At 36.8% G+C, this 72,089-nt stretch overlaps 3 protein-coding genes across 8 annotated transcripts; 1 reads left to right on the top strand and 2 right to left on the bottom strand.

Moving 5' to 3' along the window:
• Positions 1-41,903: 41,903 nt before the first annotated feature.
• LOC114294277 (E3 ubiquitin-protein ligase At1g63170) lies at positions 41,904-48,282 on the top strand. Of its 5 annotated transcripts, none has more exons than XM_028238394.2 (6): positions 41,916-42,096; positions 42,456-42,616; positions 43,157-44,016; positions 45,744-45,869; positions 45,951-46,242; positions 47,820-48,282. In XM_028238394.2, the coding sequence occupies exons 3-6, from the start codon at positions 43,334-43,336 to the stop codon at positions 48,009-48,011; spliced, it is 1,293 nt and encodes a 430-aa protein (XP_028094195.2). In that variant the 5' UTR covers positions 41,916-42,096; positions 42,456-42,616; positions 43,157-43,333; the 3' UTR covers positions 48,012-48,282. The 5 variants fall into 5 exon arrangements, with proteins under 5 accessions (XP_028094193.2, XP_028094195.2, XP_028094194.2 ...); XM_028238400.2 differs by having other exon boundaries at positions 41,926-42,096; positions 43,264-44,016; XM_028238392.2 differs by lacking the exon at positions 42,456-42,616 and having other exon boundaries at positions 41,904-42,096.
• Positions 48,283-49,225: 943 nt separating this feature from the next.
• Positions 49,226-52,902, bottom strand: LOC114294279 (non-specific lipid transfer protein GPI-anchored 14). Its single transcript, XM_028238401.2, has 2 exons — positions 50,218-52,902; positions 49,226-49,626 (listed from the first exon to the last, which is right to left on the bottom strand). Exons 1-2 carry the CDS (start codon positions 50,546-50,548, stop codon positions 49,361-49,363), a joined length of 597 nt encoding a protein of 198 aa, XP_028094202.2. The 5' UTR covers positions 50,549-52,902; the 3' UTR covers positions 49,226-49,360.
• A 484-nt stretch (positions 52,903-53,386) lies between these two features.
• Positions 53,387-62,378, bottom strand: LOC114294311 (uncharacterized). Of its 2 annotated transcripts, none has more exons than XM_028238434.2 (3): positions 61,426-62,378; positions 55,279-55,531; positions 53,387-54,040 (listed from the first exon to the last, which is right to left on the bottom strand). In XM_028238434.2, the coding sequence occupies exons 1-3, from the start codon at positions 61,750-61,752 to the stop codon at positions 53,658-53,660; spliced, it is 963 nt and encodes a 320-aa protein (XP_028094235.2). In that variant the 5' UTR covers positions 61,753-62,378; the 3' UTR covers positions 53,387-53,657. The 2 variants fall into 2 exon arrangements, with proteins under 2 accessions (XP_028094235.2, XP_028094236.2); XM_028238435.2 differs by having other exon boundaries at positions 53,387-54,031.
• Between the last annotated feature and the right edge of the window lie 9,711 nt (positions 62,379-72,089).

The following is a 72,089-nucleotide window of genomic DNA, read 5'->3' as shown; positions in this document are numbered from 1 at the left end:
TACGATGTTTCTCCATACAAAGCGCTTAATATCAGTATCTCGAATATGTATTAATGCCTCCGTTTTGACCCATTTTGTGAAGTAATCTGTCGCGACAATCAAGTATTGCTTGTTCCCTGTGGCCCTAGGCAATGGTCCTATGATATCAAGTCCTCACTGAGCGAACGGCTAGGGACTGGTGATAGAGTTCAACTCTTCGGTAGGCAGATAGGTTAACGGGGAGAACTTCTGGCACTGTTCACATTTTTTCACATAACACTCGGCGTCAGCTCTCATTGTCGGCCAATAATACCCCTGTGTTACAGCTTGATGGGCCAAAGAACGCCCACCAGAGTGGGTACCACAACTGCCTTCATGTATCTTAGTCAAAAGCTCCTCAACTTTGTCCAGGTGCACGCATTCCAAATATGGACCAGAGATGGATTTTTATAAAGCCTTCCTTGCGGATCTAAGTAGTATCGCAGGGCTTTGTTTAGCAGCTTGTGCACTTTTTTTTTGTCCTCTGAGAGTTGTTCGGCAGACAGGAATGCAACAATGGGATCCATCCAGCTCGGTGCAGATTCTATAACGTTGACCTGGACTTCCTCCAAAGGGCCAATACTCGGCTCCGGGTTGAAACCTACTTCGATGGTCCATTTAATCTCTGAGTTAATGGGGGAGGCTAGGCAAGCCAGGGCATCTGCATGTGTGTTCTGGTCACGTGTTATCTGATTCAATTCATGATGGTCAAATTTTGCAAGCAAGGAGTTGGCCGTTTTCATGTAGGCCGCCATACGGTCGTTTCTTGCCGCGTACTTCCCTTTAGCTGATTGATCACCAGTTTTGAATCACAAAATACAAGCAAACGCCGAGCACCCAGAACATGCGCATTCCGCAAACCGGCTAGAAGGGCTTCGTATTCGGCTTCGTTATTTGATGCTTCGAAGCTGAGCTTGACGGCCTGCTCAATTACTGCGCCATCGGGAGCCATGATTACAACTCCGGCTCCACTGTCTCGCTGGTTGGACGATCCATCACAATACAACTGCCAAATGTCCCCAACATAAATTCTCCAGTTCAGCTTCGGTCGAACTTCATCAGACTTGAAGACGGCAAGATCCCCAGTGAATTCGGCAACAAAGTCGGCAAGCACCTGTCCCTTGATTGAGGTTCTAGGTAGAAACTGAATATCGTATTGGCCGAGTTCAAGAGCCCACTTTGAAACACGTCCTGATGTTTCTGTGCTGTGTAGTACTGATCGGAGGGGATAATCTGTTAGTACCCCAATGCTGTGCCTCTAGAAGTAATGCATCAGTTTTCTTGCCGCCATGACTAGGGCTAGGATGAGTTTTTTCAGCGGAAGGTAGCGTGTTTCGGCGTCAACCATTGCCTTGCTCACATAATACACTAGTCGTTGTTCCCCCAACTCTTCCTTTATCAGTACGGTGCTGACGGCCCGATCGAAAACTGCCAGATACAAAATGAGCGGGTCACTAGCAGAGGGTGTTGTCAGGAGTGGGACTGAGCGGAGGTAGGTCTTAAGTCCATTGAAAGAGGCTTCGCATTCGGCGGACCATTCAAAAGCCTTGCTTTGCCGTAGTGTATGATAGAATTGTCGGCAGCGATCAGTGGACCAACTGATGAACCTGTTGAGTGCGGCGGCCATCCCCATCAACTTTTGAACCTCTTTTACTGAACGAGGGGAGCTGAGCTCCAGGATTGCTGTGATTTGCCTTGGGTTGGCTTCGATTCCTCTGTGGTTGACAATGTAACCTAAGAATTTGCCAGAGCCGATACCAAACGCACATTTCGAAGCGTTCAGTTTCATTCCATATTTGCGTAGGATGCCGAATGTTTCTTCTAGATTGGCTATGTGATTCTGCTCTTCCTTGGACTTGACCACCATATCATCAATGTATACTTCTATAGTGTTGCCGAGTTGTTCCTTGAACATGGTAGTGACTAGTCTCTGGTAGGTTGCCACTACATTCTTCAGTCTAAAAGGCATAACCTTATAGCAATAGGTTCCTCTTGAGGTGAGAAATTGTAATGACCCTCACCACTACTTACCGATAAACCTTGATGACTGATAACTGAACTGATTATGACTGATAACTGAACTAATTATGACTGATAATTGAACTGATTAAAGTACTGAACTGACTGACTGAAAACTGAAACTGAATTGACTAAGTATGTACGTTTGAATTGCATTCTATCTGTTGATTGATTATTTGATCTGTTCGTGTTTTATGTTTAAACTGCTAATTGAAGGCCTTATCGACGGCCGAACCGGGAATTGATTGATGTTTTATGATCCTCATAATTAATGTGATTTTATGGCATATTTATCTGAAAACTGATTAGGTATGATTAAAATGGTTTAAAATAAGCTAATTAAAGAGTTGGCCTTATTTACCAAACTAACCCTTAGTGGCCTACTCAATATAATGTCTTTGAGCCTTATACTTGAATCAAAACACATTTTGCTCAGCCATTCTCCTTGCTTTGCCGACTTTGAGAGGGGGAGAGTGAGAGATTTGAGTGGTTCTTGAGAGTTTGGCTTGGAGAGATTGAAGAATTGAAGTATTGATTTCATAATTGAGCTTCTAGGCTTGAACTACAAAACTAAGGTAGAGTAACTACTCTCTTGTTCTTGAATATTAAGTGATTCTTGCATGGTTCATGTCTAATTGAGGAGCTAAGTCATAATTTAGTTCTAGCATGTTGAATTCTAGCTCATTCCTTGCATGCATGTTAGTATTGTTGGATTTTGAGTTGAGTTCATGGCAAATTGTCACTTGCATGTCCATAATTTTGTAATGGTCCATGTTTTCAACTTGTTTTTGGATCAATTGGCTCTTTAGAGCATCAAATTGAAGCTTTGAATTGGTTTGAATTCATGCATGTTTGCATGTTCTCCATGTTCATGAAATTGGTTTGAAATTGGATTTGAATTAAACACCCTTGGGCTTTGATTTCTCAAAATTGAGCTTTGAACCATGATATTCTATGTGTTTACAAATGTTTTCTGGAAATTCAGCCCAAGAGGTCGAGTTTTGAATTGTGAAAACTTGGTTTTTGGCTTGGAGGTGCGATCTGGAATTCCCAGATTTTGCACTTCCGCTCAAGCGGGGAAATTGGCGCTCAAGCGTGGAATCCGAGCATCCAGTATTTCTTTGCACTGTTTTACAGTCCACTCGAGCGGAGGATTAGGCGCTCGAGCGGAGGCATGTGTCTCAAGCTGGAGCGGGCGTCGAGCGGAGATTTCACCCATCCAGTACTTTTACAGTACGCTCGAGCGGGAAAGTTGACGCTCGAGCGTGTACCTTTGTTGCATGTCCGCTCGAGCGGGGAAACCTGCGCTCAAGCGGGACTCTGTTTTTCTGAATATTCCGAGACTGTTTTTTTTAGTACATCTTTGCATCCTCATCCCATCCTAGGCATGCTTAGGCCTAGTTTAAGGCATCTTACTGAGGATATAGATGTAGAACACATCGAGGCATTGGGGGTTAAGTTATTATCTTTCCCAACTGTGTAGCTTAGTGTGTTCAATCTGTTAACTGTGTAGGGTTGGCGACTGGGGAGGCACGCTCTAGCATACTGTAGTCCAGAACTCTGTGAGTAACGATTGTGTAAAGATATGTTCACAAATGATTATTTTCTGAACAACTGAACTGTACTGCTTTCTGAACTGATACTGTTAATTGAATGAATGTATGTCCTATATTCTGAACTGTATTGTGGCATCCTTAACACCTACTGTTTACTGTTACTGTGACAGAAATCTCTGTCGGTTCCCTCGTTGGAACCACTACTGTTTACTGACTGATGGTCATCATTTACTGCTCGGTCTTTTAAGACCTATTGTTTACTGTACTGTTATGCTAATGGGTGTACCACATATGACTGTACTGACTGAAATACTATTTAAATGAACTGTTTTCATACTGTAAGGACATTCATTCTTAACCTCTTTACGCATTATGTTATTCACTGGGCTTTAGTTCACTGCTCATATATATATGTAGGTGTACAGGCACCAGACCGCGGCTAGAGGCGTCAGGGTTACTCCAGTTTTGTCAAGCCAGCCTATGTGCCTCACTGCGAGGTTCCGAGCCTATCATGTTAAGGCTTAGGGGCGTTTTGCAATTCCCCCTTCTGTACCGTCTTACTGTTCTGTATAGACTAAATGTTTACTGTACTGTTATACAGGGATTGAGTCCCTAGTCTGAATGATTGTAAATATTGTGCATACTGTTATGTACTGTTTACGTATAAATGTATGGGAAGTCTTTTTGCATACAGACTGTCACAGCTCATTGGGCATTGTTTCTTTACTGTTTTAGCTTCCGCCAGGCCCTGTACTCTGTATTACTGTACTACTGTTCTGCAGGCCTTCGGTAATCTCGGATTACTGGCCGGTTACGGTGCTAAACCCATAGGGCCGGGTTTGGGGTCGTGACAGAGTGGTATCAGAGCGATACTTAACCACGAGTTATACCACACACACGTGTCCATATGAGCTATAGGGTGTCCTAGAAAAGTAATTAGGGCATCTCATGAGCATGATAAGTGTGTGGTTGTGTTATGACTGAATATATGCTAACGTGTTAAACTGTTACACAAATGACTGCTTATGTTTAAAACTGTTATAACTGCTTATAGTGAAATGGATAACGCAAATACTGCAAATGAAACTGAAACCTCATCCTCTGAGGCCAGAATGGCCAGACTGGAACAAATGATGGAACTGATAACTGCAAGACTGGACTAACAACTGAATCAACAGCCCCTACCTCCTCCTCCGGTACAACTGGAACAGAATGTGAATGTGAATGAACAAAATGTGAATGTAAATGATGGGGACATAATTGCTCTCACCCAGAAGTTCAGCAAAATGAAACCGCCATCCTTTCAGGGAGGCCTTGAACCGTTAAAAGCTGAAGCTTGGGTTCTGGAGACTGAAAAATTGTTTGAAGTTTTCCCGTGCTCTAAAGCACACAAGGTACTGTTAGCCACCTTTACATTGCAAGAAGAAGCTAGAAGGTGGTGGATGCTCATCCATGATGAAAATACCGTTCTGACTTGGGCTCAATTCAAAGGAGCCTTCTTTGAAAAGTACTTCCCTCAGTGTGTTAGGGACAGAAAAGTAACTGAGTTTGAACAGCTGAGACAAGGAGCAATGTCTGTGGCTGAATATGAGACGAAATTCACCGAGCTTGCTAGATATGCACCGCATATGGTGGATACTGATTATAAGAAGGCCAGAAAATTTGAAGGCGGCCTTAATGTTGTAATTCTTGACCGAATAAATGTTCTGAAACTACCGAGCTATGTGAATGTCCTTGACCGAGCCTTGATGGCTGAATCGAACATTGAAGCACTGAAAACTGAAACACCATTGTCTGAATGGCGGGGAAAAAGGCAGAATTTTAAGTTCAAGAAAGGCAAGCATAGTCCAATGAACAAGAAACAGAATACGGGGTCAACGACTACGTCTAGTCAAGGAAACCGTACAATACCGCCCTGTTCTGAGTGTGGTAAAAATCACAAGGGAGTCTGTTACAAGATATCAGGAGCCTGTTACAGGTGTGGCAAGGTGGGCCACATGGTTAAAGACTGTCCCTCTGCTCCACAAACTAGTAGTAAAGCTACACCAAGCGTAGCGGCATCAACTGTTATACCGAAACCGAACCCCAAAGCTACTGGGAAAGAGCCTATGAGGCAGGGCCGAGTGTTCGCCCTAGTACCGGGAGACGTCCAGAATACCGAGACCGTTGTGTCAGGTATTCTCTCTATTTGTACTCAGAATGCTTATGTACTGATTGATTCGAGGTCTACGCATTCTTATGTGTCGCATGCTTTTTCGCGTAAATTGAATAGACCCTTAGAACCCATGAACTATCTGTTAGCTGTATCCTCACCCGTTAGGGGATCTATGACCTGTGCATATACGTATCCTGCTTGTGAAATTATTGTTGGAGATGCACATCTGTTTATTGATTTACTGCCATTGAACATTGATCATTTTGATGTAATATTGGGGATGGACTGGTTAACGAAATATCATGCCACCATAGACTGTGTAACGAAACAAGTAGTTTTCCGTCCACCTGGTTTTCCTGAATTTGTGTTTAATGGGGTTGGAGTAGTACCTCCCCCATATCTGATTTCATCTGTGAAAGCTGTAAAATTGATTAGAAAGGGCTGTAAAGGGTATCTGTGTTCTGTATTGACTGTGTCTACTGATGATAATGCTAATGTGAACTGTATTCCTATAGTCAGAGAATTCCCAGATGTTTTCCCAGATAATCTTGCAGGAGATTTGACTGACAGGGAAATTGAATTTACCGTTGATGTGATTCCCGGAGCACAGCCAGTTTCTAAAGCTCCTTACTGAATAGCTCCAATTGAACTGAAAGAACTGAAAGTGCAACTGCAAGAACTGTTAGACAAAAAGTTCATCAGACCTAGTACCTCACCGTGGGGCGCACCTATTTTGTTTGTAAAGAAGAAAGACGGCTCACTGAGACTGTGCATTGACTTTCGTGAACTGAATAAGGTAACTGTAAAGAATAAATACCCATTACCGCGTATTGATGACCTGTTTGATCAGTTACAGGGTGCTAACGTATTTTCGAAGATTGATCTCAGATCCGGATACCATCAGTTGAAAGTTAAATCAGATGACATTGATAAAACTGCTTTTAGAACGAGGTATGGACATTACGAATTTTTAGTTATGCCTTTCGGAGTCACGAACGCACCAGCTGCATTTATGGACCTCATGAACAGAATTTTTAAACCGTACCTTGACAATTTTATTGTTGTATTTATTGATGACATAATGATTTACTCTAAAAGTATAGAAGAACATGAACATCATCTGAGACTTGCCCTACAAACCTTAAGAGAACAGAAACTGTATGCTAAACTGTCTAAATGTGAACTCTGGCTTGACCATGTTATGTTTTTGGGGCATGTTGTTAGCAAAGATGGAATTTCTGTTGATCCGCATAAAATCGAAGCTGTAATGAACTAGCCTAGACCAACCAACGTGACTGAAGTCCGAAGCTTTTTGGGTTTGGCTGGATATTACAGAAGATTTGTCAAAGATTTCTCCAAAATTGCTTTACCGTTGACTCAACTGACTCAGAAGGGGATATCATTTGACTGGACTGACCAAAGAGAATCTGCTTTCCAGGAGTTGAAAACTCGACTAATGACTGCACCTGTTCTGACCTTACCTTCAGGTACGGATGGTTATACTGTATTTAGTGATGCTTCTCATAAGGGTTTGGGATGTGTTTTAATGCAGAATGGGAGAGTAATTGCCTATGTTTCTCGACAACTGAGACCGCATGAAAAGAACTACCCGACCCATGATCTGGAACTTGCTGCAGTAGTATTTGCACTGAAAATTTGGCGTCACTATCTGTACGGGGTGACATGTGAAGTATACACCGACCACAAGAGTTTGAAATATTTCTTCACACAGAAAGAACTAAACATGAGACAGCGGAGATGGCTAGAACTGATTAAAGACTATGACCTACAGATATTGTATTATCCCGGAAAAGCCAATACCGTTGCCGATGCATTGAGCCGGAAATCGATTGGAAACTTAGCATGTTTGCTTACCGGACAGAAAGAGTTGCTTTGTGACCTTGAAAAGTCTGAGATTGAAATTGTTTTGCGAGAACAAGGTGGAACCTTAGCTGCTATTTCTGCCCAACCGGCACTGATCGAAGAAATTAAAGAGAAGCAGCAACTGGATGACTTCTTGAAAAAGATCATCGAAGAAAGAGAATCTAAACCGAGACCGGGATTCAAATTTGAGCATAATGTACTGAAATTTCAAGAAAGACTGTGTGTACCAAATGATACTGAACTGAAAAGAAGAGTTCTGCAAGAGGACCACAATTCAAAACTGTCTATCCATCCAGGGAATACGAAAATGTACCAAGACCTGAAATTGAATTTCTGGTGGTCGGGAATGAAGAAAGAAATTGCTGATTTTGTATCGAAATGTCTTCATTGCCAACAAGTTAAAGCCGAACATCAACGACCCGCAGGCCTATTGCAACCCTTACCAATACCGGAGTGGAAATGAGAACATATTACTATGGATTTTATCGTTGGGTTGCCTCGCTCCAGTAAAGGTATGGACTCGATTTGGGTTATTGTTGATAGACTGACTAAATCTGCTCACTTTTTACCTGTTAAGACAATTTATAATGCGGACAAATTGGCTATACTCTATATTGATGAAATTGTTAGACTGCATGGAGTGCCTGTGTCCATTGTTTCTGGCAGGGATTCGAAGTTTACATCGAGGTTTTGGCAAAGCCTACAGACTGCATTGGGTACTGAGCTGAGACTGAGTAGTGCCTATCATCCTCAGACAGATGGCCAGTCAGAAAGAACCATCCAGACTCTAAAGGATTTACTAAGAATGTGTGTCCTTGATTTTCAGGGAAACTGGGAAAGTCATTTGCCCTTAGCTGAATTTGCTTACAACAATAGCTATCACTCGAGTATTGGCATGGCGCCTTTCGAGGCATTGTATGGTAGAAAATGCAGATCTCCGATTTGCTGGGCAGAAGTTGGAGATGGGCCTTTGCTTGGGCCCGAGATTGTATATGAAATGACTGAGAAAGTGAAACTGATACAACAGAGATTGAAAACTGCGCAGAGCAGACAGAAGAGTTATGCTGATGTCAGAAGACGAGACAGAGAGTATGACGTAGGTGATCACGTATTTGTGAAAGTGACACCGATGAAAGGCCAGACTCGTTTTAGAGTCAAAGGCAAGTTAGAACCGAGATACGTCGGACCATATGAGATTATTGAGAAAATCAATCCGGTGGCGTATCAAGTTGCGCTTCCTCCTGAAATGGAGCATATGCATAACGTCTTCCACATTTCTATGTTGAGAGACTATTTCCGGGATCTTTTCCATGTAATAGAACCTACTCGTATAGTGCTGAGTGATGACTACACTTACGAGGAACGGCCTATACAGATTGTAAACAGGCGGATCAAGAAGTTGAGAAACAAAGAGATCCCGCTGATAAAAGTCGACTGGCAAAACCATGGTGGTGTGTATGCCACTTGGGAAAGGGAAGAGGACATGGCTAAAAGATATCCTGAACTGTTTCCATTGAATCCTGTTTTCTTCCAGAACGAAGGTAACTCGAGTTTAGATGACTAAACTCTTTATAAGGAGGGGAGACTGTAATAACCCTCACCACTGCTTACCGATAAACCTTGATGACTGATAACTGAACTGATTATGACTGATAACTGAACTGATTATGACTGATAATTGAACTGATTAAAGTACTGAACTGACTGACTGAAAACTGAAACTGAATTGACTAAGTATGTACGTTTGAATTGCATTCTATCTGTTGATTGATTATTTGATCTGTTCGTGTTTTATGTTTAAACTGCTAATTGAAGGCCTTATCGGCGGCCGAACCGGGAATTGATTGATGTTTTATGATCCTCATAATTAATGTGATTTTATGGCATATTTATCTGAAAACTGATTAGGTATGATTAAAATGGTTTAAAATAAGCTAATTAAAGAGTTGGCCTTATTTACCAAACTAACCCTTAGTGGCCTACTCAATATAATATCTTTGAGCCTTATACTTGAATCAAAACACATTTTGCTCAGCCATTCTCCTTGCTTTGCCGACTTTGAGAGGGGAAGAGTGAGAGATTTGAGTGGTTCTTGAGAGTTTGGCTTGGAGAGATTAAAGAATTGAAGTATTGATTTCATAATTGAGCTTCTAGGCTTGAACTACAAAACTAAGGTAGAGTAACTACTCTCTTGTTTTTGAATATTAAGTGATTCTTGCGTGGTTCATGTCTAATTGAGGAGCTAAGTCATAATTTAGTTCTAGCATGTTGAATTCTAGCTCATTCCTTGCATGCATATTAGTATTGTTGGATTTTGAGTTGAGTTCATGGCAAATTGTCACTTGCATGTCCATAATTTTGTAATGGTCCATGTTTTCAACTTGTTTTTGGATCAATTGGCTCTTTAGAGCATCAAATTGAAGCTTTGAATTGGTTTGAATTCATGCATGTTTGCATGTTCTCCATGTTCATGAAATTGGTTTGAAATTGGATTTGAATTAAACACCCTTGGGCTTTGATTTCTCAAAATTGAGCTTTGAACCATGATATTCTATGTGTTTACAAATGTTTTCTGGAAATTCAGCCCAAGAGGTCGAGTTTTGAATTGTGAAAAATTGGTTTTTGGCTTGGAGGTGCGATCTGGAATTCCCAGATTTTGCACTTCCGCTCGAGCGGGGAAATTCGCGCTCGAGCGTGGAATCTGAGCATCCAGTATTTCTCTGCACTGTTTTACAGTCCGCTCGAGCGGAGGATTGGGCGCTCGAGCGGAGGCATGTGTCTCAAGCTGGAGCGGGCGTCGAGCAGAGATTTCACCCATCCAGTACTTTTATAGTACGCTCAAACGGGAAAGTTGACGCTCGAGCGTGTACCTTTGTTGCATGTCCGCTCGAGCGGGGAAACCTGCGCTCGTGCGGGACTCTGTTTTTCTGAATATTCTGAGACTATTTTTTTAGTACATCTTTGCATCCTCATCCCATCCTAGGCATGCTTAGGCCTAGTTTAAGGCATCTTACTGAGGATATAGATGTAGAACACATCGAGGCATTAGGGGTTAAGTTATTATCTTTCCCAGCTGTGTAGCTTAGTGTGTTCAATCTGTTAACTGTGTAGGGTTGGCGACTGGGGAGGCACGCTCTAGCATACTGTAGTCCAGAACTCTGTGAGTAACGATTGTGTAAAGATATGTTCACAAATGATTATTTTCTGAGCAAGTGAACTGTACTGCTTTCTAAACTGATACTGTTAATTGAATGAATGTATGTCCTATATTCTGAACTGTATTGTGGCATCCTTAGCACCTACTGTTTACTGTTACTGTGACAGAAATCTCTGTCGGTTCCCTCGTTGGAACCACTACTGTTTACTGACTGATGGCCATCATTTACTGCTCGGTCTTTTATGACCTATTGTTTATTGTACTGTTATGCTAATGGGTGTACCACATATGACTGTACTGACTGAATGACTGAAATACTGTTTAAATGAACTGTTTTCATACTGTAAGGACATTCATTCTTAACCTCTTTACGCATTATGTTATTCACTGGGCTTTAGCTCACTGCTCATATATATATGTGGGTGTACAGGCACCAGACCGCGGCTAGAGGCGTCAGGGTTACTCCAGTTTTGTCAAGCCAGCCTATGTGCCTCACTGCGAGGTTCCGAGCCTATCATGTTAAGGCTTAGGGGCGTTTTGCAATTCCCCCTTCTGTACCGTCTTACTGTTCTGTATAGACTGAATGTTTATTGTACTGTTATACAGGGATTGAGTCCCTAGTCTGAATGATTGTAAATATTGTGCATACTGTTCTGTACTGTTTACGTATAAATGTATGGAAAGTCTTTTTGCATACAGACTGTCACAGCTCATTGGGCATTGTTTCTTTACTGTTTTGGCTTCTGCCAGGCCCTGTACTCTGTATTACTGTACTACTGTTCTGCAGGCCTTCGATAATCTCGGATTACTGGCTGGTTACGGTGCTAAACCTATAGGGCCGGGTTTGGGGTCGTGACAGAAATGCATTTTTGTCTTGGTCCTCTGGATCCATGGCAATTTGATGGTAGCCTCTGTAGGCATCGAGGAAGCTCATGCGTTGATAACGTGCTGTAGCATCTACTAGTTGGTCTATCCTTGGGAGAGGAAAACAATCTTTGGAGCAGGCTTTGTCTAGGTTCGTGAAATCAACGCAGACTCGCCAGGTCCCATTCTTCTTCTTCACAACTACAGTATTAGAGAGCCATATAGGGTAGGTCACTTCCCTGATTGCCCCGGCATCAAGCAACCGGTCAACCTTTTCAACAACTGTGGTAGTGTGCTCTACAGCTGATCGCCGGCTTTTCTGAATGATCAGTTTGCATTTAGGGTTAACATTTAAACGGTGTTGCGAAACAGATGAATCTACACCTGGCATCTCATATGGAGTCCACGCAAATACATCAAGGTTGTCGAGCAGGAAGGAAATTAGCTACTGTCTGTCGGCTTGATTGAGGGAGGCACTAACCATGAAGAACCTGTCTGGGTTACCGTTGATTTCAACTCGATCTAGGTCTTCCGTGGCCTTTTCACTTGGGAGCCGCCCAACATCATTTGGGAGCCGCCCAACATCATTGAGGCTCTCCCGATCCGGTACCTCAATGGAATTCACTTGCAACTCCTTCGGCGTCTTTTCAGCAAAGACATAGCATGCTCGTGCCGACTTTTGTGAACCACAGATTTGCTCAATGCCGCGTGCTGTCGGGAAGCGAAGCAGCTGATGATAGGTGCTTGGCATAGCCTGCAAAGTATGCAACCAAGTCCGCCCCATGATGAGATTATACGGCGATGGTAGCTTCACGACCAAGAACTCCGCATCCACTGTTCGGGAGCCCGCTCGGACGGGTAGTGTAATTTTCCCCAACGGGTACTCTGGATTGGCGTTGAAGCCGAATAGTGGATAAGGGGCCGCGGAGAGATCCGATTCAGAGAAGCCGAGTTTGGTGAATGTTTTGTAGTACATAACCTCCGATGTGCTCCCCGGGTCAATGAGTACGCGCTCAACTGTGAATCAGTTTATGCGTAACTCAATTACTAAGGGATCGATGTAGGGAAGTGTCACACCAGCCAAATCTGAATCATCAAAAGAAATGCTTGCAACTTCATGGGGCCGTTTAGCCGGAGTGAGTTGATTTTGAGGACCAGGATTCGATTGAATCGTATGCACTGAGGATGAAATTGGCAGGCTGTATATCATGTAGATCACGCCGAGTGGAGGGGAATCCTGTTTTAGGGCTATTGCTTTGGTTGAGTTGTCTTTTCGGACATACTGTTGTAGTCGACAATCCTACACCAATTCCTCCAGGTGATCTTTTAATGCATAACAACTCTCAGTTTTATGGCCATGATCCTTGTGATACTCGCACCGCCGATACTGTCTTCGAGTATCGGGAGGTCCCACCATTTTTTACGGCCACTTGAAGAACGGAAGGTGTTGGATTTTGGACATGACTGTGCTGATCGGCTCTGACAACCCAGTATATTTCTTGTCGGCATGCCTTGTGCGCCTGTTGTCGACTTGCAGCTGTTCATTCGCTCGGTGAGAGCATTGGTCATTTGATCAGCGAGAATCCCGTCTCTTATCTCGTTTTGCCCGATGCCGTGGTTCAGAGCTCTGAGATGCTACATAATTTAACAGCTGAGCAATTTCAGCAGGAGCCGTCTTGTTGGTCACATTTCCGGCTTTAATCCGCAAGGCATCATCTTCCACTTTACAGTATTCTTCAACTTTCTTCATCAACGACCAAACCGTTTTGGGGGGCCGTCTTGTCAAAGAGCTGTGGAGGGCACTGTCGGGATGCAGCCCATCTTGAAGGCGGTGATGGCCATGGAGTCATTGCAAGCATCATCTACCAAATTGAAACATTCCCAATACCGCGCCGAATATGCACGAAGGGTTTCCCCCGGTTGAATCTGCATCGCCCAAAGGGAGTCGGCCTGCTTTGGCTGGACCTCATTAGTGATAAACCTTGCCCTAAAAGATTTTTGGAGTTGGTGGAAGCTTTCAATCGAAGTTGGCTCTAGTTTATAATACCACATGACAGCTAGTGGTCCCAAACTGCTCGAAAATATTCTGTACATAAGAGCCTCGTCGTCTGCATGCAGCGTCATGGCTTGCTTATAATGGCGGATGTGATCGGTGGGGTCTGACTTACCGTCGTACAAGGTGAATGACGGTGCTTTGAATTTCTTGGGTAGCACTGCCTTTGCAATCCGTTGTACAAAGGGATCGTGCTAGTCTTCTTCATCTGAATTGTTCTTTCTTCGCTTATGCCTTATACGGGGACTCTCTTCAGAAGAACTGGAAGTTTCAGGTCGCCCCTTCTTCTTGGGCTTCGAAGATAATGAGTCGGAGTCGCTATCAGTGTCGTCTTGACGGGCTTGAGGTCGTCGACCACCTGCCCTCGGAGGTCGTTCCGGATCTAGGCATATAGCTTGTTTGGATTTCGCCACTTCCAAGGCCAAATCTTGACGGAGACGTTTGTTCTCAACGATCATGTTCTCCAACCTCTGTTCGTTTTGCTTTGCTTGTTCCATGATCGCCTGCATTGTCTCATGCTCCGAAGTCGAGGGTGAGGGGAAGTTTAAGGCACGTCTTGCGGCGATAGTCTCCGGGCCAAGCATGTTTGTTGGAGTGAGGTCGTCTCTTTGCGTGGTTTCATCAGTGACTATTAGAGGGTCTTCTATTACGCCTGCCATGGATATATTTGAGTATTCCCACAGACAGCGCCAATTGTGGAGATGTGGTTTGGAAATACTCTTCTGATCTTGGGAGACGCTCTTGATCCTCAAATAGACACCTGAAAGGAAATGAACACTCCGGTCGGGGATGCCGGAATTAGCACTCCGATGGACAAGTCAATCTCTACTCTCTCTGGGTTATTTGTATTTATATTAATTCTCACATACCTTTCTTAGTCTATAGTTCCTTTATTTATACTTGTTTCCTGGGCCTCGAGGCCAGGTCCACTTTTCACTCGTTATCCTCTTATTTACTCGGCTCCATAATACAATAGATACTCGGCCTATCTATTGTATTCGGCCTCCTGATCGTGCAGGATAGAGCCGAGTAATATCTGTCTTCTAGAATATACGCTTCTGATTCTGCCATTTATCCGGCTCCCACACCGATAATATTACATTGATTGGAGTGTTACGTTTGGAAAAAGTACACTAAGGAGTTTTTTTGTGTGTGTTATATTGGAGCATTACATTTGGGATTATATTGATTGGAGTATTACGTTTGGAAAAAGTACATTAAGGAGTTTTTTTGTGTGTTACATTAGAGTGCATTACATTGAATTGTTATGTTTGGAAAAAGTTTGGAGTCTTATTTTGTTACATTTGGAAAAAGTGCACTAAAGAATTTTTTAATGTGTTATATTGGAGTGTTACTTTATTGGAGTATTATATTAGAGTGTTACATTCTTGTTCGTAATGTAGGATTTGTTTCACAAGGAGGAAAAATCCAAAACCTCTATTGTGTAGATTGTCTAAATGTGTAATTTTGCATTTGGACAAACCCACTTTTATCCTTAAAAAATTAAACTCACACGTGTAAGTGACTACCCTCTTGTGTAATTCCAGTTTAATGGAACTTTCAAGTTTATAAGAAAAAAGGAAAAACTAAATACTTCATAAAATCATATTTTAAGATTTATTAGTGTTTCACCCTTTTAAACCATTACACTTGTGGAAAGGAACATGTTGGGTTATGTATTTGTTTTATATATTTATTATTTTAAAAAATAAACAAAAATTATTTGACGAGCTGATTACAAATATATATATATATATATATGGTATGAAAATAAAAATTATATAAAAAATGATGGATGTTTTCAAACTTCTCACTGTTTTTATTTATGGAAGTATAAAAAATAAAAATGGGAACTTACGTGTAACTCCTAATACGTAGGCTTATCCAATAAGTCCTATGATAATTAATGACATTTTTCATCAAACACTATTAAAAACCGTCACTAATTATTAATTTTCAGTAATAGTTTGAAAATTTTGTTTCTAAAAAAGTCACTAATTATAAATTTTAGCAACAATTTAAAAAAATCGTCACAAAAAAAATCACTAATTTTTAACTTTTAGCGGCAGTTTAAAAATTTGTCACAGAAAAACATCACTAACTATAAATTTTAGTGACAATTTATAAAAATTGTGATTAAAAAGTCATTAATTGTCAATTTTTAGCGATATATATAAAAAAATTGTCACAAAAAATTACTTTTAGCGATAATTTTAGTAAAATTTATTTTCAATAAGACTTGATGGGAATTTAGTTAAATTATTAAGATATATTGGTAATTTACCCAAATGGTGGAGAAAATAAATGCACAATTGAATATGTTTAAGATATTATGTTTTGACAACATTCAACATATATTGTAAATCACTTTAGATCCATCCTTACAAAATAAACCTTGAATACACGCAATACTCGCCAAATTTAACCAAGTTTAGGTGTATTCCAAGACCTTTGATGACTGAACTGCCAGTATGACATATTTAGGGTTATTTTAGAAAAATAGTTAAAAGTTATCTTCCAGTTTTTAATCCATTTTCAGTTATATTATTTCTCACATTTTTACACATTTTTTTCAAAAAAAAAAAATCAATTTTTAATCACCTTCCTAAATTTTTTTTTTCCAATAAATAAATAAATAAATAATGGGTGGCCAACAGATTGGCTATTTAGCATATTCATGGGTGAGAGCAAACTTCTCATATCTTCTAACCACAAAAGCCGACTTCTCATATCTTCTGAAAATTATTTTTGAAAAAATGGAACCAAACAAGCTGAATAGCAATAATGTGATAAGAACACAACTACATTACTAAAGTGAAAATGTAACAATTATTATTATTATTATTATTATTTTGGTATATTGTGAAGAAGGGTGAGTCAACTTGTGACATTTTAATGAGGTTACAAATTTTGCTTATTAAGTTAACCGTTATCGCTAAAATAAAATTTTTAAAAAAATGCACTTTTTTTGTTTCTTTTGCGGAGTCGAGTACGTTGCATTTGTTCTTGTTTCTATTTTTTATTTTTGGAATAACAAGGTAAATATATTAAAAAGAAAAGCTCATGACCAGTGGCATTGTCTAGATTTTTGCTCAGTGGCATCATTTAACAACTGTCATCAATATTATTATGTTAACATATATTTGACACGACCTATATGAAAATCAAATTTTACACTATAATTTTATATATTTTCAATCATATCAATAAAATAATTTGAACTTGATAAATTAAATATAAAACAAAAGTCGAGACATTAATACTTCAACAAAAATGAAGCAAAGATCCACACTAACATGATTGTTCACAAGTTTTTATTTTTGAAAATCTCTGTATAGAAACCTTATTACTTATGCTCTCAAATACATTCATTCCCCCCTCCCTCCTCAATATATACACACACATATATATATATATATGGCCAGATAATCATTCATTCAAGCATCACTCTGAATATAATAAAAACCATCACTTATTGCATCGAAACAAAAGATTTTTTTACAATTGTACTTGTAATTGGTAAAATTAATGACCATGACAGTTGTAGTTGTTATTTTCACTACATTTCTTTATAAATTTTCTTCAAAAATTGTATTCTAATGTGAATTAAGAACCATATATGTGTAATTTTAAACACTAAAACATATTTGATTGGAGGTTTTGGGTGGGAGAATGTACGAATAATCCTATAGCTTACTTAATCCATGTTCGTTTACAACAAAATGGTATGGGTTTACAACAAAATGGTATGGGGTTGGTAATCCCATGGGAGTGTGAATTTCCCCCAATGGTAGGTTTAGTATTCCCATGGGAGTGTTGGGATTGCCAATCCCCTCACAAGGATTGGTGGTTAAAAGACAAGTTTACGCTTTATTTTACAAAACAAGCAGTTTCTATGTTATGTGGTAAGGGTATTTAGGTAATTTTATAAATATAATACCACCACACTAGTGCACAAATAAACACACTTTATCTTACATGCCCAACTTAATATCACTACACTAATAATATCTCCACTCAATCCCACCATACCCATAATCCTATCCAACCTAATCTGCCAAACAAACGAGGCCTAACGACAAATTTTTAGAGTGTATTTATAATATAGTGAAATAGGAATAACAATTCTCTCTTTTTCTCTAATTTTATTGGGTTCAATGCATGAAATCTCAAACATTTTGAATAAATTTACATTTATTTAAAGAAAATTTGAAAGTTGAGTGGTGTCAAGTGGCACCACTCATTATATAGTAGCTCCGCCAATGCTCATGACAGAAGATACAAAACGAAATAAAGGAGGGTCACACCTATCTCTCTCCAAAACAATATGCAAAAATAAAATGGGACGGTAATAAATCTGTTTAGGAGACAAGGGTAGCTTCAACTTTAGCTCAACATCAACTACTTGATTGATCTCCTTATACGCAAAACAAAAGCTAATATGATAAAATTCATGTAGAAGTTGTGAACAATCCTGCAAAAGAGCTTAATCCATGCATAACCTCGTCTATTGTTTGTGTAAATCGTTCAATGTTTCAAAAGAATTAGTGAATCCTCATCTATTGCTTGTGTAAAGCATTTAATGTTTTAAGAGAATCAACAAATCTTCGTCTATTGCTTGAGTAGAACATACAAAGTTCTATAAGAGAATAAGATTCAATAATTAGATTTTTGTAGTTAACACTCAATGCTATTTTTAGGCCAGTTCATAGAGTTCACAAATTTGCCGTATATTTAGTGGTAATGCCAATAGGACAAGCAAGCAGCCAAAAACAGGACTATGTGATGGTCTAGAAAACCCTTCATCCCTACAATTCTTGGATTACCTCTGGATGAGCCATTAAACTGCATTTAACTACTTGAACACAACTTTACACATAGACGAACAACCAATCGGGCGAGCATAATGTAAGGGAAAGATTGGATAAGGCTCTTGCAATGGTGACTTGAAGGCAACAATTTCCATTTGCGCAAGTACATCATGAAGCTATGGTAGGGTCGGATCATTGTCCCCTCCTTTTGTATTGCCATGTTCCTCCCAAAAGATCCCTCGATTGTTCAAATTCGAGTCCATGTGGACTACAAGCCCTGAGTGTGCTGAGGTGATCTAGTCTTTATGGTAAGAGGAGGGTGCTGGATCTCCAATGTTTTGACTCTCCCAAAAGCTGAAAAAGTGTGGTTGGAGAGTGTCTAGATGGAGTAAGGGGAAATTTGGAGACAACCGTATCAAGATCAATTCCTTAAGGTGTGCCATTATGGATGCTCAGGCCCAACCTGACTCAGATTCTAGTTCTATTCGGCTTTGTCATCTTAAAAAGGAGCTAGAAAAGGTTTTGGGCAGCAATAAGATGTTCCAACATTAGAGGTCTCAGGTTAATTGGCTCAAGTATGGGGAAAAAAAAAAGAGCTTTTGTCATGCTCCTGTCAGTCAGCAAAGGCAACGTAATCAGTTGGTTAAACTCAAGAATGAACTGGAAGAATGGTGTGAAACTGATGATGATGTCAATGCCCACCTCTTTAATTATTTTCAAATCTTTTTCAAGAAACACCACATCGATGTGAGGTCACGGATGACATGAACACTTCCTTGCAAACGCCTATCACGGATGAGGAAATCAAATCTTCTACCTTTTGATTGGGCGCTCTCAAAGCACTTGGACCTGATGGATTTTCAGGTATTTTTTACCACAAACATTTGGGATGTGATCGGACCTTCAGTTTGCTTTGCCATTAAAAGCTTTTTCGGTGAGTGGATTTCTTTTAAGGGAATGGAATCACACCAACCTTGTGTTAATTCCAAAAATGGCTGCTCTAGAAAAGCTTTCTCACCATAGGTTAATTAGTTTGTGCAATTTCTCAATGAAAATTATCACCAAAATCCTAACTAATAGGCTAGAGAGAATCCTCCATCAATTGTTTTCCCCAAATCAATCTGCTTTCATCCTCGGCCGCTTGATTCAGAATAATATTCTCATTGCAGCCAGGAAAATAAATTAGAGGGAGCACTTATTAATTATAATATTAAAAATATTTACAAAAATATTTCACACAAATTTTTACAATTGGCTTCAAGAAATATAAAAAAATGAAAAATAAAAAATAATCAGGTGCCGTTTGGTAACACTTATGTTTTTAATTTTCAGTTTACATTTATAAATCAGTGGTCTCAGTTTATAAATTTGGCCAAAAAATGTAAACTTAAAAAATGTGTTTCCGTTTTGAGTTTTGAGTTTTTTTTTCTTTTACCACCCAACACTAGCCATCACCCGCCACCATTTTCCACCACCGTCTTCCGCCACTACCACCCACCCCCCACCACCACCTGCCACCACCACTCACCACCCACCTGCCACCACCACCCACTACCTACCTGCCACCCACTCGCCACCAACACCTACCCTCGCCGCCACCACCTACCACCCACCACCACCCACCACCCGCCACTACCATCCATCCGCCCGCCACCTACCCGCCACCACCAGTCACCACCCACCTGCCACCACCCGCCACCACCACCACCCACCACCCACCTGCCACCCACCCGCCACCACCACCACCTACCACTCACCCGCAACCCACTCGCCACCACCACCCGCCACTACCCACCTGCCGCCATCATCTACCACCACCCACCGTCACCACCACCACCACCACCACCCACCATCTACCATCACCACCACCCACCACCCACCCGCTACCACCACCACCACCCACCACCAGCCACTACCACCACCACCACCACCACCACCACTCACTCGCCACTACCCATCACCCGCTACCATCACCCACCCACCGCCACCACCACCCACCCGCCACCACCCACCACCACCAGCCATCCACCCACCCGTCACCGCTTTCCACCACCGTCTTCTGCCGCCACCACCCGCCACTTGCCACCATTTTCCATCACCGTCTTCCGCCGCCACCACCCACCTACCCACCCGCCCGCCACTTGCCACCACTTTCCCCCACCGTCTTCTGCCACCATCACCCACCACCTGCCACCATTTTCCACCACCGTCTTCCGTCACCACCACCCGCTATCATTTTCCATCACCGTCTTTCGCCGTCACCACCCGCCACCACTTGCCATTTCTCACTCTTTTCTATATTTTTAAATTTTTTTAAACATTTTGTCTAAACTAAATTCGTTTGTAGTTTATGTTTTTCTAAAAATAAATAAAAAATAAACAAAAACAAATTTATAAAATTTTTGTAAATATAAACTGAAAATGTAAACGTTACCAAACAGGCTCTCAGTGTGTTTGATTTGAGTTTTTTGAATTAAGTTTTTTTTAAATTGAGTTTTTATTTTTATTTTTATTTTATTTTTTTGTTTTTAGTGAATATTTTTAAAATTTTAAGCAATTTTTTTTACTTTTTTAGATACATGATGTATTTAAAAAAAAAATGTTTGCAAAAAAATATTTTAAAAAATTAATAAATACATAAAAATACGAAAAATGTACTACTTTTTGTATTTTTTTTATATTTTTGGTATTTAGTGAATTTTTTTAAGATTTTTTTTGCAAAAATTATACTTTTTAAGTGCATTTATGTTAGGTGTGTTTAAAAATTAAAAAAATTGCTTAAAATATTAAAAAATTCAGTAAAAACAAAAAAATACGAAAAACAAAAAACAAAAAAGTAGAATTTTTTGAAAAGTGTTTTTAGAAAACTCAAATCAAACAAATTGAATATGTTATTTGTAATTGGTGTATCATGGACAATATTAAAACAAGTCATGGATATATAGTTTTAAATTAAATTAAATAATGATAAAGTAATTTTTTTACACAAAATATGCCTAAAAACTCAATATAATAATCATACCACGTCATCATTGACATGTAATATTACCAACCAATAGTAAAAAATCATATGGATGATGACCCCTTACATATTAAATGTAATTAATAATTCAATAAATTCTATATTTTCATTGAGATTAATTATGTTTGCATGTCAATAATGATATAAATCACCATTATATTGAAATTTTCATAGATAATAATATCGTAGTCTCTTTATTTTCAATCAAAACAATTATTATTGTTCTTATAATTTTAAAAATATTATTGACATTTAACTCTAAATAATATTTTTATAAATTTTTTTATATAAAATATTTTCTTTATGTTTGCCAAAAACAAAAAAAAAAATCCAAAACTCAGGGGGGGCATGTGACCCCCCTTGGCCCCTTCTTCCCTCCACCTCTGCTCATTGCCCATGAAGCCTTCCATTTTCTTAGACACAAAAGGAGGGGCCAACAAGCGGATCTTGCATTGAAATTGGATTTCAACAAAGTTTATGACCGTATACAATGGGATTTCCTTGAGGCGGTTCTTCGGGATTTTGTGTGTTATGGAATATGTTAGAACAATTAGATTTTCCATATTTGCTAATGGGGAAAAGCGTGTTGTGTTTAGTCCATCTTATGGACTTTGATAGGGTGACCCACTCTCCCCTTATCATTTCCTTTTAGCGGTCGATGTTTTTTCCAAACTCATAGTCCATAGCATCCACTTTCACGGGACTGAAAATGAGGAAAGAGTGCCCTACACTTTCTCACTTATTCTTTGCAAATGATGCTATCTTATTCTCCAAAGCCAACTCGTCTAAATGTCAAAATATGTTCCACATCCTTGAAGTGTACAATAGGACATCTAGCTACCTGTTAAATTTTGACAAATTTGACTTGATTTTTTTGGCTAATGCCTCGAAGTCACTGAAGATTTAGATTTGTGGGCTGATGGGTGTCACTCTAGCAAGATCAAATGTGACACACTTGGGCCTCCCCTTCTTATGGGGTAGGTCTAAAATGAAGGCATATGGGTTTGTGATTGAGAGAATGATATGGAAAAACAAGCTCCTTTCCCATACTAGTAAGGAAACTCTCGTCAAAGTTGTAGTGCAGGCCATTCCAACGTATGCCATGGCTTGTTTCTATTTCCAGCATAATTTTTGTCGTAAGCTAAATGAAGATATTCGTAATTACTGGTAGAAAGGGGATCCGGGGAATAGGGGGTGGTATTGGGCCAAATAGGATATCATATGTTCATCAAAAGTTGAATGCGGAATGGATTTTTGAAACTTCTCAACTTTCAACCAAGCTTTACTTGCTAACTAAGGGTAGAGGCTGATTAAAAATCCAAATGCTTATTGGGCTAGAATGTTCAAGGGATTATACTACTCCAATTCAAACTTCTTGCATGCCACTAGAGGATCCAAGGCCTTCTAGGCTTGGGCTAGCTTGCTTAAAGGTCGTGCATTACTTGAACAGGGGGTTCGGTGACAGATACACAATGGCAAATCAGTTATTGTTTGGAAGGATAAGTGGCTGCCCATGGGGATAGATTTCAAAATTTCAACTTCACCACCATCTTTTTGCACCATATCCATTGTCTCGAATGTCATTGATCCAATTCATAAGAGTAGAAGTTAGGAAATCTCAAGTCAATCATTTCGGAACTTCTCAACTTTCAACCTAGCTCTACTTGCTAACTAAGGGTGGAGGTTGATCAAAAATCCAAATGCTTACAGAATGTTCAAGGGATTGTACTACCCTAATTCAAACTTCTTGCATGCCACTACAGGAACCAAGGCCTCTTGGACATGGTCAAGCTTACTTAAAGGCCATGAATTACTTGAACAGGGGGTTCAGTGACAGATACACAATGGTAGATCGGTTCTTTTTTGGAAGGATAAATAACTGCCCACGGGGATAGATTTCAAAATTTCAATTTCACTACCATCTGATTGCACCATATCCCTTGTCTCAGATGTCATTGATCCAAGTCATAAGAGTTGAAGTTAGGAAATCTCAAGTCAATCATTTCTCCTTCAAACCTTGAGGCAGTGAAATTTGTCCTATTATCTTTTGAAGAGTGTGAAGATGTGGTGGTTTGGCATCTTGACAAATCAGGGGTGTATTCGATAAAATCTGGGTATGCTTTAGCTAATGTTGGAAAAGCGAACTCCCTATCAACCCAACCCTCTTCCTGTTTTCTGTCCCCAAATAATTTTTGGAAACATATTTGGATTCTAAAAGTACCTCCAAGGTTATACATATTTGGTGGAAACTTGTAAGAACTTTTTGACAATTAAATCGAATCTTTCTCAAACGCAAATGTGTTGTCTCTGATATTTGTCTTGTGCCAATTTGATAGAGAAACTATGGAACACCTTTTGTTTGATTGTCTTTTGGACAAAGGCAATTTGGTTTGGGAGTATGATAAGTTTTCATTTTGAGAAAGGTATAGTGTCAAATGTAGCTTGTTGGTCATCACAGTGGTTATAACGATCCAAGCATGGACCCGACACATTTAATGCTTTTGAATCCGGGAAACCATGTCTGCAGCGGTTGTTTTTCTTCCTATTATGTTTGGTTTTGGTTTCAAGGGTCGACACCATCCTTATTGGCGTCAACATTGCCTCATTTTCTTTGTCTTGTTCTACTCCTAGGGTCGATACCATCTTACTACTATGTTCTTGGAATAGCCACTGAAATTTAGGGTCGACACCAGCATTGGTGGTGTCAACACTTGTCTTTTGTTGTTGGCCTCAAGGGTCGACACCAGTCTGGGAAGGGTCGACCCTTGTCTACTACAGAATTTGGGTTTAGTTGCTAAAATTTAGTGTCAACACCTCTTTTCCAAGGGTCGACACCTTGTTTGCTGCCAACATTGTCTTTTTGTCAATTCTTCCTGAATGGTCGACACCACTGACACAAGGGTCGACCCCTGTGACTCTTTTTACAGCCTTTATTCGTCTTGGGCCTTACTTTTGGGAATTTTGACTTGCTCTTCATTTGACCTTGGAACTATTATATATTAATACCTAGCCATTATAAATAGACCTAAAAGACAGTTCTTTCTCATTAGTTGTTTCACTTTTTCCTCTCTCACCCGTGACCCTCTATTTTTCTCTTAAAACTCACTTTTTCTCACTTAGATCTTCAGATCTACTCACCTAGAGGTACCATCTCATCTTAGTCCTTCAAAATAAGTTGTAGATCGGGGCAAGAGCTTCCTTTGGATCCGAGTGGTTCGTGACTTCGTTGGCATTAGGTTTTTTCAAGTTCTTCTCTTTCAACCTTTTTGAGCTTGAGGTAGGGATTCTCCGCACTCCTTTATGAGTTTTAACTTAGTTGTTTGTTTTTATGAAGCATTATTGTGAAAAAGTGGATTTTTTAGCAAATCTTGGGTATTGGTTTGAAATCCAAGAGAGGGTTTTCAAATAAATTATTGGGAATGGTTGTAGATGGATATTTACTTTTGAGATATGTTGAAATGATGGGTTTTACTTTGGAAAATCGTTTATAAAAGAAAGAGAGCTTTTGTCCTAGAAATCTCAAATGTTGATTTTGTAGTAATAAACAAAATTGATCTTGAAATGGTGAAATTGAGTTGTTGTGGATGAAGATAGTAGAGTTAGATATGTATTATCTTTCACATCTTGGAATTTGGAAAGTTTATCATTATTGAAATTATCTATTTGTTTAGAGATATCTGTTTTGGGCTATCGATGGAGAATAGCTATGAGTGTTGTAGAAATTGAATGAGAATTAGGTGAAATAAAACTAATTTCTCATCCATGTGCATTGAACATTTTGCTTATTTAATACATTGAAAATGTATATGATTTTGAGAAAAATGGGTGAACATTGGAAAGAGATATGTATCACCAAATCAAGTTGGCCTATGTGTCTAGTGTGAAAGTCTTGAAAAATGTGCGTATACATGGGTACCGGTTCCCGCGGACAAAATATCCATAAAATGGCAATAGTAGTGCTTGTAAAGACTACGTTTACATGAATGCCGTTTGACGGTGACGAAATATCCATGAAAGGTTGTACTGGTTGAGATTTCCCCCTATTTTTCTATTGTAAGGGGCATGATTTTATGAACTGTGATATATACCTGTCATTACATGGTTTGAAAGAGATATAAAATGTTTTGTTACTAGCATTGCATGTGCATTTTACCTTTATATTTTTGTTAAGATTCATATACTGTGTTGGATTATTTCTATTGGGTTTTGGCTCACCCTATGTGGGATAACCATTTTCAGGTGTTGATGATATGTCTCCACCAAGGCAATAGCTTGGGAGGACTTGGAAGCAAAAGCTTCATTTTGTGTATCCATTTGTACAAGCCTAGGGCTTTAACTGTATTGGATTTTTCATCCATTTTATTGTAACCAAGCACCGTCTTGGAAAAGCTATAAGCTTTTAAGGCATTTCTTTTGCGTAAGGTTCATTCTATCATGTAACATATGCTATAGATTTAGGGATAGGTTTTTGAATGTATATCCGCATATGCTACTCTTTTGTAAACTTAATTGGAAACTGATAAAAGATAACTACTTTATCATTTGTTATTATTTGTTAACGTTGTGGACAGGTAATTGTATATAATTTCAGGATGTTAGAACTTGGTATTAGAGCGTACCGGGTTTGAATACTTTGGGTACGTGGGAAGTAGTTCTTACCACAATGAGTTTGTCTCGCTTGATAGAGACATTTATATGTATGGTACACTAAGTGATACTATGTTTATGTGGTTATATGGGTATGGGATTGTAACTCGACTTTTTTGCACCCCCTTTTAGAAGTTAAAATAAGCCCTACAGTATCAGACTCCCACGGTTCTGAATCTGATTCCACAAGTGCAATGCAAAATAGATAAACACCAAAGAGTCCATATTCGGCGAATCTTTTGGAAAATCGATTTTGAATCAAATTGTCAAAAATGGACTCCTTTGCCAGATACAGAGTCGCCACCTAAATGTTTTATTTTGGAAAAATTTAGGAAACCCATGACTCGTGCCAAAGGCCATGTGTCCGTCATTACCATGATTGTCTAGCTCGAGAACTTAGGTACGAGAGAGGAAGGTTATGAATTGAGCACCCTCGCTCGCCCGATCAAAGATCGGCCTCTACTAATCATGATATGAATCTTACTTTGCATTATATGTTCTTGTTCCGGTTATTAATCTAGCATTACTATGTGATGTGCACATACAAGTATAGACTAACTTGCAAAAATTGGAACACTTGAGTCATGTTTATTTTCTGAAAAGAGTTTGAATTTGCCACTTGAAAAGTGGGCTTAAATGTGCATGGCTCAAATTATTCCAATTCAAGCAATTAGCCTTCATCCATAGGCATACAAGCAAGTATATCAATTAAACACTTAGCCTCATGGTAAGCATACTAGACATGGCAACAATCACACTCATGCAATATGCTAAAGCAAGTAAAGGCTCACCTCATACTCCAAGCCAAAAAGATATAAGAGAGTTAGAAAAAATATATGATTCCTAACTATGCAATATGACTAATGCAACACATGCGATATGCAATCTAAAAAAGGCTCAGCTACTTAACATGGCATATGAATCAATTGATAGCATGTGGTTTAAACACGTATTCAAATAAGCATTAAACTAACAATGCAGTTGAAATGATGAACCGAGCCTCGGTGCATGCAATACAAGTGGATGCAAACATGAAGAATGTTAATTTAAATGTGATGTCCTTATACTAACCATTATAAGCAATTAAATAAAAGAGAGAAAGACGTGGGGTTGGAAAATATACACATTATTACAACATTATGCTCTCACAAAGGAGAGTCCGAATGAATAAACTAACTAGCTAACTATATAAGCTCAGCTGATTAATTAACTATTACAAACCAAATGAAATAAATTAACTCATAACTAATTAACTACTTTAGCTAATTAAATAATTACAACACATGTATAATTAAAAGAAGTAAGTAAGCTAAACAACTAATTACTCCACATTGGGAAGCGAGAAATGTTCATGCGCATGCTTGATTTCCACTTGAAAAGCTACTGTTTTGCTTCTAGAGAGCCTCTATTACACAATAGAACACATACACTGTTGCCTACTTCCAGAATGGCTCTACTCCGCCAAAGGAACACACTGCTGAATTTTGCATTAGTGGCCGGTCGGCCACTGGTGAGGGATGTCGGCCATCAAAGGTGGTCTGTCGGCCACTGCGGGCCATGGAAAGTGGCTTGCCGGCCACTGCTGCCCAGTTCACCTTATTGCAATAGAGGACAAACAGAGCATGCACAGGGTATTCTCTAGGGTTGTCTACACAACTCACCCCTCCTTTTCATGAACGAATCAAAGGAGAAGTAAACTTAAGCCACAAATCACTAACTCAAGCAATTTCATTGCATGATGGCTTGTGAATCAAAGTGTGCAAGTTCAATAAATGCAACAAAATATGACTCTAACCTTTTCCCTTTTATGAATTGATCAAAGGAAGTGGTAACCTTGGAAACTTGAATCATTTCATCACTAATGAGTACAAACTGCCTCAAGTTTCCATGTGTTCAATTAACGTCCGATTGAACACAACAAAATTATTATCTTGCACCATTTTAGCCTCAATTTTAGTTACTCAATTTTAAATTACCATCCGTTCTTTAATTCATTAAGTCCAATGGTGAGTTTAAGTCCTCTAAATGGAAAGAAATGTCAAACAAAGAGTTATTCTTGGCATGAGAGAGATGTAATGCCCTGGTAATGAACCTCCGAAGAGATTAAACCATTTAGCATGGAAGATCTCTTTCTCATACTAAAAAAAACATATATGGGACATCAATTCATCACTTTCAATTAGATTACAACAATATACAATATAACAATAAATCAAAGCAAAAGAGCTAAATAAGTAAGAAATGCAGGAAAATAAAAGGTTTGTGAAATTCACCTTCCAAGGAAAGGATGAACTCCTTAGTTCACAAACTCCCTCTTGATCACCCTCACGGGTAGGAAGTGTGTTCTCAAATCCTCAATTCAAAATTATGGAGTTTACGGTATGGAAAGTGGCTAACTCTCTAGTTTTTCTCACTTTCAATCACTAGGCAATTGATCTTTGACTATATCAAAATTTTTGGAGTGATTTTAGTGTATGGAAATGAGGAATTTTAGTAGTTATGTAAGCTTGAAAGTATTTTGGCTTAAGATTGAAATGTTTAATGTTTTCTCTTTTCTCTCTAACTCTCTCTTGAATCAAATTGTTTTGCGCTCCGCTGAGCCTCTCCCTCTTTGTCTTTATATAAGCAAAATATAATATAATAATATATGCCTCATTTATATGCATATAATATAATAATAATATAAAGATAATAATAATAATATAAATATATATATATATGCCTGATATTTGATGTCGACAACCGAGGGCTAACCGACATCAAACGATTTTTTATTATTATTTTTTTATAATATATATAATATAATATATAAAATATATAATTTATACCAAAATCCTAAACATATAATATAATAATATAACTTTTTTTATTATTTTATTTTTTATATATAAAATATATAATTTATACTAATTTATATAAAAGTACCAAAAATATGAACAAACACATAAAATTATGCAAAATTACAAAAATGTTAAACTAATGAAATATTCAGTATTTTAAAACAATTTGGCCATAATGGTAAAAGTTGGGATTAAAGTTCAAATTTCATCTCTCTTACTGAGGATTCTGTGAGAAACACATTCTAATTGTCATCATCAGGTAATCAAAAAAAAGCGCCCAAGTCTTAGGGCCGGTCAAAATTGGGGTGTCTACAGGGATTTAATTCCTAAGATATTGATTGGGTCTACGGGTTCCTAGAAGTCCTATTAGAAGAGCACTTGATCACTTCTGTTTCTAATTGAAACTCTGGCAATGCCGCGGGACAACTATTATCTAGGAAAGAAATTCGTATATGTTTATATGCTTATGTGGAGTGAATTATTGTTGTCTACCGCATTAGGACACGAGTGAGTTAGCTTCGGCGCATTCGTAAATGTGCTAATCTCTTTTATTACCTTCATTAGGATGTCAGGATGTGGTCACGGTCATAGGCGTGGTAGGCCTAGATGGCAGGAGGTGCCGATATCGGAAGATATTTTGGCACAAGAAGAGGAAGTTGGTCAGGCCAATGTGGTCGAGCTGACAGGTCAGCAGGCCATGGGTGCCTTAGCCTACGAGATGGCCCGAGTATTACGGGAATCCATGGACATTCTCAAAGTTGAGAATCAGTCCAGGCCCATCTTGCTGAGACAGGGCTGTCTTTTTTGAAGCGAAAGTTTTTCCGGTCAAATCCAAATTAGTTTTTGGGTGATCCTAATAAGCCATTGAAGGTGGATGAGTGGCTAGAGCAGATAGTGAAGATGTTTGAGATGCTTGGCATCGAGGACAATAGACTGAGAGTGACCCTGGCATCCTTCTAGTTGAAGGGAGATGCTGGTTAATGGTGGAAGTATGTGCGTAGGCGCATTGGAGTGACATGAGAGGCTTTTGTCAACACATTCTAAGACAAGTTTTTACCTCCCACTGTTAGGGAGAAGTTGAGAGAGCAATTCTTAAAGCTCAAGCAGCTTAACACACCAATGGCCGAGTTCGAGGCTACTTTCACTAGTTTGTCGAGATTTGCATCGAAGTTAGTAGCGATGGAGGAACGCCGTTGCTTGGAGTTTGAGAAGAGGCTGAGGACCGGACTCCTTTTTAAGGTGGTTGTGTCTATGATTAAGGATTACGAACACCTTATGGAGGCGGTGGCTCACTTAGAGACCGTGATTCAGACCGAGGAGGAGAAGATGAGGGGTTCCAAACAGAGGTCCTAGGATGTTCAGGGGGATACTAGGGACAATAAGAGACAGAGGGGTTCAACTCCATAGCAGTTCCAGAGAGCGCAATCTAGATCCATCTTTCTGTACCAAGTTCGGGTTCTAGGAGAGGTAATCAAGGAGATTTCACTTGTTTCAAGTGTGGCCAGTTGGGCCACAAGTCTCTAGGCTGTTCACAGAGAGGAGGAGGGCAACAATCTGCACTGTCTTCAGCTCGTCCATAGAGCCAGATTCAGAAGGAAGGTCAACCGCTTACCTGTTATTAGTGTGGGCAGATGGGGCACTTGAGGAGGTTTTGCCCTCAATTGGATGGCACACCTGATGCGTCTGGTTCGAGACAGACGTAGAGCCATCAGCCTATGCAGTTAGTACAAGCCTCGAGGACCAATCGGGGAGTCTCCTCGACTTAATCAATACACCAGGCTTATGCTTCGAGAGGTGAACAAGTAGAACAAGGACTCACAGAGCGTGTGTATGCTATTATCACGCCAGATTTATTGCCAGTATCTTTAGTTGTGAGAGGTAATTTTCTTGTTATGCAATTCCATTGCCAATGTGTTAATTAATACTAGTTCATCGCATTCTTTATTACATCTGCATATGTATCAGCATTGGGCTTAGAAGCGGCTCAATTTACTCAAGTTAAAGTCACCGGTTAGCGGTGAAGTTACTTTGGACCAGGGGTGTCAAGGTTGTGAGATAGAGGTTGTTGTTCGCTGACTTCTTTTTGCTTTTGCATTGTTAGACACATTGAGTTTTGATGTTGGATATAAATTGGTTGTCTTCATATCGTACCACTATTGATCATTTTATTTTCTAGGGGATCGAACTGTTAGAGTGTTATCACCGGTGTATGATTCATGCGGTCGGGGCTTGCAACTTTCTGGAGTAGTGAAATATGATGTAGTGGGACTGTGTAGAGTGATAAGTGAGCTATGTCAAGGTTGTTTTTGACCTTATCGATCCTAGTATGTGTAGCGTAAAGAGTTTAGTTGTCGTGGGAGTATATGTGAGCTAATCCGAGGGTATGGGTGTTGTGTTTTTGTCATATAGTCAACCTAGAAATCGATAGGAGTTGAACGTGAGGATTATGTAACTAAACAGTATCTAGGTGTGGCATATAAGATTTGTTTGGACGAGTGGTGAGTTGTTTTAAGTTAGTGGTAATCGGTTTAGGGTTACGATTGGGAACTTTGGCCTTTGAGCGCTTTTGCGTCATTACGTAATTGATGGTTGTGGAATTTCTTCACTTATGCTATTTTGTGTTGTTGGCACTTTGGAAATCTATAGGAGGTTATTACCATGGAAGTTTATATTGATGTCGTGGCGTCACTAGGATGTGATGGGTTTTGTTGGGTGATCGTGTTGTGGTTCATAAGAGGAACGTTAAGGAATGATTTTGAGGGAAATATTTATTTATTTATTTATTTATTCTTTTAGCATTGTAGCCTTATGTGGCCTTTTTAAACTAAATCAATTTTGGTTTGAAATGAAAGTTCTGGGTTTAATAAAAAGTTCAATTTAACAAATCATGAGTATAAAGGGAGTTTTAAAATTTAAATAACACTTTTGGTTTTCAAAAAATGGCACAGTTTTGAAATCTTTGAGTTTTATTAGAAGAAGTCGAAAAAGATATTTTGATTGTGAGTAGTGCAAGATTAAGCACCTCATGAGAAATATGGGATTTCAGGAAAATGAATAAGAGGAATTTTCTTAAATATGAATAGGTTGTATTTTACTTGTATTGTGGAGTGTCATGCAATCTAGCGGGAGTTGCTCGTTACATGTTAGGTAGTTTTTTTTGGGAGCTTAGACTCTATCAGGGGTTAATGCACCGTAGTGTTGTCTGTTCAACTGAGTTTTTATTTTGCGTTCTCATTTTACAAGCGTTGGCCGAAAGCCTTATGTGCGAATGGTTTCCTTATTTTCTGTGTTTGAGTGTTAAGCACTCGATGATAGTTTAGGTATTGTAAGTAATCGAAGCGTAGTGAACATCTTGAAGTCTAAGCTGTTGTTGGTTGTTATTCTTTTAGTGTTACTCACCATTGTGTTCTGGTATTTTCCTAAACTTTGGGCAGAGACCGGTTCGGGTTTTAGATACTTGGGGTCGAGTCTTGTGAAGTAGGACGTTTTTATTAGTTAAGGTGTTGTTGGGACACCATGGGATTAAGGAAACAACTTGGGAGTGTGAGGCGGAAGTCTGTGAGAAATATATGGACCTATTTGTGAATGTTTGAACTTGTATTAAAAATCTTGTCATGTTAATGTAACATAAACATTGTATATGTTTTAGAAATGTGAATTGTATATTTAGTGATGAGAACGTGTTTAACACGGTGGTGAGAATGAATGACCGATACATGGGTCATAGTGATGAAAATGAATTACTGTCATTGTTATAATTGGTTCAAATATAATTTTGTTATTAATTTAAAATTTCGGGGACAAAATTCCTTAAAAGGGGAGGTTATAGCGATCCGGGCTTAGACTCGACCCATTTATTGCTTTTGAATCCGGGAAACCATGTCCGTAATGGTTGTTTTTCTTCCTATTATGTTTGGTTTTGGCTTCAAGGGTCAACACCATCCTTATTGGTGTCAACACTGCTTCCTTTTCTTTCTCTTGTTCTGCTCTTAGGGTTGACATCAACCTTGGAGGTGTTGACACCATCTTACTACTATATTCTTGGAATGGCCACTGAAATTTAGGGTCGACACCAGCCTTGGTGGTGTAGACACTTGTTTTTTGTTGTTGGCCTCAAGAGTCGACACTAGTCTGGGAAGGGTCGACCCTTGTTTACTGTAGAATCTGGGTTTAGTTGTTGAAATTTAGTGTCAACACCTCTTTTTCAAGGGTCAGCACCTTGTCTGCTGCCAGCATTGTCTGTTTGTCAATTCTTCCTGAAAGGTCGACACCACCGACATAAAGGTCGACCCATGTGACTCTTTTTATAGATTTTATTCGGCTTGGGCCCTACTTTTGGAAATTTTTTGACTTGCTCTTTTCATTTGACCTTGGAGTTATTATTCTGTTAATACCTAGCCACTATAAATAGACCTAAAAGACACTTCTCTCTCATTAGTTGTTTCACTTTTTCCTCTCACCTATGACTCTCTTTTTCTCTCAAAACTCATTTTTTCTCACTTAGATCTTCAGATCTACTCACTTAGAGATACCATCTCATCTTAGTCCTTTGAAATAGGTTGTAAATTGGTGCAAGAGATTCCTTTTGATCCGAGTAGTTCGTGACTTCGTTGGCATTGGGTTTTTCCAAGTTCTTCTCTTCAAACCTTTTTGAGCTTGAGGTAAGGAGTCTCCGCACTCTTTTATGAGTTTTAACTTAGTTATTTGTTTTTATGAAACATCATTGTGAAAAAGTGGATTTTTTAGCAAATCTTGGGTATTGGTTTGAAATCAAAGAGAGGGGTTTTCAAATAGATTATTGGGAATGGTTGTAGATGGATATTTACTTTTGAGATATGTTGAAATGATAGGTTTTACTTTGGAAAATGGCTTATAAAAGAAAGAGAGTTTTTGTCCTAGAAATCTCAAATGTTGATTTTGTAGTGTGATAAATGGAATTGATCTTGAAATTGTGAAATTGAGTTATTGTGGATGAGGATAGTAGAGTTAGATATGTATTATCTCTCACATCTTGGAATTTGGAAAGTTTATCTTTATTGAAATTATCTATTTATTTAGAGATATTTATGTTGGGTTATTAGTAGAGGATAACTATGAGAGTTGTAGAAATTGCATAAGAATTAGGTGAAATAAAACTAATTTCTCATCCATGTGCATTGAACATTTTGCTTATTTAATATATTGAAAATGTATATAATTTTGAGAAAAAAGGGTGAACGTTGGAAATATGTGTGTATCACCAAATTAGGTTGGCCTGTGTGTCTAGGGTGAAAGTCTCGAAAAACGCGATATACATGGGTGTCAGTTCCCGCTGACGAAATATTCGTAAAATGGCAATAGTAGTGCTTGTAAAAACTATGTTTACATGGGTGCCGTTTGACGGTTTCTCACAAACGAAATATCCGTGAAAGGTTGTACTGGTTGAGATTTCCCCCTATTTTTCTATTGTAAAGGGTATGATTTTATGAACTGTGATATAAACCTGTCATTGCATGATTTGAAAGAGATGTAAAATGTTTTGTTACTAACATTGCATGTGCATTTTACCCTTATATCTTTGTTAAGATTCATATACTGTGTTGGATTATTTTTATTAGATTTTGACTCACCCTACGTGGGATAACCATTTTCAAGTGTTGATAATATAACTCCGCCAAGGCAATAGCTTGGGAGGACTTGGAAGCAAGAGCTTCATTTTGTGTATCTATTTGTACAAGCCTAGGGTTTTAACTATATTAGATTTTTCATTCATTTTGTTGTAGCCAAGAACTGTCTTGGAAAAACTATAAGCCTTTAAGGCATTTCTTTTGCGCAAGGTTCATTCTATCGTATAACATATGCTATAAATTCAATGATAGGCTTTTAAATGTATATCTGTATATGTTACTCTTTTGTAAACTTAATTGAAAACTAATAAAAGATAACTACTTTATCATTTGTTATTATTTGTTAACGTTGTGGACGGGTTATTGTATTTAATTTCGGAGGGTTACGGTGGATGGATTTGTCAACTGGTGAGGAATTCGGCAGGGAAGTTCTGAGTAAAGTAGCTATTATAGGGTGATATATTTGGAAGCACAAAATGAGTTCATTTTCAACTTGATTCTAGTCAGTCCTTCGGAAACTTTGCGAAAGATTTCCCATGTTTGGACTGAGGTCCATGATTTTGACAATGGGGAGGGCTTGATATGGGAAGAGAATAACCTTCAACCCGTGGAAGAAGGTGATTGGAAACCTGCTGGGGCAAGTGGGTATAAGATCAATTGTGATGCTACTTTCAGCACGTCTAAAGCAAAACCTTCTGGTGCTGCTATTCTGCGAGACTCGGAAGGTCGAATGGTGGATGGTCTTGCAGCCTCTTTTGCTGCCATGTCTACCTTGCAAGTCGAAGCTCTCTCCCTTCACATGGCCCGTCTTACAATCTATCTTCGGTTGAGATAGAGAGTGATAGCCAGGTGGTCATCAAGCTTTGTGTTTCTGAAAAGGTTCCTCCATGGGAGATTATGGCTATCATTTCGGACATTCGACATTTAGCTAACTCAAGACGGTGGAAATTTCTTTGGGCTAGCAGCATATTGGGTGGCCATTGAACATGCTAATAATTCTCTTTCTGCTAGCTGGGTGTCTTGCCCTCCTCTAGCTTTAATTTCTTTGCTTCTCAATGATGTAAACTTTGCTGATTCTAGTTAATCTAATTTCCTTTCACGTTCAAAAAAAATTAAAAAAAAATAATAATAATAATAATAATCGACAATGTTGTTAACCTATGCTCACTCAATACTAACAGCAAATTATTTTGATATAAAGAGTGGGTGGTCATTAGAGTTTTTTTTTTTTTTTGATACATGTATCTTTTCTTTTTTCCTTTCTTTTTCTCAACGTTTTTTTCAAGATATCATTGAAAATATTTTACCACACTTTCATCTTATATGTGGCTGCCCATGCAACATAGTAGGCTTACAATTTTTTTTTCATTATTGAACGAGAGAGAAAGAAAGGTCAAGTCTCTTATCAATATAATCTCTTATATAAATAAAGAAGGTTGTCAATCGTGTTAGGTCTGCCACTTGGTTAAAGTTACAAAACAAGTTTGTAATAAAAACGGATTGTACACATTTATACTATGTTTGGTTGGAAAATTTAAGAAGAGATTTAGAATTGAAAAAGAAAAAGAAAAATGTGTGTGAAATTAGATAAAATATAAATATATTTTATTCTCATTTTAATTACTTTTTCTATTTTTCTTTTCAAATTTCTTCTCAAATCTTTCAATTAAACACAACGGTAGTGCATAAGTTAGGAAATATGTGAAAAGAAATCAAAGATTCACAACTGATTGGGCTTGCATAAGTAAGGCTCCATGGTTCATTGGATTAGTGGACCTACTATTGGGTCTTGGGTTTGACAATGAGCAAAGTTATTTTCTAAACTTGGGCCGCTCGGCCCACCCAGCCTTAAGTGATCTTACAAATTATCATTGGAAGGAGGCTTATGGGTGCAAGTAGAGATGAATGAGCCAGTATCATTGGGCCCAAACATGACTAACAAATTATTTGACAACTTTGTACTTATTTGGTTGGGCTTTTTTATGGCCCCTCTTGTTTCAGTTTGTTGGTTTGTGCTGAAAAACTATGGGGGATTACATTTTAATGGGATAATTTTTTTTTTTTTTTCACACAAATATGGAGTGCAAGTCACACTCCTACCTCCACAATCTTTTACTTACACCTTATCACAAAATCACTTACACCCTCACATGTTTTTGTAATTGTTTTTGTTTGTCCCACTGTATTGAAATTTCTCCAAAAATTATTAGATGAGGTGTGAAATACCATGTGATGCAATTAACTTAAAAAATCTGCTCATTATACTTAGGTGGGTCACTCTTGGGAACCTGCGAGGGTGCTATGCCTATAAGGGACAATATCGTACTGTGAGTTTGTAGGGGGAGTTTTTCTAATTTATTTCGATAATTTAAATCGTTTATATTGTAAAATTCGTTAAATAAATTATTCATGAAAAAAATAAGTCAATTAAATATTTGTAACTTATAACAAGACCACATTTGTGTTTAAAAAAAATAAACGGTTGACATAATTTTGATAATTTTTGTACAAATAATAATGGTTCGATCATAGGGCTACACATGTCCGATTAATCTCATTTTTTTTATATGAATGATATATACTAGATGAATTCTATTATATGAACAGTTCAGATTATCAAAATAAAATCGAGACAAACGTCAACAGGCCGTCACAACGAGATGCTGTGACAACACATTCTCCTCTACTGTCACTCTTGACACTCAATTATTTAATAAATGTGAATCATTATTGATCTACTTATAAAATCTCTTATTATTTTATTAATTAGAAGAATCACATGAAGAATGTCGCATAGTACTATTTGATAACTAACTTTTTTTTTAATAAGCTGTTGAGATGGTTCATGTGGACGCATTATAAGGTCTATTGAACAGATCATCTATAAAAATCAGGTTAATTAAAATTTTGTAACCACTATGACAGATCATATTTGTGCTTTGAAAAAATAAAACAAAAATATGATTTTGATAATAGACTATTTATTTTATTTTACATAATCTAAATTTAATTATGTGATTATTGATATATGATCAAATTGATTTTTTACAATGGTAATATTCTCACTGAGGTGATTCAGATTTATTGCATCTATCCAAAAGTTTTAATGTTTGATTTGAGGGCTCATATTATAAGACTTATATGATCTTATCAATTGTTAGAATTTCAGGAATAAATCAGGAATTTTTTAGAATAGTGTTAAAGGTCTCATCAATAACTTATAGAAGCTTGCCAAACAAAGGCTAAAAAAAAATTAAAAATAAATAAATAAAAAAGAGCCAAAAAATGTATGACTGACATAATATCTACAATTGGATTTAAAAGAGCTTCAGCCTTAAGCAATTTGGCGGAAAAATTAATATAAATCAAACTAAAGACATTAAGCATAACAGATAGATTACAAAATAAATAATTTGACTCATTAAAATAGGTCGAAATTGGCCCACTCGAGCACTCAAAATTAGCATGATGTCTTATAAGAAAATGAATCAAAGTGTGTGAATAATATATAGATTGTGATTGATCTAAAAAAATGCAATCCATATAACTTTGGGTGACGCCAATGCACTTGGGCACTCATGCTAGAGGTCTATTTTTGAAATTATTGGGCTAATAGATCCAAAATTAAATTGTAATTGGTCAAAAGGACACCTATTTGTTCAAAATTTATATATTTATCTATCTATTCAAATACCATTTATTTGCACTTGTATCACCTATTTGTCTAACTATATATTAAAATGTCTAACTTATACGGACACGTGTTACCTATCTGTTCAAATGTAACTTATTTGTACATGTGTGACATATCTGTTCAAATATAGCACATCTGTACATATATCACTTATCTATTCATTTATATGTTTAATGTCACCTATCTATTCACATTACCACCATCAACTGCTATCGCTAGCTGCCATTAGTCACCGTCGTTGGCCGCCATTGTCTGCCGGTGACTTTCCCGATGACTTTTCTAGTGATTTTCTAGTGTCGATGATTTTTTAACGCGTGTCCTTATTATCAAAAACAATTAAACCTTTGACTAAATAAAATATGACCCCATAAAAATAATTTTTTTATCAATTAACCCTTGAATGTAAGTCTCACTATTTAAATCAATAAAATTTTGTGCCTTGTTTATATACTTTGAAAGTGTGTGTAAATAAAATAAGTGTATCTTATAAGCCCTTCAGGAGTTAACTCAAAAAAATAAATAAATAAATAATTGCTTGGCTAAGTTTGATGACTTTATTTATTTATTCAATTTGGTCAAATCCAAAATCAAGAGATGGTCGCATGCATAAGAAAACTTCTCAAATGGCGTTCGCATATTGCGTGATTATCGGTTGCGCACGTGTTGGCGAAATGCATTATAAGGGATTAGCGCACAAAACACAAATGTAATTTAAGTAAATAAAAGAAATAATATTAAATTAAACCAAATGAAATCTTAAGTTCCATTAAATAAGATTGGTTACATGAATTATTCTTCTCCATTCGATTCTATCCAAGGTCATTTCATTAGTTAAATTAAGGAGATTCATATCACTATTTCCTACATTAGCTCGCTTTAATTTAGGTCTGTCTATTCTCTTAACACTTTCATCTACCGTTATTGTATCGCATCTCTTCACTATTATATTTGTTAGTCTTTGTTGTATATAACCAAATCATTTTAATCTATTTTCTCTCAACTTATCTTCTATCGATACTGCTTTTACCTATTCTCGAATATACTCATTCATAACTCTATTTTTTCCAATCTTGTCATACATCCACCTTAGCATTTTTATCTCAGCAACACTTATCTTATCTATATGTTGTTTCTTAATTACCTAACATTCCGACCCATACAATATCGTTGGTCTAATAACCGTTCTATAAAATAAATAATAATATAAAGTAATAGTGGTAAGAATTTTTTTTTTTTTAAAATCTATGGTAAAAATTTAAAGTAAAAGTTTCAAATTTTATGTACCTCTATATAACTGAGAGGGAAATTTGTGCCGAACGAATAGGCCAAGCTAAACTTGCACGGACATTAATGGTGGGTCAAGCTAGGTTGAATTTGAGTTTCAAGCACGGACTTGGCCATTGATTAGGACTAAGTTGTTCTATGAAGTTGTGCCATAGTTTAGGCTACGCACGTGCTTTAGTAATGGGCCGAGCTAGGTCAAAAGCGAGGCTATGTCATTGAGCCGAACTAAAGGTCCTAAAACTGTGCTAGTCCAAGGAATCTGCATGGTTGTCGAACTATGAGGATTTCGATCGGGCTAGGCACAAAGAGTTCAAACGGCTGGCCGAGTTGTAGAAATAGTAGAATGGTTGGCCTAAATTAGCCCGGTTAGATGTAGTAGAAGTGAAATCGAGCTAAGCGGTTGCTCGGTGAGGGCATTCCACGTGAACCAATGAAGTAAGGAGAGAAATCCGCTCAAGGTATGCGTCAATATCATTTGGCGGTTTGACCAATGTTGTTTGGCAATATTGACGCATACACATGTAAGGAATAGAGAGAACAATACAGTCACACATCCAGCAAAGGACGACAAAAGTGTGCGCACAACCTTAAAGGCAAGGTAGCAGTCTAGATAAGATGCAAGACCTCACACTGAGAAAGGGGTAAGCAAACTCTAACAACTCTCTCCCTCTACATTTCTTCTTCTCTTTCAAGTGTGTTAACTTGACCGTCGAAGAGGTTTTTCGGCAAACCATCCACTGAGTAGCTCACCTTTGTTGTGTTTTCAGTAAGCAAGACGCTGTTCAGAGCAAAGTAAGCTTGGTAGCAAGGTGTATAGAAATAAAAAAATATTTACTCCTACTACAATAACTATAATTTAGGCCTGGATATCAAGTCTAGTTTTTCCTTAAAATATTAACAATTTCTTGATGAATTAATATTGAAAAGTATGCAAAGTGTGTTTTAAAAATATGTAAAAATATTAAAAGATGTATTCATTTTTCGGGCGAATTACACTAATAGTCCCTATAGTTTGGGGACTTGTATTACTTTGATGCCTGACTTTTCAATTATGACACATTTGATCTTAAATTTTGAATCTTATTCTAAATAAGGGCAATTGAAGATATTATTTCTTAATTTTATGGGTAAGATTATCAATTTGAAAAAATATAAACTAATTTGACCAAAATAAATGTCAAAAAAATATATTTGAATTTTTAAAAATTATTCCTAACCGCTAAAGATAAAATTATGTAAAATTAATAATTTTTTTAGACATTTATTTATTGTTTTTACCAAATTAATATTTATTATGTATTTGGATGATGATCATGTAATTGATGGTTATTTTTATTTTCATTAAATTAGTTCTATTTTTTCAGAAGTCAAACATGGCGACACCTTTGATATCATTATTAAACCAATCCATTAAATCAAAAATTTCAAAATTAAAAACATTTCATATATTAAATATATCGATTACACATTAAAATCTTACAACCACCCATTATATGATCATCATCCAAACATATAATAAAAATTAATTTGGTAAAAAAAATATAAATAAATAAATGTCTAAAAGATTTCTACCTACTAGAGATAAAATTACGTAAAATTGATAAATTTTTTAGATATTTATTCATTTATTTTTTTATCAAATTAATTTTTATTATGTATTTAGATGATGATCATACAATTGGTGGTTGTTTTTATTTTCATTAAATTAGTTTATATTTTTTCAAAAGTCAAATATGACGACAATTTTGATATAATTATTAAACCAATCCATTAAATCAAAAAATTCAAAACTAAAAACATTTCATATATTAAATATATTGATTATACATTAAAATCTTAATAGCCACCATTACATGATCATCATCCAAACATATAATAAAAATTAATTTGGTAAAAAAAAATGTCCAAAAGATTTATCAATTTTATATAATTTTATCTTTGTTGGTAGAAATAATTTTTAAAAATTTTGAAATATTTTTTGACATTTATTTTTGTTAAATTAATTTATATTTTATCAAACTGATGATTTTATTCTTAAAATTAAGTAATGATATGTTCAATGGTTCTTATTTAAAATAAAATTTAAAATACAAATTAAAATATTTCATAATTAAAAAATTAAAAATGAAAATGACATAAATTCCAAACTAGAAGCACCGTAATTCGCCTTAATTTTTAATATATATTAATAGGCAGACAATTTTCCCTTGTAATTCTCGCATTTTCTCGGTCGTTCCCGGCAGCCAAACGGACCCACATTTTACTATTTCCTGCCTTGTAACAAACGTTTTTTATTTACATTATTAAATCAATTTATGTATGTCTCTCTCTCTCTCTCTCTCTCTCTCTCTATACATATATATCACTCTCAATTTCGAACACAAATTGGTGATAATTGGCCTTATTTTCTCCAGACAAACACCAAAGCAAGAGGAAACATTGAAGATCGAATCGCACAAAACTTGCCATCGCCACCTAAATTACTGGTAAAGTTTCTAAGTTTTAAATTCTACATTCTATTTATTCAAATTACTTTGATTTATCTTCAATTTGTTGACTTTTGGATCATATTAAACATTTCATATGAATTTATCGCATACAGTTGCAGTATTAGTTGATTAATTGGTTTATTCGAGTTCTTTTGAATTAGGTGTACGAATTTTAATGACAATTTTCTAAGATTAGGGTTTTGGGTGGTTCTCAGTTTAATTTATTCTCCAACTGGTTGTTTGGAAGCTGAGAAAGTTGCCATGAAAAGAAAAGTTAAAAATGGAAATTAAAGTTTGAAACTTTGATTCATGTATTAATTTAGCTCAGTCCAGTGGTAGTGTTTTTTGTTTTTCAGAGTTTGAAGAGTGAAAAAAAAAAAAAAAGAAGAAGAAGAAGATTGCAAGACTTTCCTTTTCACACCTTTTCTCATAGGCCACACACACAGGGCATAAGATGAATGTTCCTTGTTCGTTGGTATTATAATTGTTCTGGACTTGAGATTCAGTCAAAATTAAGGTATTGCTTCTTAGGTTTTGTTGTGCTCCTTTTTGTTTATCCCATACTTTCCTTCGCCTTTAAGCAATTGCTGGTTGAATTTTATCTGCTAGGTTAGTCATCCATTTTGGTTTCTCAATGGATCTGATTTTCGGAATGTCCTGTATGTAATCGGTTCCAACTTGGAGGAGTTGATGAATTAGATATGTGGGCTTTTCTTGTCTTAATTCTGGCAAGCAATGATTAAAATTCTAGGGTGAATCTTTTATAGAGTAATTAAGTGTGTAAGAGCATCCACTGGTGTGTGTTTTTATCCCGGCAAACATGAGATTGAACTAAAAGTATTGTTGTTTGGATTTTGCAATGAAGCATGGCTTACCATTGTATCTCAAAAACTATCTGAAAAAGATTTTGGTAATATATTTGACTTCAGATGCTATTTGTTATTCAGTAGAAATTGAATTTTTTCATTGTTTTAGTAAGTCATCATACATTTTGCATATATTATTATTATTATTATTTGGAAGAACCTAAGGAGCATTTTTTCCCTTCTATTACTAGGTTAGCTTCTTTCTCAAAAAGAATAAGGATAGTGAAATTCTTGAGACTTTGTGCTGGCTCTTGCTGTGTCATTCAATACAACATATATATTGATGGTCTTGATGCAGAGGCAGGCCATCTCAATGTCTGTAATCATATGAACTTTTCCTCTTCAATATTGGTGGAGGTTGGAACAAGATGGCAGTTTCCATGCAAGAACCAAATCAAGAGAACCAAGCTGACAGGTACCCTTTGCTTATGGAGCCGCAGGAAAATAATGAAAATCAGGTTCATTTTATTGACATAGAACGGGGTTGTGATGCTTCCTCATCAGGCTCATCTCATAATGGTTCTCCTTGTGGCTCAACTCTGCCCCATCATGAAGATAGACTGTCAAATAGTGTTCGGGTGGTTCCTATTACCCAATCTACTTCATCATCGTCGAATGAATCAAACTCTAGGAACTCTTCAGTTACAAGAAGAGGGGAAGGGTCTGGCCGTCGTCATTGGAGCCCATTTAACACCGTCTTATGGCTTTCGGTTGAGCTAGTGTTCACTGTAGGCCAAATTATTGCAGCCATTATTGTTTTGTCTGTCTCAGGACATGAGAACCCACAAACTCCATTGTTTGCTTGGATTGTGGGTTATGCAGTTGGGTGTGCCGCAAGCGTTCCCCTCCTTTTTTGGCGTTATCTTAACCGCAACCAGGGTACTGAACAAGGGTCAACTCAATTGCGTCAAGATTCTTCCCAGGGAAACTCTACATCAGAACCTAATTCTTACATTACTATCTCATTAACTCGGGCCTCAGAAGAGGAAGATGGCCAGAATACATCTTCAGGCACTAGGACTGGTCAAATAATGGGAGCTCCAAATGCTAGGTAACACTTTTGCCTATATGTTCCTTATGAAGTTATGGTACATTGGAATTTCAAGTCTACCACTCATGAAATGTATCTTTTGTTTCCTGGGTTTTGTGTCTATTTGTTTTTATTTGCATTGGTGACTTGTGCTGTTTTGTTCAGTCCATTTAGCAAAGCTTGTCTCTATTTAGAAATATTATGCATCAACACTAATTATGTTATGTTTGTTCCTTAGATGTTATAGCTCCTTTGTAGTTTAATGGAACACCATAACACTGGTTGGTAATGGGTAACATTATGAGGTTTCTTTTGTATCTTGGATTTTCTATTTGGTTTTTGTTTGTGTGTAACGTTAGGTTCTCTGCTGCAGCTTAGGCATTGGCAGATGGATGGGGACCATGGCAGCCCCAAGCACATAAAATTTCTTTTAGTTTCAGTATAAGAACCCTTTCATTCTTAAGATGATGAAGCACTGGCCCCCCAATAACAAAGATAACTGGCCCCTACAAAGAAGTGTACCAATCATTCTTAATAGCTTGGGAAGAGTTTTTTGTGTTGACGTCAAGAATAACACATGCCAATCTAGCCCCAACTACTCAGTGTTTTCTTGCTTCTTTTGTTTGTTTGTTATGGTAAGTAGAGGATAGTGATAAAAGAACTATACCTTCTCATTTGTTTTATGCATATGATGGAGGTAAGTTTGGTATTAACTTGAACTAACCAACTCGTGTTTGTGAGCAGCATTGAGCAAAACAAAATATTTTATTTTTTGGTAAGTGTGAAAAATCTTCTATGGCCCATAGATGTGAATATTAAACTCAACCTCCGATGTTCAAACCTTTACAAATAGCGACAATGTTATTAGAGGTGCGCTTAGGCTCATCAAGGTGCAGTTAGTGCGCTTCGGAATATCTTAGGCCAGACAATGTAAAATAGGCCCCATAAAGGCGCATGAAGCATGTTTAGGCTCAAGGCACACGACTTGTACACTTCGTTTAAAATGTTTGTTTGTTTCAATTACAACCTTTGATTTCACTTAATTTCATAAGTTTTGCAACCCAACACTTTTTGAGCCCTAATTATACAAAGACGTTGGTTGGATAGAGCTTTCTCTTCGACTAGACTAACAGTTGTTGATCTTCTTCTTCTTTTTCATCTCCGCTTTCTTCTTCTCCTTCTCTATGTTTATCTTGTTTGACACTTCGATTTTGCTGCTGTTATCAAATTTTCATGATTTACGAGTTAGATGTTTGTGTTTATGTGAATCTCGAATTATTTATCTATGATAAAATATTTGTGTTTGTTGGTATTTATGTTTTAAAATATTTAATATTTTATTTTACTTATGTTGAACCTTGAATTATTTGCTTATATTAAGTTATCTATTTTATATCGTCAACATGAGGCTTGCTTCGAAGAAGCTTGTGCCTCACCTTGCGTCTAGGCCCTAGGAAACCTTGGCTCTTCAATGCGCCTATCACTTTTAGTAACACTGAATGACAACAAGCCTGACAACACAGACCAAGCCCACCCCAACCCCAACAAAACAACCACCACCACCAAAAATAATGAAAAGGACACCCACAAACATGCTGACTGAAGCCCATGCAACATGGTAGTTCTTGTTCTTAGATTGGTTTTAAACTGCTAGTTAGATGTTCAATTAAGTGAGCTTTGCATTAGTTTTATCATGATTTGATATGTCAACTGTATGGTTTACCAGTGAAATGCTTTCTTCTGAGCAGGTTAAGTGCCCTGATGGACCACTTAAAGATGGCCTTGGATTGCTTCTTTGCAGTATGGTTTGTTGTTGGCAATGTCTGGATCTTTGGTGGGAATTCATCTTTTTCTGATGCTCCCAATTTGTACAGGTACATATTAATGCCTTGTAAAATCATTGTCTTTTGTTCTCACCCTTTTGAATACCTGACATATTCATGGTTTATTTGCAGATTATGTATAGTGTTTCTTACATTTAGCTGTATTGGGTATGCTATGCCCTTCATTTTATGCTCAGTGATTTGCTGCTGCTTGCCCTGTGTTATTTCATTCTTGGGTGTCCGTGATGACATGAATCGAATGAGAGGGGCTTCTGAAGAAACTATTAATGCTCTGCCAACACACAAATTCAAGTTAAAGGATAAAGGTAGTCGCAGCAACTGTGACAGTAATCCAGGAGTTGATGAAGGTGGTTTTGTGGCCGCAGGAACGGAAAGAGAGCGTGTAATCTCAGGGGAAGATGCTGTAAGTTCTAGATTTATTCAAGAGGTTTATATTCTTCAATAGTTTGGGAATCCTAACATGGATATAGTACTGCCTTGTTTTATAGTTCCCATAATTTCAGTGGCGGATGCAGAAATTCTATATAGAGGGGGCCAACTTTAATGCGATTGTGACAGTTGAGAAAATGAATGGTCTGACAACTAACTTTCGCCGGTCAAAAAAAAAAACATTAATGCATTTAAAATTGGCAACAAATTTTAATTATTTTATTATTAGCAAAGATGTCATATTTAAGAAAATCACTGGTCTATTTTTTAATACACGTCGTTAATTTTTTTGGTGACAATTGCGATAAATTGAATAGAGTACGATTATCAAATTGACTTATTATTATTTTATTTTTTTGTAAATAATATACACGAAATGTCCGATAGAATAAACAGTTCTAATCATGAAAACGAGGCCTGTGGCCACCCCCAGCCCTCCCTTCTGTCCGCCATTGCATAATTTGTTCTTGTTGATCAAAACATAGAACCGTTTTTGTTTTATTCATATCCAATATGTCAAGTAAGGCACGCCCTATGTTGTTGTGAAATAAACTGCACACACACGAACAACGGCAAGCAAAAACAATCACAAACAAAAAACCACGGCAGGCGTGTTAAAAAAAACTGGTGGAACTGGTAAACCGATCCAATCTGGTCCAAACTGCCAGTTTGGTCCAATTTGTATTAGCTTTGGTTTTGGCTGTAATTTCGAAAATGCTAGAACTGTTTGTATCAGTCAGGTTCGTAGTTTTAAGGTTTCGGTCATGGTTCTAACTAAACCACGATATATTTGTTTAATATTTTTTATTTAAAAACAAAAGGGTAGAAGCAGTTAGCAAGGTTCAAAAAATACTAATCTTGATTGTGAAATTGACAAGTTTCAACCAACTCAACTGTGCTAATTGTTGCTAGTTTGTTTACTATTATAATATATATATATATATAATATCTCAAGTTATATGAAATATCTAGAACCATAGAACTGAATTGAACCAAACCAAACCCATTTCTTTAGTTCGGTTCTAGTCTGATTACACAGACTCGTTTGATTATAGTTCCAATTTTTTGCGAATTGTAGGGAGCGGTTCGGTTCTTAGTTTACTTTAAAACCGGAACACTCCTACAATGCATAAATTTACATTGTTCAAAAAGATTGCCCATGTTCACGGCTTGCACCAGTTCACTATACTAAGAGAAGAGAAGAGTTACAATGCGGCTGTTGTAAAGACAATAAAGTCAATAATATATGTGCTAGGATTTATAAGCAAATTACCGTCATACCCTTGCTTGGATCTGCGCTTGCATGGTGAAGTACTAATCAAGCTCCACAAACCCAACATATGTTAGATGTGAATCGTAGTCACTATGTCAGTTATGCCCCAGTTCTTGCATTAATCTTCACTATTTCATGTTATTATGAGGTAGTGGAAAACATTGAGGTGTTCTTGCTACATTAGGCACCCTACTTCGTTGCCATCTCTGCCTTTATTGTTGTCGTTTCTTTTTCAGTGGTCTTGCTTTGGCCTATGCTGAGTGCTTTAATACTTTCAGGTGTGTTGCATTTGCTTGGCGAGATACGCAGATAATGATGAGTTGAGAGAGTTGCCTTGCTCTCATTTCTTCCATACAGAGTGCGTAGACAAATGGCTGAAGATCAATGCATCCTGTCCCCTCTGTAAATTTGAGATTGGTGACAGCAATGGAAATTCATCATCTACAGGAGAACCCAGCCAGCAAGTGTGAAGTATCAGGGGATTGAAGTTACACGGTACACTAAATGTGGTCATATCATGGGATCAACTTGCTCTTTTAGTGGGAACACTTTATCTTAAATTGAACCTTGCCCCCCTTTGTTGCCACTGAATCCGGGATGTACAATTTGAGTCAAATCAATAATCTTGTGAAGCTTGTATAATATTATTTTCAATTTCAATTATTCACATCAAATTTTAAGTTGGAAGGCTGTGCATGAATGTTGACTACTATTCTCTGGAATGAATGAATGATTTGAACATGGATTGACCTCTGCTTTGTGTCTTTGGTTTGTTGGGGCTTGAGCACCTGTTAATGACAAACTTCTCAAAGTTAAAATCAATGTCAAAGATCTATCTGGTCTTTCCCCATGTCGCATTTTGGAGCGTTAATAACTTAGTTCATAAGATTTTCACAGAAAGGAAAACAAATGTGAGACGCTTCCAAAATGTGAGTCACGCTTGGGGTTCACCATATATGGGGATCACATTCATTCCTTCACACACTTCCAAAATGCGTGCACAAAAACGTACCACTTTGTTAGTCTAAAATAGTAGAATTCACAATTTTGGACTAATCAAATGTTGTGTTTTGTTCACACACTAATTCATTTTTCGTATTCTGTGAAAATCCTATGTACACGTAGATTTACTCAAACTTATGGAGAATTGTTAATCTGTGCAGTCATGCTTTGCCTATTTGAGATTTACTCAAAACAAACTTAACGGGAATTGTCTGTCTGTGCAGTCATGCTTTGCCTATTGGCTTCGCATTCTCTTCCATAACATCCATTTTTAATCCTTGAAGCACTCTTGGTGCAGTGGCACCCATCTAGAGAGATTCTTAATTTCTATCTGGCATTGTTTAGATTGCTGAATTTTGTTTATAAGGCCATGTTCAATTCTTAATTTCTAACTGGTCTTGCTTAGGCTGCCAAATTTCCTTTATGATTGTTTTTAACACCATGTTATCATATTTTCTGGCTGACTTTCTGGAAAGCTTATTTCTTGCTCTTGAGACCCATGTTTGACAGGGGTCTGCTTGGTTATGTTTCCATTTTCTGTTTTCTATTTTCATTTTTTTTTTTTTTTTTGTTGGAAACACAGAAAATTTGTTTGGCGAACTGATACCTTTTTTGGGAATTGCATTGTAGCTTATGAAAGCTTATCATACAGTAAAGAAAATTCATTACAAGACAGGTGCTCTTGATCTTATTTTTGTTATTATGCTAGTGAAAAGGGAAACAAGCTGGAAAAGAAAAAAGAAAAACTCGGAAACAAACTGCTAAATTTCTCTGCACCATTTTCAGCTCATACATGAGCTAAGGAGCTGTTTGCAGCTCAAATAAACATCCATGTTACTGAAACCAGACTGATAATTGGCAACAAGCTTCCACTCAACTTTGCTACATCATTGCTGCTTGGAGTGGCTTTTGAGTTGAAACTCGAACCAGTCCCAGAAGAAGAAGATGATGATGAACCAGATGAAGTAGAAGCAGAAGCAGAAGTTGGCAGTGAATCTGTCGTTGAGCTCATGCTGCTCGAATCTACACCTGCTTCTTTGAAGATCTTTGCATCAGGTGAATCTGGTGAGAGATTGAGTAAAGCTGTAAACATTAAACAAACGATTAGTGAATTTTGTCGTTAGTGAATTTTTCCTTTTCAACTTTTTTTCGTTAGTGAAATTTTTAAGATTTCTGTCATTTTTTTTTTTGAAGTTTTCAATCTTGTTTAGTCTAGAAAATTTAAAAAAAAAAAAAAAAACTCTATTAGTAGTACAATATAACCTTCCTAAACCAAATCAAGACAACACTCACTTTGTGCACTCAAAAAAAGATACATTTTTTGAGCTTTATTTATTTATTTTTTTCAAAAAAATATTATTATTATTTTTTTTATGTTTCAGATCTATCTAGCCTAGTAAAGTATAAAAATTTTTGAAAAAATTCCATAAAACTGAAAATAAGCCAACTAAAAATTTGCTAAACAAGCAATTGTCACCCCACTAGAAATTACACTTCAAAGCATTCACATACTGAGATGGACACACAGAAATGCTAGACACAAAAATAAACGATACGCATCCTTACATCTGTGGTTGGTTCTGTGGTTTATTTATGTGTCGATACACAGATCAAAAACCTAATCCCAAAAAATAAAACCATTTATTTTTGGTTTGGTATAGTTGGAGAAATTACAGGGGCAATTGGAGACTTTGGCATCAATGTTGCAAGCTGAGGGCATTTGAAGTGCCAGAGTGGTATTGACAGGGAGGCCCATAGAAGGATCAGTGCTCTCCTTGATAAGAACACACAAACATTTTGGCTTGGCACTCTTCACTTTCAGGGTGTCGTCGCAGCACTGCTGGGTCGGCTTCTTGGCAGAGCCGCTCACGAATGGAATGCAGGCCGCCAGGTTGGCAAGCTGGTCGGCGCATTCCTTCTCATCTTCCTCCATCATCGCCATTGCTGCCACCACCAACATCAATGCTAAAATGGACAACATTGTGAGCTTCTTGGTCCTCCCCATTTCTCTTAGTGAGTGCTAATGTGGCAAGTGTAAGTGTTTTTATACGGTTTTGGGGGCCTCTTTGTCTGTTGTTCCTATGTGTTCTTTGTTTGAGGAGGAGAAGGGGTGCTTTATATAGAGTTAGGTAAGTTAGGTATTTACCATATAAACTAATAAAATCCATAAATTTATCTGTTCTTAGTCACAGTGTGACATGCAATCGCTCTCCCAATCTCATATAGAGTGTTATAGACTATCCTGATCGGCCTATAGCAGAAATGTGAATCAAGAAACACTTATAAGATTTGAAATGCCAACTATTAATAAAAGATGTATGATTGATGATTTTTTTCCCCTAACAAAAAAAAAAAACCTCTAAGAATATTGTACTTTGGTAACAATTATTACCAGAATCAGTGCTGCTAGGTGCACATAATTGTTCAAAACTAAAATAAAATGTGTGGTTTAGATACATTTGAAGTGTAGTGGGGATCACACCTTAAATCAATCTGGACCATCTATTCACCTTTATGTGAAAAAATTGTGTTTCAAATTTGTAGATCTAGCATTTTCCTAGTGTGTAACCATGTGATTGAAAGTTTAGGAAAGGTTTTATAGACAAATTTAGTCCAACCATGGCTTGGCTTACATTTTTTGTCACTCATTGCCTCAATCAGGAGTTAGGCTATGTTTTGTAGTGATGTGTTATTGAATTTTCTTATATACTAGAATGTCTAATTTGAGATAATTTTAATGATATTTATAAAAAAGTTTTCATTAATTAACAAAATAAAAATTGTTGTAGGGTTCTTGATTGAGGATTTCACAGAGGAGTGACATTGAATGCAATAAGAAGACAATGGGATAGGCACTTCATTTACTGCATAGCAAGAACTTTGAGAAATGCAAATTCCACCTTCCAAGGGAGACTGAATTCAATTTCTTTAGGGTTTTTTTGCTTCCCAAGGGCATTTCCTTCACCATTATTTTTTCTGAGGAGCTCATCATCTTACATATGATTTGTATTATTGCTTGCATGCTTGAGTGGTCTCCATTTTACCATCTGTTGAGCCACTTCCAAGTTCACTATCATGGACAAGGATCATATGCAATTGTTTTCTTTTGAATTACACATCTTAAAGCAACATAGTTTTGCTTCAACTTTAAAAGTAAACCGTTGAATTATCACATCAAGATCATTTCAGAGATATCCATGACAGAATTATCATCGTGATGAGCATGAAGGCTTTCATTACTTGCAGAAACTTTAAAATTTCAATGGATGGATCTTATCTGTGATGGGCAAAAGTCAAGTGTGTCGTGTACTTAAACATAACCTTGACAAGCAAAATAAACTAAACAGAGAGAAGCACTAATTTAGTAAAAGCATACATGCCACACCTAATATACTTTTGCCCATTTATACATTCAGTAGATGATTTCTAAAATTTCCAGAACAGAACTTCAATTTCCTTTAAGTACCTTAGTGATTGATTACTAATTGTCCCCCAAATCTCTGTGTGTCTGTAATGTATTACTAATTGCACGATTGTGCCTTAAAGATTCTTGCATCAAGCTCGGTCCATAGTATAACTTGGTGACAGAGATTCATCAAAATCTTAGGCAGGAAGCACACCTCTTCTCCGAAATGAAAACCGAAAGAAGCTTAAGAAAATAATTCAGAACCTCAGACTTGCTAGAACAATGTGATGTGGGCTAATTTCAAATGTTGGTTTTGTTTATGAGTTTGAAAAGTCATGGTTATGTTGTGTCATTGTGCTCTTCTCCGGGTTGAGAGGACTTGGTCTCGTGGGCTTGTGAGTGGAATTTTTTCTATCTAGGTCTAGTCAAGCTTCTTTATTGGACATGATGATTTAATTGGGTTCACCATACTTTGATATATGCATGTATTCTGAATCCATGCTATTTTAGAACAAATATACAAAGTAAAACCCAACATTTTTGTTTACTTATTTCTGTAACCCATGTTTTGTTTTTCTAATTAGGTCAAGTCAAGCTTCTTTATCGGACATGATGATTTGATTGGGTTCATCATACTTTCTTATATACATGTATTTTGAATCCATGCTATTTTAGAACAAATTTATAAAGTAAAACCCAACAAATTTTCTACTTATTTCTGTAACCCATGTTTTGTGAAGAACGTTCAAAACAATTCGCATTTCAAAAATAAATTTTGTAATGAATCAAGTTTAAAGCAAAATCACACAAACATTGGAGTGAGTTTTCCTGCTCTTACTATGGTGCAACCCTGCCCGAGGGCATTATGGAGATGGAAAAGGTTTAGTGATCTTCATGAAATTTTCATTTCTTTATCAGCCAAGGCAATACGATTCATGAAAATATTTTTCTTCATTTTACTTAAAAATGCTACCCAAAACAAGCTATATTTTGCTGGTGGATTAATGAAGATTACAAACCAATAATCCCAGATAACTAGCCCAAAAAAACATAAAAATACCCACACAAAAAAAAATATAAAAAATAAGTCTTTTCTTTCACAATTACACTGGCATAGACCCAAGTGGAACCAAAACTCTTGCACTACTTGCACACACAGCTCTAATAAGAAGCAAAACATGCAATTATGTGAGCAGTGATACATCCTCTAAAAATAGAGCTCCAAACAGAGCTCTATACATTTGGCAATGAAAAAACAAAAATTAAAAAACAAGACACAAACATCACTATCACTGTAGGGCCCACACTCATTAGAACTCATTAGAGTTCCTTTATTAGAGCTCTCAATCATTTTTTATTCACAAAACCACAACATCAAATAGTCATTAGCCCCACTCTTTTGCACTCATAAGAAACAAACGACGTGAAAATCGATAATTTAATGAAAGGACAAAAAAACTGAAGTTGATTAACATCCACAAAATTATACATCAGCAGAACTGTCCACTGGAAAGAAAAGAAAAAGAAACAGAAAAATATTGAAGAGATCCAACAACCCTATTCTTTCAAATCCATAACTCTTTTTGTTCACCTCAAGTAAAACCCAAAAAAAGAACTATTGAAGAGATTCTAATGTTTATTTTGCATTTACCAAATGAACAAAAGGATACATGCCCATACCCAACTCCACAAAATGTCTGAAATGTCCTTACCGCACCGGCTGCTGGTTGTAGTGGTCCTTCACCTTTTTCTTTGCAGCGGCAAGCTTTGCATTCCTTGCAGCAGCCTCGTTTGCAGCAGCTCTTGCAGCAGCATCCATTTCCTTGCTTGATTTTTTCTTCTTCATGGATGCCACTTTCTTTATCTTCTCTTTCACATCGACAGATGTATCTTCAGCTTTCTCAGTTCTGGCAGCTTCATCGGTTCCATTTGTGGCGTCTGCACCGTTGGGTTCATCCTGCTGTTCTTTAGCCTCCTTTGAAGACTTATCCTTCTTTTTCTTCTTTTTTGCGCTTTTGCTCTCCCCTGGAGCAATTTCCTTCTTCTCCACCTCTCCATTGGGATTCTCTAGCTTGTTCTCTTCTGCACCACCTGCAAATGCGAGTGAGAGGGCAATGACTATTTATGTAAAAAGAATTAGGACAGATGAACACAGCTTTATCACATAAAGGGTTGTAAAACAAACCCAACTACTCGAGTTCTGCATATTAAAATCTCATTTCAGATCAGCTCGTTATGTAAAACAAGCCAAACTTGAATACATTTTAAAACTCGTTCAATTTTCAAGCAAGTCTGAACAATCCACTATAAAAATAAAAATAAAAATAAAAATAAGCTACTCGAGCTTGACTCGTGATCGGTTTGATTGAAGCTTATTAGACATCAGCTTGAAAGGTAAACAAGCCAAGCTTGAACATATTTTAAAGTTCGTCAAGTTTTCAAATCACGATTGAATAACCTACTATTTGACTTGACTCGTTTACAACCCTAATTACATACTGCTAATACAGACCACAAGCCAAATGGATGCAAAAATGATCAGGATAAAAATGAAGAACAAAATCATAATTCAAGCTAATAAGAGCAGATAATCTTTCATTATATCATTTTCTGAGAGGCAAATTGGTAACACAAGCAAGTTTGTAGTTCAAGCTTTACATTCAGCCCAAAAGCAAGAACAGATATAATAGGGTAGACACATGCTGAAATCAAGAAATTTGCAGGAAAAGGATACAATTGGCATGATGGTCAAACAAGTGGTAACCAGTTATTTCATGAATTAAAATTTCAACAGCAATTAAAGCTCTAGGTAGTGTTTAGTTCATTGGAACGAAGGTGGAATGAAATTATAATTCCATCAGAATGTCCATTCTCACATTTGATTCACTAAAAAAATGATTTAAAAATGCACAGCAGATGGAATCATCATCCACCAATGTAAGGGAATGGTCATTCCACAAGAAAGCTAAGGAATGACCAATCCATTTCATTTCACTTTCATTATAGTGAACCAAGCACTAACTAAGATGATATGATTGAACAAAATGGAAATGGTGAAAGTTTAGTCAGCTTCCTTTGATAAGGAGATTATTTTTCAATTAGAAGCATGCCACTATACTTACAACTTTGGCATTGAACTAGACAAGAAAAGTTAAAATTCTACAGTTATCCAAGGACATAATCATGCATTGCCACAATTTTATTGGAAATAAATAAGACTAAACATGAAGTGTTGAAAAAAGCATATATATGAAAGTAACTTTTTTTATTAGCTCTATATAGAAGTAACTTATCGGAGTGTTATTAATAATAATTGATCATTATGTTACCACAGGAGTCATCTTGGCCAGTGGACTCGGACTTGGCAATTCCGAGTTCAGCGAGCATGGCATCAAGTTCTGCAAGCTCCTTCTTCTTCAATTCCTTCTTTGACAGCTGCCTTTCTGGATCTTTAGGTGCCAACGAAACTTCAGCAAGCTTCTTAACAACTGGTTCTTTTTCCACTGGAACCTCGGGTTCATGATCATGCTCTTCATCGTTATCATCATCAATTTCGTCAAGACCTTCTTCACTTTCACTTTCCTGGAATCCACAAGGTTCCAAAGTTCATCAATCTAAGATTCTATTTCTGTTTCTCAAAAATTTTGTGAATTAAAACCATTGAATCTAGTGAAAGGTAAAACAAAATTTCAAAATATTTGAACCACCACAAGAACAATAATCACGAGAAGGCACTCCAGAGTCTAGCTCATCTCAGTTGATTGAAACCAAGGGGAAGTGAAAAACAACATCAGAGAGAGAGAGAGAGCATACACCTTATTAAGCGATTCACTGGACTAACAGGAAGGGAATAGGTTGTCTCCAACAACTAATTTATTGACCAAAATAGTTTTCTTCTGTTTCTTACTAGCAAAACCATTAAAAGAAGAAATGAAAAAAGATGAGATATAAGAAGAAAAATGATGAGATGACCTTTCAACTAGAAAACATCGTGAAAAATGAACAACGGGTCGAACTGATAGAGTAGACCAGCCACAACTAAAGAAATAGAGAACTAGAAGAGAAATATCAATCTTAGCAACCGTGACAACACTCAGCGGTTTTCCTTACAACAATTGTAGGTACGTGAGCCTAGCCCCGCTACATGGCATTGCCACATCATTGCCATGCCATCCTTTAGTGGCTTCTCCAGCAAGCCTTGCATGCCAAAGTGTCATCTCCAGTCAACAAAACGTGGACCAACCAGCAAACCAAGCATTACCACGCTCAACCTCACCAACTCGAGAGGTCCGTGAGTCAGCCCGCTTAGTTACCTAGCTTGCCGATAGCCCCACCAAGCAAGGCCTCACCCCTAAGGAACCAAGACAATCTCCTTCGGCCAGGAGCAAGGCCCAATTACCTCCCTTGGGACCACCAAAGGACTTGTGTATTGGAGACCAGAGCATAAGGGTCGTCCAAGAGCTTGCTGAGCCGCTAAGGTGAGGCATGCTTGGACTAGTCTGAGAGAGAGAGAGAGGCATGCTGGGACTAGTCTTAGATGGTTCTATCATACCTAGCTTTTGAACTACTCTAACACGCCCTTAAAGGATTCTATCATACCTACCATCTGCCCTGTATATGATACACCATTCAAGGCTGACATCAGAAATTACATAGTTGATCATATTTCCCTCCATTTTTCCTAGCCAACAGAGTCGTGCCACGTGTACTCAGCTGAGCTGGCAGCCCCAATTTCACCACCCTATATAAAGGAGACCTCCATGTGGCCAACAACACACTAACCACCTTGCTTTGTGGAATATCATCTTTCCATTAGCACCTTGTCTCTCTAGTAAGATTGTCATCGGCTCTCTCCTCTTCCACCACTAGTGGTCTCCGCATCTGCCATCTTCCAGAGGGCACTCCTCAACCAGTTCACCCCACTCCCCATAACGATCAACAACAAACCAAAGAGATGTCAAGAAGACAACCCTGCCCCACTTTCCCTCTTTCTGTGGTTGCCATTGGTCCAAGATTCTAAGATTATTTTCCATCCAAATCACGTAATTAATTATCAAAATGGACAACACCAATTGATTCAAGTCCCTCAACTTTTCCAAAGCCTCTACAGCATTTCTCCAACAAGAGGTACCCAAAACAACCCAGCTATCTCTTTGCAAAATTATATTGCATTAAAACTCAACCATACAAAAGGTAACAGTCTGATTATCTGTTTGAAGATTTTTTAAAGCATGAAACCATATACATGCTAGCAAAGCACATTAAGCCCTTGGGCACATTTAGGCATCAAGCCTTATGTTCCAGACCAGCATCTAGGGTAAGCTAATTAGAAATTCAGGACAATAATTAACATATGCACACACACGACAAACAAAAGCACAACCATTCAATGGGATGCTAGTGGGAAAATTTTTGCACATAATGTTGTAGACATCAACATGGCAACGCTGCGCTTTGAGCCTTCAACATGGAACCCATGTGTTAAATTGAAATTTGCTTCTACGGCCACTTCAATAAATTTAGAATGCCTCAATCAATTTGGCTAGATTCTCATCACATGGTTGGTGAACCAGTAAGCTCGATTAGTTGGTGAACCAGTAAGCCCGATTAGTCAATGCTCTTATTTCCATTTCTTCTCTATGTATGTATTCTTCATTAAAATTACCTTCTTTTTTTGTTTTTAATCTATTTTTCAATTTTCATTCTGTTCTTTCAGTCAACTGTTTTCTTCGAAAGTAACAACAATCAACTGTTTGGTGCTTCACATATTGATATTGTATAATTTGTCTAGCAACAATGGCAGTGACTGGACATCACTTTTACAGACATTCTTTGATGCTGAAGACTGAAACCCATTCCTTTTCCTCGAGGCCAGCAAACCAAATGTGAAATTGTATCTTGCTAGTTGCTAGGATCTATAACTTTTGCTGGCATCTGCTACAAGAATACAATTATTCCTTGATCCTGGGATAAAATGACATCTCATATTTTACTTTCTGCAAACTACATTGACATTCATGCCATCCAGATTGGCTAGATTTTTTACAATTATGTATGATTCAAGTTTAATAAGGATATCTACAGACCAATAGAATGCAACCTTGCAAATAACAACACATAACAGCCAGTGACTCACTATTGAGAGACATTGTACAACAAACCACTGGTGTCATGATTGCTCCATTCATAAAATAAGTAATGAACTAGCTAAAGCTCATTCGTTTTAGTGGCTGCTGATGGGACTTAAAATCAAGAGATTAGAGACTTCAAGGGTAAATTCACACCACTTACACCACTTGTTCAGGTTTCTAGAGTGCAGATTATCCAAACAACCATTGTTAGCTTTAGTAGTTCGATATTTCTTAATGAAGAAACTCAAATGACAAGCAAGGAGACTCAAACCAACCATGTGAGCAACAACAATGACTGGTGGTGGAAAAGCAACAACTGTGGCACTACTTACAATCAACAGATAAAGGCTCCCGAAAAAATACCATGCAGACATGTAATCATTTGGTGGATAACCAAAAAATGTACTAAACTTAATACATGAGTACGGCATTGCCATTGAAAAGTACCTCAACCTAACCATACTCACAGCTCAGAATTACATAGGAAGTTTATTCCTACTAAAAAAGAAATGTGCATACGCATGTAGAAAGATAAATGATTTTCCAGAAATGTAGAAGATTTTTAGAAATCTATATAACTATTCAAGGATCATACTTGAACTAGAAAGTACAAGCTTTGACCTTCGGTCTCTGCCACAGCTAATCAAATGCTAAGCTTTGACCTTTGGTCTCTATGCGCACACACCTCTACTTTTGGTGCTCATATGTGTCACACTGTCTCACCAATATAGGACTGTGACTGTCATATCTCCAAACACTCTTGAACCACCTTCAACCCCAATTTGAAGTGTGCTGCATTCATAGACACTCTTGATCTACTTTAAATCCTTGGTATTTCCAAAATAGAGTGCCCCATCCTTTCTTCATATACACTTTGCTAATCAGGTCATGGAAGAGAAGGCAACGATCAAAGATTCTACCTTCCCCTATCAGTAATCATAATCAACCTACATATTAAAATGGCATTCATTGTGAACATTTTTCATGTATTGACAATCTACAGTCATCTTATTTCTATATCGATTGTGGTGTTAATGTTACAAAAGCAAACAGATTTTGGCAAAGGTGTACATGACAAGTTGACAATGAGCATAACTAAATGCAACTATAGAAGCAAGACAATTCAGTTAAAACATTAGAAATAGTACTTGCCCCAAAAAATATATATTACAAATACTGAATATATGGGCAGGCGGTCATTAGTGAATGGGCAAACTATGATTCCCTTATGGCATGCACTAAGGAAGGTGCAGGACCTTGAGAGGAAGAGAGTTGGGCCAACCTTAAAGTAGAGAAATAGAGACAATAAGAGAGAAGTCTATGAGCTAGTCGGAGCGAGTGAATATAGCTATAATCTAAATTGCTTTTGTGTGGAGGTGGAGACTTCTTTTTAAAGGAGGGTTGGAATATCAAGGCCAACTCACCCTAGCTAGGTGTCCCATGCTGACTCATCCCCTCCATGTAACTACACGTGCTCACATCTCAAAGGTCATATCGAGGAGCAGCAGTTGTATGTATGATACACCATATAAGGTGATGATATCAATATATGGATGCTCTATGGATTGGACTCAATGATGGTCGGCTACAGTGCTATTAAAGGCGATAGGTGCACTGAAGTGGAACCAAGGCTTCCGAGGGCCTAGGCACAATGCACAAGGCACAAGGTGCAAGTCGAGGTGTGACCTTCATCGAAGCAAGATTCATGTCGACGATAAAAAATAGATAATTTAATATAAACAAATAATTCAATGTTCAACATAAGTAAGATGAAATATTAAATATTTTCTAACATAAATACCAACAAACACCAATATTTTATTATAGACAGACAAATAATTCAAAGTTTACATAAATACAAACATCTAACTCATAAATCATAAACATTTGAAAATAGTGACGAAATTGAAGTGTTGAACAAGATAAGCATAGAAAAGAAGTAGAAGGAGGAGGTTGAGGAGATGATGAAGAAGAAGAACAACAATTATTAGTCTGGTCGAAGAGAAAGCTCTATCCAACAATGTTTTTGTAAAATTAAGGCTCAAAAAGTGTTGTGTTGCAATGTATGTTTAAAGGTTTAAACCCCTATAGCCGCATATAAACAAAAAAACAATGAGATTAAGTGAAATCAAAGGTTGTAATTATAATAAACAAACATTTTAACAGAAGCATACAAGTCGTACTCCTTGAGCCTAAGCCGAAAGTGCACACTTCATTCGCCTTTATGGGGCTTACTTTACATCGCTTAGCATGAGATGTTCTAAAGCGCATTGATTGCGCCTTTAATAACACCGGTCGGGTTAAACTGTATAGTGATGGGTTGCATCTTCTTCCTCGTCATTTGCTACAAAACAAGCCCTTTGGATGCACCATGGAATGTCCCTTCCCAGAGTCCTCCGATGATCAAGTTAGTACAAGCTTGAGAGAGACTACAATGGAGGTTCAGGATTTGGTGGATGATAACGTAACTCTCTCATATGGTGACTTTTGCATACATATAGGACATACCTTCTAGAAAATCTCTTCCATGTCTTGGAAGAATCATTCTATTAGGCTTTACCAGTTGGAGTATGCCACGTCAGCCTTCCCCCTCGTGCACAACTCAGAGGTATAAAGACTATGGGTCACATTCTTTAGGTGGTGACAAGCCATTGCCAAGTTAGGAAATGAGACAAGTGAGGCATCGAGCCAATGATCAAGCTGTGCGTTATGATGTGAAGGGGTGGTTTAGGATAACTTGGCTTGCCGCATAGAAATATAATAACAACCTCGATAACTAACTGCACGACCTGGTGAAGTTTGAACTACCAATATTTTGACATTAACCTGATGACTAGATCCATCGTCAAATAAGTCTTAATGCAGCAGTGTCATCTCACTGTAAGAAAAATCTTTGAAATGAATACTTTCCAAACAAATACAATAATCATAAACTTGCTAAAGTTGTCAAAAACACAACCAAAAAATAAAAGGAAATCCTCATTTAATTAGATTCCTCATCATAATTCTCATATTTCATAAACTATTTATTATGTCAGACGCTTGGACCCATCGGAAATCATGCAGGCCAGAGAATCAACATTTCCCAATAATGTGGAAGCATTTGAGATTCTCTAAGCATGGAAAAGGGCACGTGCGCAAAATTAAAATTAAAATTATATGGTTACTGTTGATGCCCAATTAACACACAATAATTGAAATATCCCAATAGAATAGTGAATAAAATCAACTGCCCTGACACAATCTACAAACATGGTCATAACAGATTCTATATCACTCAAGAATATAACAATCACAAATGAACAAACAATTGTAACCGCAAAATATAGTTAGCAAATTTCTTACTTGTATTGGTGTTGAGCTCTCCTTGGCAGCAGGTGGGGGATCATTCGAACCAGACCAACTCGATTGAGGCGGAGCCGTGGTGGCATAGTAATCATCATCATCCTCATCATCAACATCAGCCCACGATTTCACAGTCAGCGGCGCTGGAGCCCAAAAAACCTGCGGCTCGGGCTCCTCCTTGTCTTGCTTCTTGGAAGAGCTTTTGCTCTTGGATGAACCTTGTTCTTTGTCAGACTTCTTCTTCTTCCTTAGGGTTCCGAGAGCCGCAAACACATTGGTACTGTTCAGAACCAAAGACTCATCCTTTCTGTTTCCACCTCCCACCATTCTCTCAACTCAATCTCAGCGCCACTATTGCTTCAAACGAACAAAGTTTATTAAAGATTATAGCGATTTTGATGAAGATTGAGAAGATCGAAGTTGGAATCAATGAAAAAGTGATCGGAAGAAAGTGAAGGAAAGTAACCAGATAGCAGTCAAGGTAAGAAAAGGTTGACTTCAGTTGAATTCGATGATGATGATATAGTAATTAGAATAAAATCAGATTGAGAGAGCAAGAGGGACACGGTTAATTTTCTCGGGAATATGAACAAACAACGACACAGATTGATTAAGAAATTGTACTGGCCAAAGTAGAGAAAATTGGGATACGATGAAGCGAGCGGAGGATGATTATTTTCTCGGGAAAGTGAGAAGGAGACAATTTTCTAGGGAAAATGAAGACAATTTTGGGATAAGTAGAACGAGAAGAGAAGGGTTTGGTTTGGGTTCGGATATGGCTTATAAATGATAGGCTACTAGGGTTTGGTTTGGATGAGAGCTGAGACGAAGGCTGTTTTTGGTCACGGAGAGTGTTTTGGGGACCTGTATGCATGTATCTCTGTATATATACGTGTGCACATTTTTGTCAGATAGTGGGTGTAGGTGATGCGATTTTTGAAACCATTTGGTTTACACTTTTCTTTGAATTTGAGTTTTTAATTTTTTATATTTTTAATACTGTAATTTTTTTAAGAAAAATGATGCAGACCATTAATTAGTGGTTGCACTAGGAATGTGACAGTGGATCCCACCTACTGCCACATGTGTTTTGTGTCTTATGTTTTTTTTTTTTTGGCTTGTCACATCATTAGTGGTGATGTTTTAGTGGTCTGTATCATTATTATTTTTTTAAATATTTTATATAATTTTTTTATTCTTTAGATACATATAATGTACATATACTTAAAAAATATAATATTTGTGATTTTTTTTTAAAAAAAATTAACAAATATAAAAATTTAATACATTTTCATATTTCATTGTAGGATAAGTTACACTGACACCCCTGAAGTTTCTGTTTAATACAAATCCCCTTTCACATTTAAAAAAATACTTTTATTTCTTGTCATATTAAAATAACATATTTGTTCCTTAGTCTTTACACATATAAAATAATATAAATATTTTGTTCATGTCATTTCAAGAAAAATAACAATTATTTTTTTTTTAGTTTAACTCACACAAAAAAGTTTTTTATTTTTTTTATTTTTATTGATTTTTTTAATATTTTAAGTATTTTTTATTTTTTATTTTTTATTTTTAGATACAACTAATCTAAATATACTTAAGAACTATAATTGTCCTATTTGGTGGAGTTTTTTTAAGTTAAAAGCTAATAATTAGAAAACAGAATCTAAAAGCATCCCTACCCCAGGTTTCAAATAATGTACCCGTTTGGTAGAGTTGTGGGAAAGTGATTATAGATTATGGCTTAACAGATTATAGATTATAACTTTAAACATAAGCTGTTAACTTGTTTGGTGCAGCTGTGGGATTACAAATTTAATCAGCAAAGTAGTGTTTGGTTAAATAAACTGTAAAATAGTTTTTTGCTGTATAATATCTTTTTTGCCCTTATAAGATATAAAAATTGTTATTTTTTCATTTTTTTTCAGTTTTAATTTAAAAAAACATTATTTCATTAATTGTGAAATAAATTGTGCAATTTATTTAATTTTGTTTAATTTATTAATTCATTACAATTAATATCAATTACTATTCATGTAAATTGTTTCATTTATATCAATAATTTTTGTTCATTACAATTAATAATATAAAGAATTGTTATTTTTTTAATTTATTAATTCATTACAAAATATACCAATTAAAATTTTTTTTTCTTTTTGTTTTTTTTTCTCTTCTCTTCTCTTCTCTTTCATCAGTACGTCGCCGATGGTCTGCAACCCTAGCCATCGTCGCAATCTGGAACGGTAGAGAGGGAGAGAAGACGACGACGACGACTCTGGTTCAAATCACGATGCATAGGGTTTTGCCTTAAGATCGATACGACGGTGACTCTAGTTAGGGTTGTTGATTGCGAGCTAGGGTTGATCGTCATCGCAATCGCGATGCTCGAGAGAATTGTAACGCCCTAAAAATATGCATAATGATAGTAAAAATACCATGGTTCCTCATGATAACCCGGAATAAATCCCCAACGCTTGCATTACATGATCATGGGGTTCGTACAAAATAATTCCACATGCGAGTATACGTTAAAGATTTCTAGTACATGAATCTATAACATGTGGAACAATATTAAACCCAAAAATAAATAAATACCCTTAAGGGCTTACAAATTCCAAAGCTTAAGCTCGGTTATACAAAAATGATTTTCTCGAATCCATACAATTATAGCCCTTGGCTAGCAAAATGTACCCTAGCAAAATGTACCACAACAAAACGAGAGCCTTGTGCTCTCAACATATACATCCACGCCCTAATTCGGCAGAATCACTACATTTTTTCCTGTACCAAAATCCTATAGGGTGAGCATAAAGCGCAGTAGGAAATTCTTAACAAAATATATACATTTTATACAAGTCTCAAGAAATGAAATGCACATGCCATGCTATGCCATTTTGAAAGAAAATCACATTTCCTCATCTTTTGAAAACCATCGTGCTCAATGATATCTTGAAATTTCAACAATTCAAAATTTATCAATTTAACTCAAGGGGCGGTAAATACAACTCAGGTAATCCCTAGGTTGGAGTCTGCAAGTAGGCATAACTAGCACTACGAAAACCCCACTTTACAAGTTGCTAACCGGAAAGGAAGTGATACCTCATCCTCGCGTGTTTTTGGTCTTTCACCCCGGACACTCAGGCCAACTTAATCAATTTTATCTACACCTCCTATCCGGACTTACCAACGTATTTACCTCAAAACAATTCCATGAAAAATTAATTCACAAACCTTCTTTTCTCAAAGCAAAAGTTTCCAAACTCAATTTAAAATTTGCAACAAGTTGAATGGATATGCAAGTGCCACAATTATCAATGCCACATAACATTTCTCCATTCTCAATTATCTCATACAATAATTCCATAATAATCAAAATTCCCATTTTCTTCTTTCAATGTCATTTCACAAAATAGCCATATATTCATTTAAACCATCAATGAGTAACAACATTCCCATACTTTGTGCATTCCCAACAATTTAGTCATTGCAAGACTATATCAACATTTGAGCAACAACTTCCAAGATCAAAAATATTCCCTTGTTTCATGAAGTTCATTATTTATATATGAAAATAAGGATTTTTTCAATCATTTATTCATCTTGGCACAAAAGAAATATAATAGTGACAATGTCATCCATGGTTCCTTAACATCTTTTAACCCCCCCAAATTTCTAGGTTTTCTCACCACAACTATATACACCCAAATCATTTGAAATAATTTCTTCAAAATAAAACATCTTTCCTCAATCAATGTAGTTTGAAACCCTCAAAAAAAAATTTCAAAAGAAACAAGGAGCAAATCCACTCCCAAACCACTCACATTCTTGAGCTAACCATCAAGTTTCAATACTAACAAGGAAAATTTTGAAAATCAACAAAATCTTGCAAAAATATATATATAACTCTAAGAAAAATCCCTACCTCAAGTGTGAATAAGAATGAGATGAAACCCTCAAATTCAATAGTGTTGAAACTTGATCTCCACTGCACAAAACGGAGCCCTTGAGAAATTATCCAACTTTAATGAAGGATGTTGGGTCAAAAATCCAATGGATTTAAAGAAATCAAGGATTTGTTCTTATTTGGTATAGGAAATGTAGAGAGAATGAGGAGAAGAGGGTTTTTAGAGAGAGAGAGAGAGAGAGAGAGATATACAAAAAGTGAGATACACTCATCCCAAAGAGAAGAAAAACAGATTTTTTTGGGACTTAGCGACTCCCACGCGTGCGGCAACCCCCCTCCGCATCTGCAACTCACCACCCTACACGTGCGGCGCTTCTGCTCCGCACCTGCATATAATGCAGAATGCGCCAAGGTAGCTCATCTCCTCACTGCACGTGCGGCCTAGGCCCCCGCACGTGCGGTTCATCCTCCCAGCCCGCAATCAACCCAGCACAACTTGGGACACCCCGGATTCTACCCCATATTTTCCGATACGTGTGAAACTTGACACGGAAAATAAACAAGGACAAGGATTTTGAGAAAAGCTTTGAAATGCAATAACCCAAACCACTAATCAAGGTTTCAAGTTAGGCCCGATACCCTAACAAAGGTAAACCCAATGTAAAGCAAAGAGAAACGAGGTTGTTTATGTACTCAATCATCACAACCTCCCCACCATAGGATGCATATGTTGAGAGCACAAGGCTCTCATTTTGTTGTGATACATTTTGCTAGCCAAGGGCTATAATTGTATGGGTTTAAGAAAATCATTTTTGTGTAACTGGGCTTAAGCCTCGAAATTTGTAAACCCTTGAGGGTATTTATTCATTTTTGGGTTTAATGTTCTATATGCTATAGATTCATGTACTAGAAATCATTGAATGTATACTCGCATGTGGAATTATTTTGTACGAACCCCATGATCATATAATGCAAGCGTTGGGGATTTATTCCCAGTTATCATGAGAAACCATGGTATTTTTACTGTCATTATGCATATTTTTGGGACGTTACAAGAACACCGTCGATCATGATAAATGGCTTGCAGGGCTAGAGTTTTGCTCCCTCTTCAAATCATGACGAGAGAGACAGAGAAAAAGAGAGAAAAGAGATATTGCGAAGAGAGAGAGGAAGGGAGAGAGAGGGAGGGAGAGAGAGAGAGAGAGAGAGATCGCGATGAGCTTCGGCAATGAGCCCATCTTCTCTGCTCTCATCTTTCATCTTTTCTGAAGTCGCCGGAAATCACCCATCTCCTTTTGTGAGAGAGAGAGAATAAGTGTGTTTTTGTTTATATACTTGGTAGACTTGTAATAACTTGAAAGTATAAAGGGCATTTAAGTCTTTTTATCCTTGACATTCAGCTTGCCGCTTAAGCTGAAAAAAATAAGCACGTCCTCCCTCACTCAACGAAAAAGCTCATTTTCCACTTATAAAAAGCTATAATCTACACCATTAAGCTGGACCAAACACACCAAAATAGTTTAAATTAAGCTAAAAGCTAAAATAAGCTGAAAATAAGCCCTACCAAGTAGTCCCAATATTTTGTGATTTTTTTTTTAAATTCACCAAAAATAAAAAAAATTCAATACATTATTTTATTTTGTTGTATTCAATAGATTTTTTTAAATTTTTTTGTACAAATTTTATGCTTTTTAAATATATTTAGGTTAAATTGATCTAATCAAGATATAATGGTAGAAATAAAAATGAAAAAAATATATTCATATATAAAAATTTATACAAAAAATATCATAAAAATGTTGTTAATTGGAGCTATGAGTGTAAATTTGGCTCGGCCTGGGCTAGCCCTGCCCAGTCCACGGGCCATAAAGTTAGGCCCAGGCCCAAGGCCAAGGGATATTCGGGCCTTGGGTGAGCCGCCAGGCCGAGCCAGTGGGCCTCAGCCTGGGCTCGGGCTTGGACAGGATTTGAACATTTTGTTTCTCTATTTTTTTCACCAAAATTTTATTTTTTTAACAAAAACTGACACTGGGCCTTGGGCGGAGCTTTCAGCGAGTCGGGCCTATGGCCTAGATTGGACTTCAAAATGATGGCCCAGGCCTAAGGTCCCAAGTTGGGCTTAGGCCTAACCGGGCCTAATCGAGCCGGGCCAATCTCAGGCCGCGACGGGTTTCGAGCCACGGGCCATTTTTACACTCCTAATTAGAGCTTAAATGTTTCATTTTTAGCCTCCTAAAATACATTTTATTAGTCCATTTATTTTTACTATTTTATAATTTTACATATTTTTATATGTTTTTATATATTTTGAGTGTTTGCACAGAAATTAATTATTTTAGATATTATATATTATTATATTAAAAAGATGCACAGTATTTAACTGTGTACCCATGTCTCCTACGGCTCACCAATAATATATATAATAGTATATTTTGCTATTATATTATTTAGTTTATTTTGTTTGTTCTGTGGCCGGTTGCATACTTTGCCTATAAAAGGCAAAGCAATTCAAGCAAAGGAGGGGAGCACAAAAAAAAAAAGGGATGAGCAGAAGCTTCGCAATGAAAAGAAAAGAAAAGAAAGAAAGAGAGAGCGAGAGAGAAAAAAAAAAAAAAGAGACATAAATAGTGGGAGTTTTTAGAGTATTTCTTTTTATATAGTGGTTATAATATTAGTATAAGGAACTAATCTCTTTATCTCAAGGTTAAAATGAAACTCTGATTAAGTGATTGGGGTAGTTTGTATTTAGTTTTGTAGATTTTTAATTGATTTGGATATTGTTGTATAACTTAGATTTTTGTACAAATATTATTTTATCAAATTACATGTTCACTGGTCATGAATACATGTTATACAATTATTTTCATTGCTTGTGTATTAAAATTATTAGACGAGTCATACCTAGTAAGACAGGTCATGCATCAACCTTAGTTTAGTTTAGTTTAGTTTAGTAGTGACGATCCATGCGAAGCAAAGATGATTCGTGACTTTTTTATTTTAAAACACAAATCTTTTTAAGTGATGTGTTTCGACCAAGACACATCGTAGTACTCATTTCAATGATTTTTTACAATTTAAATACAATAACCCCCAATTACAAGATTAGTAGTGGATTCTAGACCCTAAGGTTTTCTTTTTCTCATTTTCTATTTTCAAAACCAAAATCTTTGAATTAAAAATAACTTGCATTAGTCTTTGTGGTTCGACACCCATTCTCAACTCGTGATAGTAGTTGCTACTGGTTTCATTCATTTTATTTTGGTGTACAAACGCCAGTTATCAGTTGTGATAGTGATATTGTAGTAAATATAAATCATGTTTATGAGGTGTTTTGTTTTAAAATGAAATGCCACCATTAAACTATATCATTGTGTTTGAAAATTCTATATAAAATTATGTTTGTATATCATCACTCAATAAGAATATGTTCAGGTAGAATTCAATGATAGAAAGTTATAGAATGTAGTCATGATTGTATGAAGAAAAAATGGTAAGAAAAATGGCAAGATGGTCAATAGAAACCTTAGGGAGTGTCAATGTAATTTACCCTTTTATTGTATTTAATGATTTTTGGGTAAATTACACTTACCGCCCCCTAAGATTTCTGATAAATATAAGGACCTCATCAAGGTCTTCTCGTCTTTCGGCATTGTGTAACAATGACTTCGCACGTGGAAGTTTTTGTGTTCATTTACGTGATTTAATCTTGACGTTCTCTCTCCCTTCGGAAGGTAATAAATTTGTTATTATGTAATCATAGAGAGTTAACCTCTAGGGGAGAGGTTAGCTCTTGTAATCTTATTACAGGAGAGAGAAGAACCTCTCGAGGAAAGGTTCGATCTTGGAAAACAATTCTTGCATTAAATGCACTATCAAGTAAGGAGGGAGGGACCTCCTCTTAGCTAGCTCCCCTTAGCTTCCCAAATGCTAAGGAACCTCATCTACTTTAACTGACAATATCAAGATTCTCCGAATTCGTCAATTTTACACAAACAATGTTACTTGCCGATACAAGATGACCATATTATCCTTTGATTTGAGCATGAGAAGACAAAAATACCCTACAAAGTATGCTTTTTTACTTTTTTAACCTAAAGCCACCACCCACAACTTCTCTGTTTCTTCCTTCTCTCTTATTCTCATTTTCTATCTTCCTAACAGTGAAATCGAGCCCTACTTTGTCTCTCTCTTTCCTCCCTCTCACTCTCCCTTTCTTCCTTCCAACCCAACCCAACCTAATAGTGTCTCTATTCTTGGTCTCTGATGAGGAGACCACCGACGACGAGATCAGACCTCTTTTATTTTCTCGCGACGACAACCAATGACCCTCACCACACCACACCCAACCTAACCTATCCTCTCCAAAATAACTCTGCAATGGACTACCACCAACACTTGTTTCTCTTTTTCTACAATCGAACAACCACTGTAAAGTATGGTTCTAAATCACACAAATCCAAATCAAACCCATAGAGGTGATGGTGGGGATGGTTTTAATAGTAAAAAGGAAGAGATTGTGGCTGAGGTAAACGCAACGATGGTAGTTTCAAAGGTAGAAAGGGGTTGTGTTGCTAGATTGGTGTAAGAGATGGTAAGAGGTGATATTAGGCTTGTCTTTTACTCATTCCACCAATTCTCCCAGTTTTGGGAGTCTAGGCAAGAGGTTTCAATTTCCAACTAGTTCTGCTTTACTGATATAATTTGTTTGATAATTAGATTTTGATTTTGTTTGGGAAAATTATTTGGTGGTGTTTGGCTAATTTTATGTTTTTTTTTATTTGATTTGTATGGATTAAAATCTGTTACTTCTTCTACTCTGGTTTACACTATGCAAACTACTCTTATTCCGAAATCGATTAATAAGGCACTTGATCATTGTCATAATACATTTTTTGAGGGGAGATTCTAATGAGAAGAGGAAGATTCATCTTGTTAAATGGGGGTAGGTCTGTAAAGCTAAGAGTTGTGGTAGTTTGGGTTTGAAGCAAATGGGTAAAGTTAATTATGCTTTGCTATCTAAAATTGGTTTTTTTTTTTTTTTTTTAACTATTATCTAAAATTTGTTGGGAATTGTGGTTATTGTAAGTTGTGGGTGGTGGCTTTGGGAGATAAGGCGTGGTAATTTTATGAATAAATGGTTGAGTGGTGGTTATTATAAGTTGTGAGTGGTGGCTATTCTGTAGGGTGGGTTTGTAACAGAGGAAATGTAGATAAGAAACGAGAAAAAAGGAAGGACGAATATAAGAGCGATAGAAATAAGAGACGGATGGATTCAAGATACTTGAGGGTATTATGGGTATTTACGTATTTATCTTTGATAATATCAGGATCTTCTGTTAGTGATGTGAACGACAGTAAAAAAATGGAAGAATCTTGATATTGTCAGTTAAAGTATGGGAGATTTCTGTAATTATTGAGATTACAGGAGAAGTTCCTTTATTTGTCAAAAATCTCACGGGAGGTAAGTGTAATTTACCCATGATTTTTTAAAAGTTTTTTGCATAAATTTGATACTTTTTAAGTATATCAAGATTAAATGGATCTAAGAACTAAAAAAATAATAATTAAAATACTGTTACGAATTAAAAATTCAAAAATTAATTTTTGAAAATCAATTAATTATTTTATTTTGATTTTCTTCTATCCTCTTCCCCCCCAAAAAAAAAGCTAAACAAACACATTCGATTTTTTGCTTTTTCCTCCATAAATTTATAGAGAAAATTGGTAAAAAAATCCATTTCTATAAGTGTTTATGCCATTAGGTGCAATGATTGATTTATTTTGTTGATAAGAATATGAAAACAAAAAGTTTTGCTGAAAATGACAAATTATTATTTTGAAGATTTTTCATTTTTTATTTTGACAAATGCTAGCAAGTGCCCATGCATTGTTTAATGGTGGGATTAGTGCAAAAAAAGTGTTTAAAAATGAGTGAAAAGCGTTATAAAACTAATAAAAAGTGTATTGGGTTCTACACTTATTTTGTTATTTTCTTGTGCCCTTAAGGCTCTTTGCGTTGTTACACCCTTACTCACCACCATCGTCGGACTGTTGTTGGAATTCGCTGGCGCTAAGAAAAATCATTGGAAAGTCACCAATGGTGATGATAATTTGGACAAATAGACAGGATTAGGTGGACAGATGAGCGATATGTGTAGAGATAAGTAAATAAATAGATGACACGTGTACATACAGATGATTTTTGAATAGATAGGTGACATATAGACATGTGGATATAATTGAACAAAAATAATATATCAGTATTAAATTAACTATTAAAAGTTGACATTTCAATTGAAAATATTAAAATTTTACTATTAGCATTAAAAAATTATAATGAAGCATAAAACTATTATACATCTTTTATTACACTCATTTTTATGCATAACGTACAAACAGACAAAATATCTTAACATATGTAACAAAACCTTTTTATGATTAGTCATATTAAGAGGTTAAATTGATTTAAGTCTTATTGAATGCATAAGTCTACAGGTTGTATATAGGGTCACTGTTATGCCGACAGTATAATAATGATTGTTGTGCTCTTGGTGGGTCTGTATTGGATTCTATTTTAATGATTTGAATCGTTCATTTTAAAAAAAAATATCAAATAGAATGTACTTGTAAAAAGAACTATTAAATACATTTTGTAATGCACACATAATTATCACATAAAATTAAAAATATATGACATATCATTGCTTTTTTTATTTTTATTTTTTTTTAAACTATGACATATCATTGATTG

Source organism: Camellia sinensis, chromosome 13 (assembly GCF_055761805.1).
Source record: "Camellia sinensis isolate YWXY chromosome 13, ASM5576180v1, whole genome shotgun sequence".
Taxonomy (NCBI): Eukaryota; Viridiplantae; Streptophyta; class Magnoliopsida; order Ericales; family Theaceae; genus Camellia; species Camellia sinensis.
This window is presented reverse-complemented; position numbering and strand designations above follow the sequence as displayed.

Bases quoted from the DNA above. Each gene is read 5' to 3' on its own strand.
- LOC114294277 (XM_028238392.2), top strand. From the start codon at position 43,334: ATGGCAGTTTCCATGCAAGAACCAAATCAAGAGAACCAAGCTGACAGG. The intron at 44,017-45,743 runs GTAACACTTTTG...TCTTCTGAGCAG, and splicing joins ATGGGAGCTCCAAATGCTAG to GTTAAGTGCCCTGATGGACC. The intron at 45,870-45,950 runs GTACATATTAAT...GTTTATTTGCAG, and splicing joins GATGCTCCCAATTTGTACAG to ATTATGTATAGTGTTTCTTA.
- LOC114294279 (XM_028238401.2), bottom strand. From the start codon at position 50,548: ATGGGGAGGACCAAGAAGCTCACAATGTTGTCCATTTTAGCATTGATG. The intron at 49,627-50,217 runs GTAATTTCTCCA...TAATGTTTACAG, and splicing joins CAAAGTCTCCAATTGCCCCT to CTTTACTCAATCTCTCACCA.
- LOC114294311 (XM_028238434.2), bottom strand. From the start codon at position 61,752: ATGGTGGGAGGTGGAAACAGAAAGGATGAGTCTTTGGTTCTGAACAGT. The intron at 55,532-61,425 runs GTAAGAAATTTG...TGTGGATTCCAG, and splicing joins AGAGCTCAACACCAATACAA to GAAAGTGAAAGTGAAGAAGG. The intron at 54,041-55,278 runs GTAACATAATGA...TCGCATTTGCAG, and splicing joins TGGCCAAGATGACTCCTGTG to GTGGTGCAGAAGAGAACAAG.